The following is a 65,637-nucleotide window of genomic DNA, read 5'->3' as shown; positions in this document are numbered from 1 at the left end:
CTCGTGATTTTTGTTTCATTAGAATTACTTGGGTAGGGGCTATGCCAAGTAATTCTGTTAAAGTAAGTTTGATCTCATCAACGGTTTGATCGTTGGTGAGACCTTTCAAGACAACCTTGAACGGCTTGGCGTTCTTGGTGTCATATGTAAAAAATTTGTACATCTTGTCAGTTAAATACTGAACAAGACGATCACGACCCTTTACTGAGTCGGCTAATAAGCGGCATTCACCTCTACGGCCAATTTGATAGGTAACTTTAACGTCAGAAACAAACGTTGAAAGTTCCTTTTTGAATATATTAAATTCAGAAGAAATAGTTACCACAATAGGTGGAACTTTCTCCTTTTTTAAAGATTTTATATTTTGTATAGTTTCATTATTGGTAACTTCCATTTCATCAGCTTCTTGCTCAGGCAAAATATCAAAAGGATTGTCACTACAGACACTCGATGTGTCATAAAGAGATGCCTCTCTTTTCCTCCCCGCAGCGATGCGAGGTTTCTTTTTCCGTCCAGCCATTTCAGGTGATACGAAAAAAGTTAAAACAAATGTTAAATTCAAAAGTAGGTAGTCTTGAGAAAGACTGATGGGAAATAACTTTCAGGTAGTCTTTAAAAGACACACTGACAAAACACAAACTTTGAAGCTATAGGCAGTCAAAGACCAGTCCACAAGCAACCGAAAAAACGTCTGATCTGTAGGACAGTTCAAGACGCACTGATGATACCAATTGTTTTTCACTTGACCATGTGACATAAAGCTGTTTATGCGAGAATATGCATGTTTTTGGTTTAATGCCACCAGTTATCAGGGCTTTGGGCATTATCGAATATCACCCAACTGCGGAGCGCGAAGGTACATACAGACGTTTGAAATTAAATGGTAAATTGGTAGGTACACGGAGCTTCGAAATTTTCGCTTCATTGACATTAATATTTCATCTGCTTTTTGAGGCAAATCTGCTGCCTAAGCACAGTGCAATTGACACTTCGCAACATTATAGTTTTCAGTTCAACAATTAATTGTAAATCCAGAGATTTGTAGGAATGCAATAGTGCCTATTTAACGAAACATGAACAGAAATCAATGTTTTTTGAGAAGCAAAACTACACGTTTCTTTTACCAGCTAACAGAATCATGCAATGATGCATGAGCAAATGTTTAGATCATTGACAGTCAGTGTGCATTTTAGAGAAAATTGAACAGATTGATTAGATCCGAGCAATGGTAAATTAAATCATCGCACATGTAGTGTTATTCTTGTTCTTTCTTTTCATTTATCAGATAAATAAAACGATTATATGCAACTTTGCTCAAATAAGCCAGAAATTTACTTTACATTATAGTATATGCCCTTGAATAAAATCAGAGCCACGTTGAGAGTATTCACATGCATGTTGAGTTTGCTGCTACCACGCTATAGCGCTTTTGCATAGAAAAGGTGTAGTAGGCAGCGAAAACGAATATCACCTAATACGTGAATCAATAACAGGTGCTTGTTTACTCAACTACGACGCCTCAATAACGACGCTACAACAACTTGTCTATCGGTCATAGCCTACAATCATAGTAATCTAATGACGTTGTTCTTGGAATAAAAGGCGGGAAAAACCGAAAATATATTTCAATTTTTTTCTAACTTTATCAGTTGATTATTGCTATTTTTATGGCCTATTAACTCGTTGAAGATGAAGACAAAACAAACACAAAAAGAATCATTCAAATCCGTTGATTCTACTTCGAGTGAAACGCCGTTATACAGACACCAACTTATTTTTATTTAATAGATATCCTTGAACTTCGGAAATGAATGCCATTGCTCAATTTTACTCTTTCAAGCGAAATTCACGTTTTCGAAAGATACCCCTGCAACTAAGAATCATAAATCTGTCCCATTTTTCTGTATAACACGTAATTTTTTTGTAGAACACATGAAACATTCCCGAATTAATGATGTTTTGCAATAGTAAACCGTATGAAAACAAAATTAATGGGGAATTCAATAAAAATGAAAATGAAAACTCATTGTGGTGGTATTTAGGTCAGTTTTTCGCCGCTGAGAAATTATTTAAATATGCTTTTCAAACTATTTATTTTGAAATGAATAATATTACAGGAAAATTATCATTTCATGTTACTGTACAAAAAAGTTGGCGTTCGAGACATTTTTGCAAAGACGCATTTGACGTTTATCATTTATGCAAAAAGTAGTTCTCATCGGCACTAAAAATTTTTTGTGTTACACCAATTAAAAAAAGTACTAGAATGGCTGTTTTGATTTTTGTCCCGCATTTCCATACAGTCAACGCACTGTGCTGCGTATTGGAAAGAAGCGCCCATCTAGAATTGTATAGACAACTTTTAGGATATTGTAAGGACTATCTACTACGAAAAAATGAGACCGGAAAACGAACCCAGACGCCATGTTGGATTCCAAAAGGTGACTCCCGGTTTCTGGAAAATAACCTAACATGGTCGAATACCACCCAAAATTGGTATTTCCGGAATCGGAATGACGCCCAAGGACCGAAAAACGACTCCAGTCGTAATTTTGTATTAAAAAATGGCGACCTCGGCTTCTAGGAAACAACCTAGTATGGCCGAATACAGAGTCGGGCTGATGCCCAGAGATAGGAAATTACCTCCAGTCGCCATTTTCAAATTCAATATGTCGACTTCTGGTTTCAGGAGAACAGCCTAAGTTGACCAAGTTTCACCTCATATATGTACTTTAAAAATCGAGATCTTACCCAGAGACCTGAAAACGACTCCAGGTGAGGCGAACCAAAAGTTTTCAACTCAAAGAATAAAAATGTCGTCTGGAGTTAATTTCCAAGTTCCAGGACATCATTTCGATTCTGAAAATACCCATATTGCGTACTATTCGGCCATTTTAGGCAGAAACCAGGAAGTCGCCATTTTTGATTAAAAAAAATCACAGGAGGGTTGTGTGCAAAGCCACGACCGCAAGGTTGAAGTAGAATGCTTTCACACAGCTCTACTTACGGCTGTACATCAATCTACGGCTGGGCGAATCGGTTCGCGCCGCTTTTCGCGTTTAGCCTGGCAGAGGCCTAATGCGCACGGCCAACACAATAGAAAGGTGTTTTCACCTTGAAAATTAGACACGGCCTTACTGGAGTAAGTGTTGGCAAATGCATCTACCGCTATCGTACGAAAGTGCGTCGTTTCATGTAGGGATTAATACCAACAACGAAAATTGACGCGCGTCTAAGCACACCCGAACTGTTTCGCCGTGTCGCTTCCATTTACTTCCTTATAACATCGGCCTTAGGGAAGTACCGGCTGCACCTACCGCTGAGGCTGTTACCATACTGCTACTGGTACCCAAAGCTATTACCTCTTCAAATTAAGTGTTTTATTTGTCCTCAAAAGAACAATTGTTCAATTCCATATCGGATATAATGCAATCGCATCAGTGTAATTTTACCGGCAGTAATATTCTTCTAAACAATATGATCCAACTTTTCCATTAGAGGAAGTGCCAGCTGATGTACGGCAAAAAATCTCGCCCGATCGCTTGCGTTGGCGTTCAGCCTGCCTGAGATGTGGTGACCAACCACAGGGCAAGTGATTTGTTTAATATGAAGGCAGCCACAGGCGCAACCCGCTGCTATCTTCTGTTACTGCTGAGTGCTGATATCTGCTGCTACTGCTGTCAACGTTGTGGACGGTCCATCCAGCTCACCGTCCGACTGATGAATGTAGCTAGTTTTCCCAGAAAAACTCTTTTATAACCGAAGGGTGCTACGAAATAGGTCACGCCTTTTGTTCAGTTTTACCATTTTCTAATGTTCTTCAGACGAATTATTCCACAATTCGCATTTGATTTTTGTATCCAGCGAATTAACACCGATGCTCTCACACACGCAACATCAAGCGATTTCGTTTGCTCGCTGTTGCGTGTTGGAAGCTATTTCACTTTCAGTGAATTACACGGGCGCGACAGAATGCTTGCTTGCGTTGTCAAAAATTATTAACTTTCAATGACTTGTTTATTTGCCTTGAAAAAGGCATTTTGATGTTTAAAATTGGATTTCCTGATGGCAATCTTCATGCTGCCCCAACACGGGGGGAATAATGGTAGTCTGGCGACACACGCTGAGAAGAACCGCGCTGCTCCTGAGACGTGGTTACCAACCTAGGGCTAGTGCTGCTGCTAAGGAAGGACGACTGCTGTTGTCGCTGTCTAGAACTATTATGAGCGGCTTCGGCTGAAACAGGTTCTTAAATAAGCCAAATAGCATGTTTTCAATTGCAAGGTATATGATTCTGTCGACCGTGCTTGGGAAGCAATCATATAACGACCAATCAGAGGTCGAATTTTTCGTTTTGACAAGGCTTGACTTTTTTTAATAGTACAATAGTGTGAATAAAAAAATTACAATTATCTTCTTTTGGGAAGAATCTTAGAAGATTTTCCAATCTATTGCTGCAAGAACGAAGGAAATTCATCGAATACTAACCGATTTATTAGCATTTGAAATTGGACATATTTTTCACTTTTTTCGGTTTTAGATTTTCATTTCACATCCCTATGTAGCCGAACTTCCTGAGAGAAGCATTCTACTTCAATAGCGTCTGGGCATCATCCAGATGACGTCATAAAACACTACATATCAAATTATTCCACATAAACCGGAAATCGTTATTTTGGAATCCAAAGTAACGAGAATTTTAAAGTGAGGTTAAAATGAAAGGTTTCGTATTCGAAAATTTCTCTTAACTTGATTCTCATTCAATAACCCTAGCCCCATGGACTGAGCAGTCTTGAGGATTCTTGTTTCAGGATTTATTATCGGAGTCACCCACGGTTCCAATGTGGGAAGCCCAGAAAATCTCGTGCGGGCGTAGGGATGTGCTGGTCCGGGCTTTTCCAATTCAGGGAATCTTTTGAAGTGAAAACATTCGAATCCGACGGATTCCCATTACACGATTCTAATTCAGGAATCCTGCTCCCATAGATAGTCTTGAAGATTTTTCTTTCAGAGTTTCTTATCAAGGACGCCCAAGATTCCAATGCGAAGAATCCTGAAAAATCTATGCAAAACTTATGTGTTTGTCCGGATGTATTTATTCTAACCCGACATCAGTCATGTCGAATAGTATAACACTTTGAGAAAAAGATAACTAAGATCATGGGCGCAACTACGCGGTGGCTAGGGGGAGCTTCAGAAAAAAAGGTTAATGACATACGGCAAGGCTCTCACAATTCAGAGTTATAGGCGTCCTTAGAATTCTTCAGGATTCTCTTTGAGTTAGTTGGGGCTGTCTTTTATATTAATAAATGGATAATTAATGTAGAGTTGGATAAAATGTACAAGTTTTCAAAATATGATAATATCATTGCTCTAATGCAGACATCAAAAAGATAGACGAAACGATATACGGCCTTTATAGCATATCTAATAAACTATTCTGTGTACTGAAGACTTAATTTACGATGCCCTTATGGTGTGAAGGCCGCAATCATATGTTTATATCGTATAAGTTTTGAGTAAAAAAGTATGGCAAAAAGTTATAGAAAAGCTTTGACCTTCACGAAAAGACGTCAATTTTTTTTGAAGTAGAATACTTCTCTCAGGAAGTTCGGCTACATAGGGATGTGAAATGAAAATCTAAAACCGAAAAAAGTGAAAAATATGTCCAATTTCAAATGCTAATAAATCGGTTAGTATTCGATGGATTTCCTTCGTTCTCACAGCAATAGATTGGAAAATCTTCTAAGATTCTTCCCAAAATAAGATAATTGTAATTTTATTATTCACACTATTGTACTATTGAAAATAGTCAAGCCTTGTCAAAACGAAAAATTCGACCTCTGATTGGTCGTTATATGCTTGCTTCCCAAGCACGGTCGACAGAATCAAATACCTTGCAATTGAAAACATGCTATTTGGCCTATATAAGAGCCTGTTTCAGCCGGAGCCGCTCATAATAGTTCTAGACAGCGACAACAGCAGTCGTCCTTCTTTAGCAGCAGCAGCTCTAGCTCTGTGATTGGTCACCACGTCTCAGGAGCAGCGCGGTTTTTCTCAGCGTGTGTCGCCAGACAGCCATTGTTCCCCCCGTGTTGGGGCAGCATGAAGATTGCCATCAGGAAATCCAATTTTGGAAATCAAAATGCCTTTTTGAAGGCAAATAAACAAGTCATTGAAAGTTAATAATTTTTGTCAACGCAAGCAAGGATTCTGTGTTGCATCCTAGCAATTTAAATTTGTCGCACCCGTCCAATTTACTGAATGTGAAATAGCTTTCACAGTGCATGTTTTCCTTGTATCTTAATTCCCCCAATGTTAGGGCAGCTCAAAGGTTGTAATTAGCAACCGATTTTGAACAGCAAAATGCTTTTTTGAAGGCAAATAAAAAAATAATTGAAGGTTAATAATTTTCTGGCATCAACACAAGCAGACATTCTGTGCGGGATGCAATCAAATTCTGTTGTAGTTGTCTAATTTTTACTTTATACAGTAAACTCCCCACTGTAGGGGCAGCGCAAAGGCTGCGATCAGCATAACCGACATTGAATAATAAACTGCCCTGTTAGAACGCATTCACAAAAGCAGTTAGTTCGACTATGCAGAGCTAATATGAAGACGATTCAATCAATCAGCGTAAACAGAATTTCGTCGTCTCCCAGCTGCCAAGTTGTCACATGATGCAACACGCAACAGCGAGCAAACGAAATCGCTTGATGTTACAAACCGCAATAAAATACGGGTTAAAACCGTTGCGTGTGTGAGAGCACCATCGGTGTTTATTCGCTGGATACACTATCTACTGTCTACTGAACGCAATAATCTGTTTACATGCGACACGGGGACGGGAACATTTTCTTCAACGAAGCTGCGCAGCACGACACAAAACATGTTATTTTGTTGCTTCAATAAGAGTGCTATCGGTCCGGTTCGACAAGAAATCATTTTTGTGCATCCGTGCTACGAAACTGAGGAAAAACTTTAGAAACTGAAAAAAGAGGTGGAGCTTATCAAATGATCGCTCTGAACCAGAATGAAGTCACACATATTTTTCAAGTTATATCATTCCACCACGTACGTAAAATAATTCATTCCTAATTTCATCCCTATATAAGAGCCTGTTTTAGTCGAAGCCGCTCATAGTAGTTCTGAACAGCGACGACAGCAGTCCTCCCTTAGATAGCGGATAGCGGCCACAACTATGGCATGGCTGTGGATAAGCGTAGCAGTTTCAGCGGATCTCACCATCGATAGCAGCAGGGCCAGCAGATTCAGGTACAGCGGATACCAATGGCGGCCACAACTGTGGCATGGCTACGGATAGCGTTGCAGTTGCTCAGCAGTTAGGCCAGCGTATAGCGGCCACAACTGTGGCATGGCTATGCATAGCGTAGCTGTTGCAGCGGGTATATCAGCATCGATAGTAGCAGGGTCAGCTGATGCAACGACACTCCCTTCACTAAAATGCTGTTTCAGTGTGGTAGCGGGAAGCATCAGCAGCAGGCTTGCATGAAGTGAATACATCAGCCAGCAACTTTCTCGAAGGCCTCTGCCATAGTAGACGCGAAAAGCGGCGCGAACCGATTCGCTCGGCCGTAGGTTGATGTACAGCTCTACTGATGGCTGTACATTAACCTACAGCTGAGCGAATCGGTTCGCGTCACTTTTCGCATCTATTATGGCAGAGGCCTAATGGGAAAGTTGTATCAGTTTGTTCAGAAGAATATTATTGTCGGTAATATTACAGAGATGCGATTGCGTAAATCTGATTTTGAATTGAACAATTGTTCTTTTGAGAACAAATAACACACTTATTTGAAGAGTTAGTAGCTTTTAGTACCACTAGCAGTATAGTGACAGCCTCAGCGGTAGATGCAGATGCAGCCGGTACTTCCCTGAAGCCGATGTAAAGGTAAATGGGAGCAGCACGGCGAAACAGTTCGGGTTATGCTTAGACGCGCGTCATTTTTCGTTGTTGATATTCACCACATGAAACGACGCGCTTTCGTATGATAGCGGTGGTATTAGCGGTAGATGCATTTGCCAATACTTCCTCCAGTAAAGCCGTGTCTAGTTTTCAATGTGAAAACACCTTTCTCATTGTGTTGACCGTGCGCCTTAGTCCTCACTATCAATGATAAATTGAACAATTGTCCTTATAAGGACAACAAATGAATTAATGAAGATTTAATTTTGAATTAGAATACTTCTCTCAGGAAGTTCGGCTACATAGGGATGTAAAATGAAAATCTAAAACTGAAAAAAGTGAGAAAAATTTCAAATGCCAATAAATAAATAAATAAATATAAATAAATAATTTTCGATGGATTTCCTTCGTTTTTGCAGCAATCGATTAGAAAATCTTCAAAGATTCCTACCAAATGCATGAAATTGCAATTTTATCATTCGAACTATTGTACTATTGAAAACTCTTAAGCCTTGTCAAAACACAAAATTCGACCTCTGATTAGTCGTTATACCGCGCTTTCTCAAGCACGGTCGGCAGAGTTATGGACCTAGTAAATTGGGAATGCATCATTTGGCCTATATAAGAGCTTCATCAGATAATAAACAAACATTTCATCAGATATTAAATTGAACAACTGAAATTTGAAGAACACAAATGATTATTTGAAGAGTTAATATTTTCTCGTTTTGCGCTATAATCCAAAGTTAATTATCTTCATCTACATGCATACTCTGACTATTATTACGTGTTTGCGTCGCTTAGTGTTTGGCTACGGTCATGCAGAACGCAAATAACGGCGCGATGCGATTCGGCAAGACGAAATCTGTTGAAATGTATAGCTCTACTTCGCCTTAAAAAGAGCTGTACATTTCACCACGGTAAGGCGAATCGCATCGCGCCGGCATTCGCGTTCTGCATAACCGTAGCCTTTGTTCCGTTCCCGTTTAATGATGTCGTATTAAATGTGCATATTACAATTCGGCAGCACTTCAACTTCTCATTTGCACAAAATTTAAAAATATCCAATGAACTTCATTCAAAATATCAGACAAAAAGAAATTACAATACTGCCAATGAACGGTCAACGTTTATTTACTAGAAAAAATGACTGACACGCAAGCAGCCAGGTTATCTTTCTTGTAAAAGTATTCTACTTCAACCTTGCGGTCGTGGCTTTGCATACAACCTTCTTGTGATTTTTTCTTTACGATTAATAATATGCAAAGTTGCTGATGCAACTAAACCTTCAGAGTTCCACTAGAGAATTTGTTCCCAACTCCACAGGCAAGTTTGCGTGAAATATCTCTTTAACGATTATTCAGCTTGAAACAGTGTATTCACTCCACAATTTGGCGGAACGTTTGGTGAAGTGCCAACGCACCACACTGTGCTTCAGATTTTACATACAGCTGGGAGCTATCGATGCTCTGGAGTCGTATTCTTTTCGTTCGAGTTTTACCGAACTGGAAAAACTACATTCAACTTGCGCGAAAAGAGAAAGAGAACAACTCTGGAACATCCGCGTATTTCACTTGCTTACTTTGTTTCGGTTGCTGTGCACATTCTGCACATTCTTCGAAATCGATAATCACCTGTCGCTGTTCCCGTTTAAACTCTACTTACCTACCTCGCTCTCGTAACAAATGGGATGAGGTGAGGGTAGGTGGGGGACAAGTCGAAAAAAATGCCACGAAAAGCGGCGATTTAAACACAGGCCTGCTACGCTATGCCGATCGCGATTGCCTGGAGGTAAATGTCAACTGGTTTTGACGTGTCACTTAAATCACCAGTATCGATCGATTCGTGTTTATGACATTCCCAAAATAAAATCCCCATTTCTTTTACTCGTGCCTCAAAATTATTCATCTCGAGTTCGACATCGAAATCGAGTGGCATTTATTCAGATGAACTAAAACAGAAAATTCAATTCGTCACCACAAATTTGCGGTGAGTTGGAGAGGGGCGGCTCGAAAACAGAAAACAAAACAAACAATATGAAAGGTAAAAGTGTCTACGTGTAAACCGCACAAAAGCCACACCATCATCATCAGTATCGTTCATTACATCGTAACAGCGTGTGACAACGTCTGGATATCGTAAAAATTATCCACATAGCAAGCGATGATGACACATGTGCACGACTTAAATGCACCCCGTTAAGCCGTCGTCGTCGTTGTTCTCTGGCAGTAGTAGTAACGGCGACTGCAGTAGTAACGCTCAGAGTACTGACTGCAAACGGGTATCGCAGTTTGTTTGAGGTTTTACTTTTTTTCCGGGTCAGCATACCGCAAAAATAAACACAAGCACAGTTGAGAATAGCTTTTGATTCAAGCATGTAAATACACAGCCCCCGCCGCGCTACGTTCTCAGCCGTTGTCGCCATCAACAGCCGCCCTCGCCGCCGCTGGGATCTGTCGTATCGAAGAAGAGAGAGAGAAAAAAAAGATCTGACTGAAAAGTACCGGCCGGCAAATATTTTCATCAACATACATCATCATCATCGTCGTCGACGTCGTCATTTCGCGGGCTAAGCCAAACCCGAGGTCAATGAATGCAGTTCTAATGCAGTTTGCTTTGCGTGTGCGCGCGCGTTCGTTCGTTCGCTCAGTATGGGATGGATGCAACAGCGAAAATCTTTCTATGAATGATTGGAGCTGTCAAATTGACGGCCACTCGAACGGGGCCACCGCGCGCTGGCTGTGCTTGCCGTCGCTCTGTGACGGTAGTTAGTCATCATCATCGGGGTTGCTGTAATCATTAGTTTTTTTTTATCTGCTTGTTTTGTTTTTGCTGTTGCGCTGTTGTTGCTTCTGTTTTGAAGTAGCATACTTATCAATATGATAGATTGATTTTTTCACAACAATTGGAAAACGATTTGTAAACTAAGTCCGTAAATGTGTGTTATTATTTTCAGTGAAGTGATTTAACGGAAACTCATTCATGGCGTTGGCAGCAACACGTCAGAATTCAATACCTTACAAAACTAAGTAACTTTTAGCTAGACAAAGTAGTTATCTAAAATCCTTCTGAATATTCCAAAATGGGCACTCTTGAGGAAAAAAAGTGTTTCTTACAAAAACCTTTCAATTTTCAGTATTTTTACACATTTATGATTATTGAAGTTCAAAGAAGTAAGAAAAACATTGTCCTTTTTTGAGATTTCCCTAGATGAAAAGGTGTAGAATACCTCTACATCCAGAAGCCCCTTACCTGAGATTCCAAAATGTCAGTTTAAGTTTACAGTCAGCATAAAGTGCTCCAACAGAGAAAAAACTCAATTCCTACCAGCTCTCTGACGTTTCCGTGCATTATGCAGCGAAGGAAAGGGAGGGATTGATTAAGTTTAACAGGTACCGAACTGTGACAATAAAGCGAATAAAGTCATTGCACTTGTCACTCAGCCTGAATGATTGGTCAGTCCAAGTACGATCACTAAAGCCGCTAGAGGACAGAGAACAAAGTTCTCCTGCCTGGGGTAACAAAGCTGATGACAGCGTAAGGATTACATTTACGATCTTGGCAACACCCATTGTTTTGGGTTTCCATTTACATTGCGGTCCTCTGGCCGAAACTTGCCGAAAACTTTGCCTTAACCAATATTGGACCTAAAAGGAGGTAAAGGAAAAAAAATCCTTAGCAAATTGAATATTTACCTTGTCCGCTTGTATGACATGACACCTTAGCCGGGGGAAATAGCTTTATCGCGAAGAAAGTGTCGAAGGAAAGGAGCGAGGGTTTTACGACTTTCTAGGTGATAAACTGGAATATCGTTTTAACGCCATTATTTGAAAGGTTTTGTAATGAAAAAAAAGAACGTATCTAAATTCTCTGTTTCATTTATAAGATCTTATAGGTGTTAACAGTACCCAAGTACGGAGTTTGAACCTCTAGGTATAAAGTTTGTTGAATTGAGCGATCAAAATGACCACTATTACTGGGAAATTTGAGAGTTTTTAGTTGAATGGCTTGAAGTTTATTTGATAGTTGAAATACAGGTCAAGCTCTGATTTCATTCAACAATAGTTCAGTCGAGTTTTGTGCGCCCTTTTGAAGTAACTTCGGAGGAGATAAAATATTATTAATAAGAAACGTAATACTGCACGGCTTAGTTTAGATATTTCGTAATGTTGAAACTTGTTTGAGTTATATTGCATTCCATTTTATCAATTGGTTTTTGAATCATTTTTTTAGGTTGTTCGATTATTTGATATTATCCCGATCAAACGATTATAACAAACGTGTAATACAAATATATCTGAACTTGATGCCTTTAATATTCTCGATATGCCAGAATGATATCAAATTCTGTTATCACACTTGAAAGTTCAAAAGTATGTTTTTTAAAGCTTAACTATAACAAAATTTGTTATTCAATTAACAAAATATTGTACATTATAACCAATTCTGATCTTTTTCTGCCAAAAACCTTACTAAACTTGCTATAATTCGTAATAATCATTGAGTAATTTTGATATTTTAACTATTAACGAAACCAAGTTTAAAACACAACTTGACACAAAAAGTTCGTAACAAAATATCAAGATTTATTATTATCCTGATATTTTTGATTGATCGGGATTCGAGATGTTTTTTTTTCTTACAAAATCGGTTAACGTGGAATAAAATGAAAACAGTGAGAAATGAATAACAAATATTTGTTCTAATCTATAATACAACACTAGTATACCGCTAATGGAGAAGACATTCAGTACCATCTGCTGCTGTGTTAACGTTTGATTATAATATTACGCGATACTCCGGATCGATCGTAAATGATGGAAAAAGAAAGCTTTCGTTCGAGTCCATGGTAAATCTTGGGTTGAGCAAAATTCCCTCGTATTTGAAAAAAGTCATTTATGACACCCGTGTTCAAAAAAAGGAGATCGACTGATTATCGTGGAGTCACAAGTCATTCGGCAGTCTCTAAATTATTTGAAATAATAATGAGCAGTGTGATTCTTAATGCGACGAAATGCTACATATCTATCGACCAACATGGCTTCAGGTCAATAAGTAACAACAAATTTACTGAATTTCACGTCAGAATGCATCATATCTCTAGAAAAGAAAGCGTAAGTTGACGTAATCTATCTTATAGGCGGCGTCTGATAATATTGACAATGATAGACTTCTGCACTAGCTGACTCGCCTAGGTGTTTTTAACTAACTTTTCACTGGAGCGGGAACTTTGCATCAACAATGACGGTTTCGTTCCAACCCCTTTTTAAAACAAATCGGGAGTGTCTCAAGGTAGCAACCTCGGCTCGCTACTGTTCATTTTGTTTTTTTTTTTTAAGGACGCAAGTTTTGTTCTGAAAAAAGTTTTACGCTGCTACATGCTGACGACTCAAACATCTATATCACAATGCGCACGGAAGAGGATTGTCGGCTTCCACAAAACTCGCTGATCACGTTTGCTGATTGATGCCACAGAAATAAACTAATAATTAGCATCAATAAATGTCAGGTCATATCGTTCCACCATACATCACGGAAATTTTGTTTGATTATAACATTGAGGGGAAAATCATCCCCAGAGTCAGAGTTAAACGGACTCTAGAATGAGTTTTGACTCACACCGAACAGCGATCATTTTTAAAGCAACGCGGCAGTTGGGTTTCCTCTCTAAGATTGCCAGGGATTTCTCGGACCCACTTAGGTGAAAGTCATTGTACTGTGCTCTTGTTCTCCCAACTTTAGAGTATGCGTTAATCGTGTAACAACCGCATCGGCTCTCGTGGAGCCTTAGAATCGAGTGTATCCAGAAGTGGTTCATTCGTCTGGCACTGAGTCTGGGAAATCTGCCTTTCTCAGCCACCATATCAAAACAGATTCCGGCTACTGGCTCTCGATACTCTGGAACGACGGAGGAATCTCCAACAAACTTTATTCGTGGCGGAATGTTGATAATTATCACGTGGAACCTCATTGTCAACATTGATCGCATCATACTGGCTGTACCGACTATACCCTGTGTCTATGTTCAGAAACTGACTACTTCGCGGATTCCTTTCCGGAGCATACACGCTCGATTCTGCAAGATGAGCAGGCGGAATAATTTAGTTGGCTAGGAGTCCTTGCCCAGATAAGCTGTATGGAGAGCTAATTTATTGTAGCTTTCTGCTGAATGTAATGGTGTTACCTTTATTTTCGCACAGGGTAAGGAGATCTCGGTTACTCTAATCACCGATGGCATTAAGCAACTTCTGGAATTCCAGGCAATCATCACGACAGGCTATAGTCATGAAAATTTTTCACAACATCCGCGGAGAGGAGCCGTGTACCTCGCTGTAATATAGCAGTATCGTCGTTGATGATGAGTGAGAACAAAAATGGGCCTTAAAATGTGACGACCTAATACCAACACGTACAACTCTGTCAGTCAGGTATGATCCAAATCATCTCAAAATCACGACAGAGAGCCCCAGTTCATCCAGTTTTTGGAGAAGGATGATTAACACGATCGAACGCTGCCTCGAAGTCTGTGTACACAGCATCCATTTGCAATCCCGCATCCACTGAGCGAGTACACAATCCATGATGGTAACAAGAAATATAATTTTTACACGATTCAATCAACAGTGTTTTGGCTACTGGCTCGAAAATTTTAAAACAAGCAATTACACAATTACGAGATCCCTTAATAGTTGGCTATGTCACATTTGTCCCCTTTTTATGAATTGGCGGGAGCTTTGATTTTTTTCCATTATTGGGCAGAAAACAATTCTTGGTGCAGGAAAAGATTAAACAGCCCAGTCCATTTTTGAACATTTGTATTGCGCTTAAAATGGGCTCTTCTGAGACTGGGACTGATCCTTAATGAAAGCTGTCCTGCGCAGTATTACGTAATGCAGCATTGATCTTATCTGGTGCAGCAACTGCAGATGAAAAAGCTGCTTCAAAGTGTTTAGCAAATAGCTCGCACTTGAGCAGACAAATCACCTAAAAACATCGAAACTGGTAGTCTATCTTCGTTACGTTTTGATCGAACGAAAGACCAGAACTTTCGTGGATGTCGACGTAAAGTTCCTTTAGTTCGCTCAATCTAACGAGAACACAGGAATCGATTATACAGTTTGTACCAGTTACTAACAAGTCTAAACTGGTTCTTTGCTAGAAACGTGCGATGTTTTTTTATAGTTTCGCTGAGCAGCTCGTCTATGACGCTTGAATTCAAGAAGATGTTAGCCCAAGCAGATTTAATCGGTGATCGGTGAAGTGAGACGCAAGCTTCGAGTACTGTTCGTGGCAGCGAAGAGGGTCATGTTAAATTTCAGAAACCGACCATGTACATTTTGTTCATTGGCCCAAAAAAAAATAATCTGTGCAAATCAAAGGTCAATCGGACATGCTTTAAGGGTGCCTCTAAGCGCTCGAGTTTGTGATTTTTCGACCCTCGAAAATCTACCAATGAGGGAGTACAGAAATTGGGAAAATTGAAACTTTTTGCGATGCCAAATGACTTGAAAATGCATAAAACGTTGAGATCTGGTGTTACCTCGAAAAAAAAATTTGGCCGAAAATCTACCTTCTGGGACCTAGCCGTTTTCTGGGCAACCGAGTGCTTAATATCCAAACCAGATGAAAAATATTTAATGTTCATTAGGTATCTCAAACTTGATTTTCATTAGGGTCGTTCATTAATTTTTTACTAGGGTGACTAGGTTGAAATAGCATCCGAACGTCGTGTTTTTGAACTCGCAACGAGATCTGACAGATATACGAACCTGACCGTAAATATACAAACATGACTGTATTAAAAAAAAATCATCATCCAATTTCAAAAATCGACCATGTACATTTTGTTCGTTGGTTCAAAAATATGATCTGTGCAAAATTTCAGCTCAATTGGACTTGATTTAGTAGTGCATCAAAGCGCTCAAAGTTGTGATTTTTCGACCCTCGACAATCTACCAATGCACACTTGCCAGTCTTGCGACGATTATTTAGTGAAATAACCGGAACAAACATTTCCACTAAATAATCGCCGCTGGACTAACAATAAATCGATTAGTGATGGTTTCATTTTGTGCAGGGCACGGAAAATGGTCTATTTCGCCCCTTTTCACCCCTTTTCTGGGTATTTTTGAGAATATAGACCTTCTCCCGTGTCCTGCACAGGATGAAACTATCACCAATCGATTTATAGACCATTTTTGCATAAGAAATGCTATATTTCAAGTTGCCAGTCCAGCGGCTTCTAATTAGTGAGAATTTGGGTCCATTTTTTCCCAGTGTGCAATGGAGGAATACATGAAATTGGGAAAATTGTCACGTCCAGAGCAGGATGATTTATCACAGAGCAGTTTTGAAATGCCGGCGCGTTCACTAGGTCAAAAGTTCTAGAACGAGAATTCTCGACTGTATTCGTCTGCGTCAAACCATGGAAACAGAATGCGTTGTTCAGAGCACTACCAGCTACGGTCCAACGTGATTTGCTAGTATCAACGATAAGTCCATTTCCTTACGATGGTACCGCGTGTATTAGCATATTAGGATGGCCTAGCTTGGTCGATTCAGTCGGTGGATGAGCTACGGCAAGCGATAACTGAGAAACGCTGGAAGTAATAGACAGATCAGGTCTTGTCGAGTGCGGAACAAAATCGTACTTGCCTTGACTAGTATGCTGGAAGACCCTTTCTCCATCTCCACACGCTGGTCCGGGCTGCAGGTCGCTGGCAGGAGAGGTATTACTTCGGGATGGGAGTCCCGGTCCCAGGTTTTTCGTTGAGGACAGTTTAGAAAAATCCATCAGAATTTGTAATGTGCTGGAAGCGGGGGGCTTATCAAATTTTGGCAAATGTAAGACGGAATCATACTTGCCTGTGTTAGATTTTTGAAAGACCGTTTCTTCACACCCACATGCAGCTCTAGCACGATTGCTGGCCGCTGTCTAAAATGGCACGGCTGCGGATGAGGGATTTAATCTCGTTGCGTCCCAATTGCTGGAAGATAGGAAGAATAAAGTTTTGTGAATAGTTTAATGTAACATTACTTCTTCGTTTTGGGGTCCATGAGAATCGCTCGATGTCAGATAATAAAATGTCAGTAATAATAAACGTTGATAAAACGAAGAAGTTTAATGTATGTGAAACAGAAGGGACCATTGAGAATGTCGCAATAGAGAGATTTGTTATTATAAAAAGCCGCTATAGATAGAATCAACTGTGAGTAGTAAAAAAAGGTTTCAGCTCATACAAATTGCCTAAAATAAGTACATGATAGACCAAAATAGGTTCAATAAGAATGGGAAGTTTTAAAGTTTGAATGGAAATCAAAAAAGTAATGTTCAACACTAATTTTCACTAATTGCTCGAAACAATGAACCAAACACAAATTTTCACTAATTTCTCGAAATTAGAAATTTTCAAATGCGCAGTTTTGAGCGAAACCGACGATATGTGTCCCTGCAGTCCAAGAAGTAGAATTGTTTCTCACTAAATACGATTATATTTTGATCATCGTGTTAGTTTTTAATTATGTAAATTAGATATCTGTGATTATGCCATTTAGTAACATTTAACACAGATGAAACCACCAGCTTCACTATAAGAAACGGTTTGGCAAGTGGCAGAAAAATAATAACTATTTAAATGATTAATATTGAGGCACTTAAAAGTGCCATTGGTGTGTAACAATAGTGGCATAAACGTAAGAATTCGCCTCTCAACTAACTATTTACAGTGCCTAAAAGGCTGAAATCGAACCCACCAGATCTCGACAGGATCATTAAGATGGATACATTCGGTACTTCCCACACTGACGGTTGGTTCGAAATCTAGCGCTGTGGAAGGTGATCTCAGCTCACCAGTGCAGTCCGCCGATTTCCTCTGCTGGTCCGTCCGCTATGGAAGACTGCAATTAAATGAACGGATGTTGCAGTAAAAACCATACAAAAATGTTATATTTGAAACCGCTGCCTGCTGCGCTACAACTTACCGCAGCTCTGCTTGCTGCTGGTCGATCCACTCTTCAATAAATTATCCTCTTACGACAGTGATCGAAGACAAGACTAATTTTGTGCATGCTCACTTTTATACGTGATTACTGAAAGTGTCAATAACAACAAAAAATCGCTTAGAAAGTCAAGTTGTTTGTATACTTTAGTGTCGTCTGTGCTCGGGAAGAAAAATATTGGTGGTTCAGTTTGATTTAAAATGACACTGAGAGTATCGCCTGATATTTGGCCTCGTTTTCAGCTTTGCTTGGTCGAAATAAGCTTTAAACAAGGCGCTCCATTTTCAAATCGTACAGTAGTTAGCATCAAAATATTCCACATTTTGGTGGAAGCACAGCTAATTTTCCAGCCGATTAATATTCAAACAAAAATTTATAAATAAACACTAGATTTTTATTTAAAAGAGTTTTCATATTGTTTTAAGAAACTTCAAGTTATAAAGGAACTTCCGATAAATGTGTATTAAGGGTTAAGTTTGAAAAAATTAAGTTTTATATAAGATTTTCGAATTTCAAATTCTAGTTTCAATATCTCGGCTGCGCTAGTCAAAGAATGTATATACAAATTTATTGTGAAGGTTTTACAAAAATGACAATCAAACTTTTGAAATTTCTTTTAGCTTTCTCTCAAAAAATATTGAGAAATCGAAAATCAAAATTTAATGGTTTTTAGTTAATTCTTAAATTATTTTTATTTTCAATAACTTGTTAACGATCGCATCTAACATAAATGATTCGATAGGTATGTTTATAGAAAGTACTGGAGGAATATAGGTTTGATATTTTTTGTTGAATGAAAAAAGTTACTCAATTACGTTCTAAGAATCTAGGGTAACCAATGGATTGATTAAAGGTCCACTTTTTTCGTCAGTCCAAGAAAACGAGCCTCAATCTGCTAAATTTCATAGAGAAAACCATCTGCAATCGATTTCAATTGATTATTGTAAAAATATGACAAATCATTTTCATAATCTGAAGATAAGTGTCGACAAAGAAAAAGATAGTGAACAAATTGATTATGAATGCATTTCACCTTACACATTTCGGCTGTTTGAAATTGGTTCTGTAATCTAAGTGTAGAAAGTTTTATCCAAATCGGAGACCCTTGAATTTGGACAATAGTTCATTTGGCAAGGAAACCATCGAAAAGTCTTTTCAATCACTATTTTAAAAGTAAATGCAAACACTAAATATCTTTCTATTACAGAAGTTATCAGAGATGCCACCGATGTAGAGTTTTCTGAGTTACTAACTAAGAAATTTCCTAGCACGTAAAACTTTGACAAAAAAAAAATAAACAACATCTTCAACATCTTGCGTAGGAAAGAAAACCCGTTAACAATCAAGGTGAGTGCATTTTAGAAATTTCTCTCGTCAAACAATCCATAGATATTGCCATCAATGTCAACGAAACTGCACCAACAAAAAGTTAGAACCCTTAGATTCGAACGGTCTCTTTTCAGTTTATTTCTAAAAGCCAACCTCTAATCCAAAAAAAACAGGTGTATATAATGTCATAAATTGATCATGAAAAAACACCTCCTCCTTATTTCGGCAGCGCTGTGCGCGCAGGTTTCGAATGCTTTACTGGATTGGAAATTTCTCCATTATCTTGCATTCACTATCCTATCTCCGGATCTTGTTGCTGGTTTCGGTTCGGAAAATTTTTCGTCTCGCGTTACCACCCCCGTGCCAATAGGCTCCAAATTAGTGCGGGAATGGGTCGCTACCAGACCGTAAATGGCCAATCAATTGTCACGGTAGCCGACGAATTATGGTTCCTATTTTGTACACCCAAAACCCTGGTAGGTTGTTGGTCTTATAGAGGACCCGTAACGGTTTGTGTTAATTATCGTTGGTAGCTGCTGCGGGATCGGATGGGCGTTCAGGTAAATGGATCCTTTTTGGATGACAAGAATCGATGAGACGACACTGGTCGAGTTTGGCTTCTGCAAGTGCAGTGTGGGAAAGTTTTGTTGAAAATTAGAACCATTTTGAGATTCACACAAATCATCGTTAAGGGTTAGCTCTATATACTCCTTAAAAATAGAGTAATTCCGGTAGGAAAAAATGATCAATTTCAATTCGTTTGTACCTACAGAGTGTGCAGTAAATTTCCAAAATCAATGTTGATTTTTCCTGGTAGTCATGTTTAACTTTTCGTTCGGATGTCGATTGTTACAAAATAACCCTCGGGATGTTTGTTGATCAAATTTTGGGAACTCAAGTTAATTACTTGAGATAACTTTCATCTTCAAACGTTTTTATTCATGACGGTGTAGACTAATTTTCCGATTCAATTCGCCGGAACATTCAGGGCACATATCTGGGACATATCTTCGCCGGAACCGAACCCAACCGTGATGCCAGAAGTCGACTCGTACGGAGCAAAGCACCAAATTACTCGATAGGAGGAATTACTAATGGAAAATTGCCCTTCACTTTTCCATCCAACTAGCAGCGATAAGAGAGATGAACCGCCGTGAAGGCTGCGACTTGAGAGATGCAGCAGCATCAGCATCTCTGGTGAGAGTAACTTAAATTTTCTCTGCTTCTAAGATATGCTCCTCTAATGATGCTTCAATCGAGCATAGATCTGTTCTCTATAGAAGAAAACATGCATATAAAACCCCATCCCTACACCGCACAATTAGCTGCTGCTGCTTAGTTGGATTGACCGGCTTTGCCGTGGCTTGCCTTGCCAGCCAGGGCAAAGAGCGGAGAACCAGACAAGCGGTCGGGTTGCACTCAGACCCATGTCATGGCAACTGTTTCCTGAAGCCGCCGCTGACGATGATGGCGCTAGTGTTGAAAATATGGTCTTAAGATCCGTTCATTGTGCCGCATCAGTAACACATGGTTTTTTTGAGTGCTTCTAATTATATTGGATGTAGGGTTATCCGGAACGTGTTAGAACATGTTTGAACGTGACCATTTATGTCCTGCATAAAATCCATAAAACGTTCGAAACAAAACAAACGTTCTTGGCGCTTCGCATTTCAACATACCACTTGCAGAAACAGTTGATCTCGCATGAACGGAACTTATCTGACTGTTTCGCGAGCACTGACAGCCTTTTGACGTATAATCGAGCCAGAGAGCCAGAGAAAAACGGCTTCAAGCAGAATGTAAAAATGTATGGAAATGACGTTCATGACAGGGATGTGGTTGCACTGCACCCGAACCGGCCGGTACGCATAAAACCATGTCTGGCACACTAGCATTGCTCTCTTCATTTCATACTGCGGCTGGCTCATGATGTGAGCCGGCTTCTAAAATATGGTATGAAGTTGATGAGGCACTTTTTTAGGTTTCTCACTCTCCCTCTCTTTCGCTCATTCTTTCTATCCACGTACAATTCCGAAAATTTCTACACATACATGGAATAAAACTTTTCGACGGCGGTGTCGGTAGCCACCACCGGTTGCCGGTACGTGTGTGTTTGTGTCTGTTAGTTGACCGTAGAGCTTTCGGGGCAAATTGTGGGACCGAAAGTAGATCCACTGCTCAATCTCAGATTTAAGCAAGTGTTTTTAGGAAAATTTTCCGCTGAATTAGTTGCTTGTTGTTTTAAAAAGCAGTAGCTTTGACTGTTTTGGAAAAAAATTATTGCACATTAAAAAACACAATTTTTCAATAATTGTTTGAATTTTTATCTACTTGCAAACTCATTCTCGAAATATTTTGCACAGTGGTTTACAACTGGTCAAAATTCAAATCTTCCTTTAGGATAGGTGCTAGTGTCATGAGAGTCTGAGCCAGCTAATTATTCTAATTATCTTAATTAATTGTGCTTGTTTTACACTTCACACTTTACACTTTTACACTTGGAAATCTTGATAAAAGTTCTACGCAAAATTATTCACAATTTTCAATAACACTGCTGCACTGGATTGTTGATGATGTAATCCCTCAAAATATTTGTGTAAATTATGTTTGGCGATTAGTTGTGAATTATTTTGAGATAGTGAAAACGTGCGTCTTCTAGAGTTATACCGTATATTTTCTGAGTTTTGAGGATATTTTATTTAAGTATCATAACTACGACCAACTTTAATAGTGCGGGAAAAATTAAAAGCACATGATTACCATTACTGATTATCACTTCATAACAATCCGACAAACTTGTCGGTCATTTTTCGTGATTTTTTGAACTATTTTTGAAGGCATTTAATCAATAAGGGGCCATCCACATACCACGTGGACAGATTTTTAACGATTTTGACCCCCCCCCCCTCCCCCTCCGTGGACAACTGCCCATATAAATTCTGAAAAAATTATATGGACCGTGGACGTTAGCCAAACCCCCCCAAAGCTGTCCACGTGATATGTGGATGACCCCTTATACATTTTATACATAACTGACCCTAAGAGCAATATCTAGGGGAGCTTCGTAGCCGCAAGGTTACAGAGTTCGCTTTGATATTCGGGTGGTCGTGGGTTCGAATCTTAGTAGAATCAGGCCATTTGGTTGCCAAAGGACTTTAACATGGGTTTATTCTCAAGCTCTTCACTACATACCCTTCCTTCAAGCTGAATTTTGTAGTATCCTGCTGACTTTCATCCTAACAAAAATAAGTCCTTCTTATAATAAAACTGGTCTGAGTAACGAAAAATAGTTCTCTTCAGGGAATTGTGATTTGGCACGATCTTGGCTGGAGGAACGAGGTTCGATAAGACTCCTTCCTCTTGACAAAATAAGTCTTTCTTATAATAAAACTGATCATAGGAATATTTATCCTCTCCAGGGAATTGTAATTGGCGGTATTGGCACGGGGAACGAGGTTTCGATAAGACTTCTTCCTCTTGACATAATAAGTCCCTCTTAGAATAAACCTGGCTCGAGGAACGTTAGGTGAAGTCTCACTCCAGGGAATTATAGTTTGGTGATATTGGTAGAAAAGAAAGAGGCTCGGTATTATAGAGCAGTAAGCTTGAAACGTAAGGGTAGAATCTCACACACAAGCACGGATATAAATAAAAAAAGCGTATCATTAACTTCAATATGGCCAATTATATGAAGTGCGGAATACAGAAAACACCTGGGCAATATCACAATAGATCAAATGTCTCTGGTCGCAGTGATGAGTCCACACAGAGAAAAAAAGAGCAATATCTCAATATAGTTTCTTAAACACTACTGGTCGCAAAATTTTCACAAACATTTATTCCTAAAAATGCGAATATGTGCCTTGAATTTGAACTTCTCTAATTTCCATATAAGCTGCCTCATTTGCAAGAAACAGACATATTAATAAAAACACCAAAAACCTACACCAACGAAGAACGTGGAACTGAACTGACACTGAAAATAATTTTGTTTTGCTAGAAGTCATTTTATAGCAGCTTTTGGAGTCTATTGTGTTATTTTTCTCGCGTTTAGAAGTGTAATCAATCATTCGAAGCTTACCAGGTGTACTCCTAAGTAATTTCCGGTTTTTTTGATGGATGGTGTTCTGTTTTGTTCCGCTTTTGGTAACACATACCATATGTCATTTTGTTCAGTCATATCGAGGGCTTGAACTGCGTTGACATTATCTCTAAAAAATCTTCCAGTAGGTTTTTATTGCGCGTCAAAAATGTCAAATTTTGTACCGTATTTTGAGCATATGCGCCATTAATTGTTTTTCATGTTCAATCAAGGAAAAAAGTGTCCGAAAGCCACTGTGCGCTTGTGAAAGTTTATGGTGATCGTACATTAACACTTCGAACATGTGAAACGTGGTTTCGACAGTTCAAAAATGGAGATTTCGACCTGAACTACGCCACACGCTCCGGTAAGTGAAAATCGTTCGATGACGCCAAATTGCAAGCATTATTAGATGAAGACAACATGCAAACGCAACGACAGCTTGCAGATGCGTTGGAAGTTCAACAGCAAGCAATTTTCAAACGTCTGCGAGCCAGAATATCAAAAACGACAGAAGAAGGTGATTTTGCTCCACGACAATGCGCTGTCGCATAAGTCAAAAGTCGTTCGTCACATGCTGAAACAGCTCAAGTGGGAAGTGCTTGATCATGCGGCTTACTCACTAGACCTGGCGCCATCCGACTACTACCTTTTTGCCTCGTTGGGCCATGACCTTTCTTAGCAGCGCTTGGCCTCGTACGAAAATGTACGAAAATGGCTCACGGAGTGGTTCACCTTCAAAGGCAATGATTTTTACTGGCGTGGTATCCACAATTCATCAGAAAGGTGGGAAAAATGTTTAGAAAGCGATGGAAAATATTTTGAATAAAATAAAGGTTACAGTTTTTTTGGAATTATGTGTTTTATTTGCAAAAAAAAACGGAAATTACTTAGGAGTACACCTGGTAAACTGCGATTATATGTCTTTTAGTTTCCTACAAAATTTAAATCTCAGATTTGGATTTTTCCGCTGGTTTGAAGAGAAGTCATTAAATTTTTTGCATCAACCAATATTAGATCAACATTTCCACTCTTTTTTAACAAAAAGCTCCAGCAACATTGGAAAATATTTTTGTTTTTAGTCTCTTCCATCTTCGGAACCATATGCAGCAAAATTTATAATCCGAATAACATTCGAAGAAGTAGTTTCTAGTAATCGCAAGGGCTTCAAAATGACAAAGCAGATGACATGACGTTTCAACTACAAGGTTACAGAAGCCGTAGTTATCATATAGAACAATTCCGATATTGTTTCGGTGGTGAAGAGCATTTTTGAACCTTAGTGAGTGACGCTCTGCATTCATGCCAAGTTGGATGTACTTTTTGCCCTATCGAACAAGCGCCTGGACAGAGACAGAGACAGAGAGAAAGATTTCCTAGAATTACTGTACACATTGATTTTTTTTATTATAAAGGGGCCACGTAAGTAGTTTTACGAGGATGCAAAAAATGAACAAGAACAGAAGGTTTGACTTAGACTTCGAAAAAAACTTTTTCATCTAAACGTGACACGAAATCGCATTTTCTGATGTCTCAGGCACGGTGTTTCGGCCAATTGAACTATTGGGAAGGAAATTTCCTCTGAGAATCTCTCTCTGCTGTTGTGTCCGTTCTATTGAAGGTTTTTTTAGGTCTAAGTCATAATGAATTTTTCATAATAAACAAATAATTTTTTTTTCAATTTTTTGAAATGTCTTATCGTAAGATGTAAGATTTCGTTAAAAAAGCAATGAAATGAGTTTAGTTAATTAAATTGGTTCTAAACCTTGTGTAGGTCTAACGCTAAGCAAAATTTTATTTATTTGACAGCTAACTTCCCGGGCTTGACAAAAATGGTAACATTAACCAATTATGATCTACAAAAATATGAACAAATAATTTACTTTAAGACTTGTGCCTTCATTTAGCCCACTGTGCTTACTCAGAGAATGATTTTTAGCGCCAAGTTCTGGGTTGCTAAAACCATCAGAATCACTTCTTCCACCTATGCAGGAACGCTGTTGGAAGCTTCTACTTCAGAACGCCGGTGGGGTGCAAGGGGACGGGAATACGGTACACGTGTATTATTATTTATGTTTGTGTATATAAAGTAAACCCAATACAAACCCGTTTCAGGTTACAGCACACGCGTTACCTTGCATTCGTGTCCCCCCTCGGTGGTCACCTGCCGCCCCATTCTCTTCGATTAGTTCATGGTTGGCTATACTGAACAATCCAAAAAGCTGTTTTCGTTGCTATTTTTTCTGGTATGTAGAATAGCATAGGTTCTCGAGTTGTTGGTGAGCTTTCCACGCGCCACGTCTCACTTGCTACGTTATATGCTTTATATTATGTACCGAAAAAAATGCCGGCATACTCAGTCAGTACACACAACATCAACAGTTCGATTTGTATAGAAAGAGAAAGAGTGGGTAAAGGGAATAAGCGAGAGACAGAGAGAGAGAGAGAGAGAGAGTGTGGTAGCGGCGCACACCGCGTGGTGAATCGTTGTGTTGGTAACGCGAGAAAACTAGCAAAGCACCCGGCAACAGTGGTCATACAAGCTGTGTTGTGTGGCGTCTCCTCCACTCGAAACTTTATACGATCGCTATCACGGGATTAGGATGATAACATACATATGTGGCGGTGGGGTTAGCAGAAGGAATGGAACGATAATAGATTGAGTGAATTTTATGGGCGGTAAATGGCGCTCGTATCGGTATGAACAAAAAAAAAAAAGAATGTAATTACTACCAGCGCACTACTACTAGAGATACTACTATTGTGCACACACTGGGTCGACCGATCGACGTGGAAACTGGATTGCTGCGTCGCATAGTGGGAAGCAAATGACGAAAATGAGGCAATTTTTGGAAATGAAAAAATTTCGTTCTCAAATAAAAGCTTTGCTGAATGGTAAATTCCGTCTTTCAAAACTTTTGTGTACCGACGACTGTCATTTTTTTTTTGTTTTGAATGACTCGATTCGATTTTCGATTTCAGATAATATAACCGATAAAATGGTGCCTAAAGTTGTATTTGAATATCCTAGTTACGAACAGGCGTACCACAAATAAACTTTTCTTTACGGTTGGGGTGTAAATTTCAATATAGTGCCTCAAGTTTGTCACTTTTTATTGTAATTCCATCAGCTACTAACTTGTTTACCCTTCTTTTTCCGTATATGCGTCAAAGCATTGCAAGTTTTGATGTAAAGCAGCAGTAGTATCACTAGCTAGTAGCGGCAGCAGCAGCAGTATTGCTAAAAAATCAATGTTGAGTCGTTCGTCAGACATTCAATCAGTTTAGGGTGAATAACTTTTTCTACAAACATCGTAGCGTCCATCGATCTATCTGAAAAGTTACACAGTTGTTATAGGGCCCATAGGGAACATAAAAAGTGCATGGGAGCGAAAAAGTAACACCACCGTTTTTTTCTCATATGAATGTGTCCTAGTCTAGCTAATTGCCTTCCGAAATCCTTTTTCAGAAAAAAAATAGGAACAAATATAAAGTCTGTAATTTAAAAAAGAACTTCATATAAGTTTCTGCAATTTTTCTCGTTGTAATATTTTTGACTATGCTGAAATATAGAAAAATAAGATGAGAACGATACTTCTGGCATTCTGTATGTCAATTTTTTTGTGTGTGGATCGGCATGATTTGTGCAAAAGACAAATAACAAGAACAGCCAATGACAATGCGGAATGCTTGAAGAATAATGGCAGTAGCCCGTCAATCTCAGGGCCTATTGAAGTGTTAACATGCTGAAGTACTTCCTTAACTTCGTTTATCGAAATCCTGATTTCTAGGAAACTGATTTCATTCGTCGTAAGCATTTAGAATGAATCACGGGCGACGTTCTACTACATTATACTTTGGAAGAAATTGGCAAAGAATTACTTACAATTAATTTATCTCGGCAAACTTCCCAACAGCTGATTGAACTCAGCGAAGTTTCTAAAAGTGTCAGTAATATATTTCGACGAACATTCAGCAAGTATAGTAATCTACCGTAAACCAGCAAGTATTGACATTTCGTTTAGCTGTTGAGTTCTCAGCCATTAAATTTAGGTGTGCAGGATGTTTCAGCAGTCATATCCCGTCGATCTTGAAATTCTACAGAAGTCGTGGCCCCGCCTCTAAGGCCGTTTACATACTGGCGCGTTCTGCGTTGCGGAGACGGTTCGCCTTGCTGTGGGTTAATGTACAGCGCTAAGTAGAGCTGTTACACAGCTGTTACAGCGCTAAGTAGAACTGTACATTAACCCACGGCAAGGCGAAACGTCTCCGCAATGCGAAACGCGCCAGTATGTAAACGGCCTAACGACTTCGTATATTTGCAAAATGATTGAGTTTTCGATTCAAAAACTTTCTATTTTTATTCTCTCTGTTTTTGCACAAATGCTTCACGATGTTTCAGATACATACAATGAAAGGTATTAAGGCATGTTACCAGGAGTCGCTAACATTGGATGCTAATTCATACGCACTCTCTTAAATTTTTTTGAAAATTCAGCCAAAACTGCAACTAACCGAAACCTGAAACTTTCTACTGCAAAAGGTTTGTTATCGTTACATCATGATATGAAATACTGGTTATGGTTTAAAAAAATTATTGTCCTAGATCCGGCATGTTCTTCTGCAGCAAGGAAACATTATAAGAACTATGGAACTTTTACGAGAAAAGCATGAAGAAAAGCTCAATAGTTTTTCCGCATAACTATTGTCCCCATTTTCCTCATCCACCCCACTGTGCGTCGTAGCGTTCTTTCGTTCGTTTTGAACTGCATTAGGCTCGCGGAGAGCGGAGAAAGACAATTTTGTTGGGAGATTTCTCTTGATGATGAAAACAAAACCGCGCGCGAGAGAGAATCGCGTACGTAAAATGAGCTGGCGTTTGGTCCTTTCCTTTCATTGCTACGGGAACAGTGAGCCGAAGTGGTAGGCTTTTTTCTCGCTTGCTCGTCGCGGTTTTTTTTCTACCGTTCACTACGGCTACACATACTAGTACACTACCAGTCCAAGTGTGTTTTTTTTGCTTGCTGCCGCTGCACGTTTGTGAGAAGGTAAGAAAAAGCTAGTGAGAAGATAGTGTGCGGTGGGGAAAGAAGCAGAAATAGCGCGTCGTTTGTGTAGAGTAGTAGATGAGTGAGAGTGTGTGCGCGCACGCTCCTCTGTGTGTGAAAAAAGATTCAATCCAAGCAAGCGTTGATCGGTTCAAGAAAGAAGCTAGCAGCGGCGAAGCAGCGAGGAAACAAGAAGCCAGCCACGGTGCGACCAAGTAGCAGCTCAGTGGCTTTTCAGACAGCATCTGAACAGCACGCGTTTTACTGAGTGGTGTGTGAGTTTTTGCTTCTCGCCGGCCGGGCATTTCTCTCTACCCGCCTTTCAAGGATAGAGGAAGAAAAGGAAAAAAAGTTAAGATTTTTTTCTGTTCAAATCAAATAAGGAAGCAAAGTGATTTTATTTTTCTCTTGATGGAATTAAGCTCCTGCGGTGTAAAAGTACCAACAGTGACCAGTACAAGCGGTTATAAACCAAATCGATGTTTCAGCGAGAAGATTTGCAGAAAAAGTCTTCGACTGGCAGTACGGTTATTATAACAGCGTCAAAGTTGAAAAAACAGAAACTATCGATCTTTCTAGATAACGTCTTTTGTGACCTTGGTGTTTTGTAATCAGTGAGACGAGAAAAAAAAAATCAATGTCAGAAGTGCTACTACAACAATAAAACAGTCAAAAACAAAAGTGATCGATCGTACTCTAGGTGTGTGGTTGCAAAAGATACGAGAGGAAAAAAAGGACGCGCGCGGAGATATAATTTGGAGTCTGATCGTGCGAGGGTGTCATGCCGGTAAGAATTCCACCGCAGCCTACCAGTACTAGTAAAAGAAGATCTCCGTCTTCGGCACCCGAGCGCAGAGTGACACCGCGGCACTTCGGACATTACAACAACACGAATATAAACAATAGATTGCTACTACAGATACAATCGCGTCATATAGAGTCGCAGCAGCACTTGCATTGTTGTTTTGTGGTGAGAAGAACTCGAATAAAAGATAGAACAATACCGACTAACTGTTTTTTGATAATAGGACCGTTCAGCGAAAAGTGACAGTCGAAACTGCCGGTAGCAAAAGGGCAGAAATAAGTAAGTTTTTTTTTGTGGCACCCGGGCTTGGGAAACAATTCAATTTTGTAGTACCGCTCCGAGGAAGTGGAAAGTGTTCATCATTTATTTTGGTTGATCGGTGGTGGTTCGTATAGTGAAAAACGAAAGCCTCCGCACAGTACACAGAGTGGGCTGTTAGGAAACCAGCAGCAGTCGGAAAAAGCAAAAGGATAAGCTTTTAGTGTGTGGTGAATTGATCAAGGAGAACACTAGAAAGGTGAGCCCGGGTTTTTTTTTCGGTGCCAGTCGGTCCGTCTGCATGCCCAATATTCCAGTGGGCGGCTGAAAGTTGTTGGCTTCGGGTGGGAAGTGCTTTCGCTTCGTTTTGCATTAGAAGGGAAACTGCAGACTTTGGCAATTGAATTGGGTTGTGAAATTAGTCGAATAGTGGTGAATATTTTTATTTCACGGTGGGGTGTTTTAGAACCAAAGGCTTTCGTTTATGTTGAAATTGAAACTTCCTTCCGAAACGAACATCAATCATAGTAGGTTTTAAATTTTTACTTTTCAACGTATGCTTATTTGCGAACTTCTAGAAGTTTGAAATTCTGAAAACTAAAAATCAGTTCGAAGTCAATTTTGGACATGTATAAAATTTTTATATTTACAATATTTTTTGTGTTTATATCTGTAGTAGTTCTGTACAACTGCCATTTTACTATCTACAAATTAGTCTAAGACACTTTTAATTTTTATATTTTTATTAGTGTCTTTTGGGTTCCTAATATCATAAAATATCCTGGTTACTTGATTTTGTGATGAAAAAACAATAAATACAAATAATTGTGCCCTACTATCCACAAGTTATGTGAAAGCTTTAATATCAATTAAATTTCCTTATTAAGTAATTTGAATCGAACTTTTTGAATCATCATTTAATTGGACTCCAATTGATTGTATGAAATCGCCGAATTCTTCCCCTTCAAAAATTTCAGAACGCAGAGAATGCAAAAAAGAAGTAGTGAACGAAATTTTAATAAAAAATAGGATTTTTTCAAAATTTTTTTTCAGCTATTCATTTAACGAGTTAGTGGATTTTACTTCAGCAAAGTGCTTGCAGTCTTCAACTCGCGAATATTTTTGAAGTGCAACAACAACTACTAAATCCGTACACTGTATTTAAACTAAACATAGTGACTTCTAATTTAACTTCTTTTCAAAATTAGATCGATGTTTTTCCAACATTACGATAAAAAAATTTCATAAATCTATGTTAAAAACTTCAAACTTGTGCTATCAATTTCATGCTTTGCCTAAAATTGATGTCTTGAAGGAAAACTGAAAATTGGTTCGACTAAAATGCAATGACATCACAAGCAAGCAGCTAAATGCTGTAGTTTGATAATAGGGCGTAACGTGCCATTAGTGTTTAAAAACAGCAAGCTAACCAGCCTCGAACTGCGGTTTGACCCGAAAAAAAATGCAAACCTCATTCACAATTGGGAAGGACCGAGGCGTTTGCATTTCTCAAATCCTCTTCTTCCCCCTTGGAACATGAGAGCAGCACCATATGGCATCAGCATCGAAAAAGGATTAATCTCCGGTCCACACCCGAGCTGGGGCGGCCGCGCTCCGTTGCCTTGTATGGTAGCAAAAAGTCTGCTGTCTGCTCTGCTGCTGCAATCAACCCAAATCCGCCGTTCCGGAAGACGGTGGAGGAACTGTGTGGGCGAGAACCGGCGCACCGGCGGAGGCGTCCAATCTCCGGCAAACACAGCACCACCTAAAGAGCAAACGAGAGAGATCTAGACGTGGGAAAGACGACGCCGCCAACGCTAGCGCCGGCGGCGGCTGAATAGGTTATAGAATGAAGTTCTTGTATCGGATGGCCGGTCCGAGAGTAGTAAACCATCAACTATGACTGAAACTACTACCACTACTACTAGTACTGTTCGGATGAAATTGCTGATTTTTTGACCTCATTTCAAACAGCGAATCACAACCGATTAGGCCGCCAAAGCCGCCTACGGCGTCACTTTTCCCTCGCTGCCAATCAAAATCTCTGACAGAAAGTACAAAGTTAATGATAATAACATAATCTATTTATTATTGCAACTCGCGGTCGCAGGCCCACATTAGACGAGGTCGATGCATGCGTATGGGTGCTTGTGTTTGTGATGATTAACGACACGAGCAGCCGCCCCACTGTATTGCTGCTCGGCTTAGTCAAAAGAGAGACTGTAAAAAGCCGGTATAAACATTCAGGCAGGGCTGCGATCGCACTGCCGCTGCTGCAGCTACTGCGTGGCAGGCAGCAGTTGTGTCACTGGCTGCTCGCTCAATTCCGTCCCCCCTGCAGAGTGAAATGTCGTCGGTATGGGGCACAGATTCTTCTTGCCACCGGCAGTCATTGCATTTTTTTCAGCATGACTTTCCTAATTGAAGATTTCGATTAACAGATAAAGAGCGTGTGAGCGTCGTGACCAGGGTTATTTGAAAAATGTGCGAGCGTTTGATAACGTCGCTGTCGGCGGCGGCAACCGAAACGAGGTCGAACTGTCACGGGTTGTTCGATATTTTATCAATGTTCCAATTTATTCGTCGGTTTTTTGGGGAATAGAATCATGTACCGCCGTTGATAAGATTAAATTTCTCCCAATATTAGTACTTAAAGTAGTTCTTTCCCCAATCAAATTATAACAATATTTCTTTTTCTCTTCTATTGCAGAAAGGAGTCGTCTGAGAGTGCATAAGCAGCAGACGAGTTACGTGATACAGATTACAGACCGGATTGTGATATAGTGAACCCAAAAGCAGCACCAGCGAAAGGAGAAGTGGGCCCCCTGCTAAGCAGCCGGGCAGCAACTAGGATTTAAGAAACAAAAAACAAATCAAACGCTTATCAGAACTAAGTTAAGGAAGTATAACTAAGCAAACATGATTTTGGCCACGAAACAGGAGCCCTTCTGGGACGACACTAGCAGCATCGACGAAGGCCTCGACTGGCACGGGGATCTCAGCGCGGACATACAGCTAATAGACTGTCCAACGCTGTCCTTCCTCACCGAAGTGGACGAGTCCGACCAGACTTACAACTACGGATTCGGCTTCGATGAGCAGCTGGAGTCGTCCAAGCAGCAGATTCGGAACCACGACTGCATGTGGTCCGGATCGTGCGCCGATCAGAGTCACCCGGGCAAAATGGGCTGCAGAATGATTTCTCATAGTACAAATCACACGGAAAGCGCTCAGGAGCACTCGTCGTCGGTTGGTGGAACCGTTAACTACAACACAGCCGTCAACAGTAATGCTGCAACGCAGCAGAAGTCTATTCTAACCCCGGCTATCAATTCCACTCTTAACATCAACAATAATGCAGCACATAAAATCGCTCCCTTCAAAGCACATGCAGCGCAAATTCCTGCGGGTCGGTCACTGCTGATCCCTCGCAACAACAAATTACAGCAGCCGCAAATCAATCGAGTACCGACAATTTCTACTACAGACTTCCTGCGGGAACGGGAAGGTCCCCTGGCGCTGCATACACGACCGGACACGCCCCTTAGCTTGGACGAAGATCCACCGGAGTTCAAGCACAACATTGATCTGGCCACTTGTACGATCGGTTCCAATCAGCTCCGCCTGACCGATCATTGCAACTCCCGGCATTTAAGTCACCACGGGATGCACCATGACGACGCATCTTCGCTCCGAATCATCAACATGATCAAAGAAGTACTCGAGGACAACGGTAGCGACAGCCTGCAACTGACCCGTTCTTCCAGCGAAATCGGCTCCCTTACGGATCTGCTGAACGATCTGGAAGAGATGAAGGGTGAGGGTCACGAGGATAGCGACACAGAATCGAACGCCGACGGCAGCAGCAGTTGGAGTAGTGGTGAGGGCGGTGGCGGCCGTGAAGCGGACGTCCTCTCCGGCGGCTACACCCACGTCCACCACCAGGAGATGAGTCCTTCGTCGTCGTCCTCCTCGCCAACGTCCTCTTCCGCCGCGTACGAGTACCACCAGGGTACGCACGTTGGCGATCACAGCTACACCCGACCGAAGAACCGCTACAACATGACCGGGCTGGGCGTACAAACGCCCTCAGATTCCGGTAAGTAAACCTATGGTTCTCTCAAAGTCTCAAATAAGCGTAAACAGCGGCAAATTTTAAAATAACCTCGACAAATTGGATTCTTAAAGCCAAACTCTTCCTTGTCTTTCACACTCATCGCGTGCACGCCATTACCTAGCACAAGAAGTTATATATCTCTCCTGTCGGATATCATCGGGTAGACGATTTTCCCTTCTCCTCTTTGTCCTGGTCCCTGGTTCCCCATCAGAGCAGCACAGACGCACTATCATCACTCCCATTTCCGTTCTTCCGGTGTGCTTCTGGCTGCAACTAGCCGCCACACCACAGTGTGTGCACGTTTCTATCCCCCTCTATCAACCCCCGCCCTTCCGGACTGCTGCTGGGTCCCGTCCACATCCCGTCTCGTTCTCCCCACATCTGTCGACTATCATTCGCCGTACGCGCGACTTTTAGCTCCCCTCGTACGAGTATGTTTGCTGTGTGGAAAAATCGATATTGCTCCCCATTCTCGGCTGGCGCTTCATAGAGAAAATCCACTCCGTGACGTCACAAGGCGCGGTCCTCCTTGGCTCCCGAATTCGATGAGGTGGGGGTCGACAGCCAGGAGCTGTGAAGAAGAGAGTAGAAGTCATGCGCATACGCGCGCATCATCTCTATACTGTGTGCATCATCACGTTGTGAAATCCGGCTGCTGCCGCCGGCGGTCAATAAACGCCTCGTCTCGCGGATGACAGTATGTGTTCGTGTGCGTGTGTGCACGTGAAAGTGCGTTGGCGGGAAAAGTCGAAATGTGGAAAATTTTTATACCCTCTCCGTTATCGAGTAAAAGTCCTTCCATTTTTCTAGGAAAAGTCGTAAAATAGGTTGGCGGTTTTTGTTCAATAGTCATCTTTTATGACACGCGTAAAGTTCGTTTTTGATGGAAAATTTGGGCATAAAGATTTTATCGCTAAAGTGCGTGTGCTGCGACACATTCAAGGTCATACCGGCAGGTCTCCCTTGTGCTAGGATTGGCGACGACGCCGCCGCCGTTGTCCGGGTGGGTAGAGATATGGTTGGGGGGTTTTGTACTGCTGATTTTGGCTAGGATGATGATGGGTGGTGGCAGTCCCAAGGACTCATTCGACCTTCGGTAATTTTCCCCCCCCCCTCTGTATGAGATGGGGGGAAGCCCCAAGTTGTGTTAGATATGGGGCTGCTCTAGTGGTCGTAATGTTCAGTAAAGGTGTGTGCGAACGATGATTTCACAAGTTGGTGTAATAATACATCTGCACTCGTCGCGCTCGCTAGCTCACGAGTGACCGAAAGACGCAAATTGGGAGAACTTTGCGCGGACAGCGGCAGGGAATAATGTCTCGTCTGACTCATCCTCCACTCTAGTAACCGGAAATATCCCGAGGGTTGAGGCAATGCAGTAGAATCAGTTCTGGAAGTTTTTTTTTCCACTGCTCTCCCGTTGGATTAGGGCGTCTCCAGACAACAAAAAGCATCTCACCTCTCTCCCGGGTTGTTTCGTTCCACCACTGGCTAGTTTGTGGATTCTGGAACATTTAAATTAATGCTGGAAGTTCACACAGAACTGTGCGACCCGAAACTGTCTGTCTGCTGTGCGCTTCCTGCCGCCGCCTAGAAAGTATGGGAAAGTTCGATGGCCACAATCTGTGTGTGGAATGCGTACTCTCGTTACTGTCTGTCGGCATACCGATCGGAACGGAATGAAACAACCGCGCGACCACGGGTTTTTGGCTCGGTTTGGTGTGTGAAAGCCGCGCTCACTGCTTTCGGCGGCAGAGTACAACCGGTTCAATGTACAGACCCAGCGCGTGTGCGTGATTCTCATTCCCGGTGATTTGGTGTCTTGCGAATAATGCGATCTCTGCTTCCCAGGCTCTTGCAGTAAAAGCGTTGAACAGGTTTACCACTGGAGCGCTGCGGATCTCTGCACATATGTATGAGGAGAGTTGATTTGGCAGAAAAATCAAGGTCACACTCCCAGTCCAGACGCTCTCCAAATCCAAATGGCTTTTTGTTAGACGAATTAATTCGAGCGATCGTTTTTTTTTGCAACTCTCTGACCAGACTTTGAGTTAAAGCATAAAATTCAACCTCCAGACGGCTTTCACTTCGACCTGGCAGTCGAGTGCTGCTGTAAGCAGTTGCTTGGGTTTTTTCTACTTTTTATCAATAAGAAACGATCGCCCATAACCGCGCCCTTTATGTGATCCAACACGGCTTCTCGCAGTGGCTGCCGAGAGAGTGTGGCGTAGCTGAACTTTGAGTTGTTAGAAGAAACCTGCTGTGATGCAATCGCCATCCAGCGATTTTATTTTTTCGCAAAATCATGCGCTCCGTCGGAGCTGTGCGTGCGACTTTTAAATTCCATTAATGTTTATTTTCGGGCCTTCTATTCCGCCAAGCGTCGTGCGGGGGTCAATTAAAAATTTAAATTTTATGCAATCGTGAAATTGGCAGTCTTCGCGCGGCCTTGACATCGGTCATCACGGGGGGAGCACCGACGACGTCGCTGCGGTTGGCAGCAGCTGTGTACCGAAAAAATTAACATACCTTTTCGCATACGCAGCAGCTGCTGACGAAATTGAAATTCTAAGAAACGCCATTTGTCGCCGCCGTGTTGTGCGGAAAACGGGTTCCTTGCGCTGCTGCCTGTGCCACGTAGTGAACTATTCTTTTTTATTACGGCTCCTTTCACGTGCAACCGCCAGCCGTTTTTTTTACCTACCACTTGGTGGTAATGTTTAGTCATTCGGTTTAACTCTGTAATCACACACCGCGAGAAACGGCGCGGCTAGACTATCACGTGGACAGACACCATGCACCATTACAAACACAGACGACCATCGCAGCAAGAGCGAGAGAGAGAGGAACCGTTTGAGTGGCTAGAAATTCTTGGCATATTTGTCAAGTCCGCGCTCCCGGCCCCCCATTCGCCGCTTCCAGCGGCTCCGTCCGTTGTCTAACAGTTCCCGTTTCTACGTGGCTAGAGAATCCGCCACGATTACCAGCGTTTGGTCCGGTTCGGTCCGGACTCTCCACACAGCAGATAGTGGTGCTTCAGAAAACAAGTTTTTTTTTTGCCGACATCCCGCTTCCACCGCACCCGGACCGGTTCAATTGACGTTAGTAAGTAGCGACACATGCTGGCTGCGTCCTGATTGTATGTGCGGATTCTCTCGCACGAGAGCAGCGACGGCGGTGGTGACGGTCTTCTCTCGAGAAGATTGAGATTTCAGTTTGCCGCCTCGCGCTGCTGCGCAGCATCACACAGCGTACAGATGAGGACAGCGTTGCCAGATCGAAGGGAATTTCTAGTTAGTTGATATTGTCAGAAAATTTTCCCATCTTGAAGGGAAACACTGATGACTAGCGGATAAAATTTCGTCCTTTAATTCAGGCATCACTGGCTATAGCTCGGAAAAATTCATTGAGTTGAGCGACAGTCCCGAGCGCGCACCCACTCCGCAGTTGTGCGAATTTTGCGTAACAATTCGTCGACCTACTCACCACACACAGGCAGGCAAAACGACAGCGGCGGCGGTGGCGGCGCTTACTGCTGCTGCTGCGAGTCTGTCTACTAGAGTGCAGAAAGGCGTATGCCGGCTTTTTTGGAGAGTTTGCCAAAAAACGGGCGTATTCTGTGTGTATGCGTGCACGCGCCAGCCATCCAAGCGTGTGTTGGTTTTCTGGTGTGGCGCTGGCCGTTCGCAAATTTTGTGCGAAAGAACTACGGAACGGAGTGAGCCGGGAGTTCAACGAAAAGAGGCAAAATTTCGCATCGCGCGCGCTGTTGCTAGGCGGAAAATGTATATTTAAAGGCCGGCTCGTGTACTTCTCCGCTGCTGTTTCCTCCGCAGCACCCCCCTCCCCCCCTCGGGGTTGCCGGCCGGAGAAGGCAACCGCACACGCAATCGGACTGTATTATATTTTCGTCTTCTTTAAATTTCTTTCGGTCCGGGTTGAGTGTGCGAATGTTGTACAGTGGTACCGCGTCACACCGCGTACTGGCAAACGGGCGAAGAAATTGGAGCAATTTGATCGGAATGTTGGCCTGTTGGCGCAGATCGCATCGAAGGGAAAGGGTAGAGAAATTGGCAAGCGGGCTTGATTTATTAATATTCCCACTTCTAGTAGCGTCCAACCGCCTCGCATGGGTGGATTAAAGGCGAACTACTTTCTAAACTCACAGCCGCCACCGCCGCGTGTCGTTGTCGCCTTCGTGTTTTATTTTCCTCATTTTCGGGGGGTTTTATGCAGTGTTTGGGAAAGTGATTTGATTTCGTTCCCTTCATCGAGAGACTTCGAAAGTTGTGATGAATCGAGAGAACCAAAATAGAAACTGGTAGTGGAAAGAGGAAGGCAGGAAGGAGCGATAAAAAAAACAACTCAAGAAGTAGCGGGGTGCGGGCGGCAAAGCAGACAAGCGGCGCGGTTTCACCTGCTGCTGTGGCCGCCACTGTGAGTTTTTTTTGTAGAGTATGTTTTGGTTTGTTGGTTCGTCGCTTGCTTGCTATGCGTGTACTCTTGGGGTGTTCTTCTTACTTTTGCATGACGAGAAAGATTCTGATGCTGGGACCCACTAGCAGGGGACAGGACAGGGGAAACGCGCACACCGTTGTCGGATGGAATCCGGCTTGGTGCCTTTCACTTCGCACGACTGACTGCTGCCGGCCGAGAACGATGACGACGGACGGACGGACGGACGGTGTGATTGCACTTGGTGCAAAATCGCCTCCGACCGGGAACGGGACACAATTTGGGTCAATGACTCGCTTTTCTTTCGGTTGAAGTTTGGTGTTTTTGGCTCCATCCAGATGGGGTCTCAGTTTTTCCTTCCAGTCGGCAACTAGTAGGAGCGTGTTCACACACTTGGACCGATTGATAACAAGACGGTTGGAATAATCACTCGACATTCTAAAATGAATGGGATCGTTGCAGATAAGAGTCTTCTGAAGGAGGCACTCTACGTTCGCTCGTACGCTGATACGATGATTGAGGTCCAAGGTCACCACAGCAGTTGCGGTGGGAAAATCTTGGCTCTCTGTGGTTTCCTGTGGTGTGAATTCAAGTGAATTATTACTGACCGGATGTGAGACACTGTTTACGCTTTTGCTTAGCAATTGTCTGTGGGTTAACTGTTGTCTGATCAATTTCCTTTCTCTCTCTTCACTTTTTACAGAAGAAGAAATCGACGTAGTTTCGATCGGCGAAAAAAATCTACCAACGAATCCGACAGCGCGTGATCGCCGCGCCCTGCAGAATCGGGTAGCGCACAAAATCGCCCGCAAGCAGCAGCAACAGCAGCAGGTTTCTGGCTCACAGCACCACCATCGACGGCGGCACAGCGACGATGACCTAGCAGCTGGACATCATTCAGCTGGCAGCTCGCAGACCGGCAGCCCCGCAAAATACACTGGCGCTGGATACAATCTGTCACCAAAGTATCTAACTCCGGCTTCGTCGACGACGATATCGGGCACCAATACTCCACTGCCCGGTCACTCCTCAAGTATAGCGAACCCTCGCAAGCGGCCGAGCAAGGAAGAACAGCAGCAGCACCGCGGTGGAAAAAGTCGACACCATCATCAGCATCGCAACAAAAAGCAGCGCATCCCCGGCAAGAAACCCGTCTCTGATTCCTCCGAAGAGCTAGAAACCCTCGAAAAGCGCAACCTCCACAATGACATGGAACGCCAGCGGCGAATCGGGCTGAAGAATTTGTTCGAGGAGCTCAAGCGACAGATTCCAAACCTCCGGGAAAAGGAGCGGGCTCCGAAGGTTAACATTCTCCGGGAGGCGGCCAACCTCTGTCAGCGGCTCAATCGTGAACAGGAACAGCTCAACGCACTCCGAAAGCAGCAACAGCGGCTGTACGCTCGAGTGCGGCAGCTGCGAACCTCGCTGCACTCGCAGCGGCGGTCGATGGAGTAAAACCGAGTTCCCAAAGGGAGGAGGTGGGGCGGACAGCCGATGGACGTATGGAAACAAATGTGATTTCAGATTTAAGTGCGACATGATGCGACAACATTCAACCCAGGTGCCAATAAACAAACACACACACACACGCTACAGCCAGACTGAGAACGACCGAATGAGTGAGCGATTAAGTATGACACTTGTAGGGATAAGACGAAAACGTACCGGTGTACCAGTGAGTGAAAGAGACAGAGAGAAAAAGAGATGAAGGCGTCGTCGTGTATGCGTAACCAAACTAACCTAACTAGATTAAGCGATTCAGTTCCGGCTTGTTCCGCCAAGGAGGCGGAAAAGTCCAGTTTTTTTTTGGTCATTTGCCGATGAAAACCAAGCTTTTTGTCGAAAATTATTACTTTGAAGAAACAAAAATCGAAAACCGCGCAAGAGTAGAAGACAGCCAAACCCCCAATTTCGGGTTTGGTGAGAATTCGGCAAGCGAGATAATCCTGAAGAGAAAATTCCGTTTCGGAAAATGTGTTCGTGCGCTCAAGCTTCACTTCCCCGAAACGATCCTAGTTGTTCCTCTGCGTGTGCGTAAGTAAGCTAACCTTTTTTTCACCTCAACCTCTCATTCCATATCCCCTCACCAAATTTTCTCCTTATATTACGTGTTAGGACGAAAGCGGTGTTGCTAGCACAAACACACCACCTCCACACATAAAATCCACACATAAATACGCGGAAGATCCTCCGATTGAAAGAGAAACACCAAAACAATTGTTAAAAACAAATGCATTTACTACAAAATGATCGATGCATTTATCTTAAAGCTCTCGCTTGCTGCTTGTTAGTTACTGCACTTAAACTTCTCTCATCTTTGTTTTTTTTTTCTTTGTTGGTTTTTCATTTTGAGTGTACTTTTTCTTGAACGAAGTAAAATTCGCTACTCTCAAATAAAATTTAAAAAACAAAACGCAGTTAAAGTTGATATATACTATTATATACTATGGTAAGTTAGAACGAGCAGAAACAGATTAACGTCTGAATTATTATTACTTTATTAGTTGTATAACTATATAGATTTTAAATACTTCTTTATTAAAAAAAGTGAGTTACTGAAAACAATGAAGCGCTTTTGAAGCAATTTACTATAATAGACATAACAACCTTTGATAGACATAACACAACCTTTATGAACTGCATCTAGGATTAGTTGGAACATATAACGCTGTATATAGAACAAACACAAACACACTTAGACAGTACATACTATCATCTTGTAGAGGAAGTAAACGCAATGTGAATTATATAGGTAACAGCGTAAGCTAAAAAAAACCTTATGAAATATGAAACTTAACTTTAATCAGTGCCGCATACATAAAGCCAATGATTTTGTTTATTTTCTTCATTTCTCGAGCTGTTGCACCAAATCCAAAACGGGGGTGGGTGCGCAAGTTCGAATTCCTATTATTGACCATCCATACACACACACATACACATACACGAATGCCCCCAATCAAGGAATCTAAAAATGTCATAAACTTACGACAGGATCTACATTAATTAACTGGCTCAAAACTGTTTAACTACTATCGTGTATGTTTTTTTATATAGTTTTAATTGATTTTTTCTCTTTTAAAATGACATAGTTGTAGAGAACACTGTACTGTCAGCTTGGTGAATGATGAAATTGAATAATACTGTAAATATAGAGCATAAGAAAACGATTTATTTTGTCATCGTTAATGATTGTTTCTCACATGGTTTTTTTTCTGTTCGTTTTTCAACATTGTACACTAGTGGATAGAGGAGAGGTAACCAGCAATTATCGCAAAAACTAAAGCATTGAAAAAAAACTCAAACTTGAGTACCACTTTTCTTTCTTCTTTTCGCGGGAAATTCTACTCAGTTGGTGGAAAGCTCTTCTACTTTCGCTTCTTCCGGACACTTTCCGGTCAGTTGCTAGCTATTCTGCCTTTTTGAGAGCTTTTTACGCAATCGAAGAAATGGAATGGGACAGACGTGTTTTTTTTTTCAAACGTACAACTTTTGATGTTCAGATCAGATCTCTGGTAATGCCAACTGTATAAAAACTATCCACAACTGATGATAATGAGACGACCAGATAGATTGTAACGCGAGTTAAATTGCTGCAAGGAGACATACGAAGAATTATTGGTCTACATGATTATATTATACTAGGTACTACTATTAATAGAAAACAATTACTAGTTAATATGAATAAGCAGACTAGTGGGGAGAAAGTCAGTTGAATGCTAAGGATAACTATAGGGTCTTGTATTTTTTTTATTAATTCGATTAATTTTTTTTTATATATTGCAGTAAAACGCGAAAATGGAAAAAATATACTATTTAGAAAGCGGGAGGGACACAACAAATTGTAATTCAAATAATGACATTAAAAAAACAAACCAGAAAACAAAATTCAACTGTTATTATTTTTTCGTTTGAAAACGTGAAAACCTTTGTTTTGAAGATGGATTTCCTCGATTCTTTTCTTATCTTTCCTTTTCTCATCTCTTTCGTTGTTTCACCGCGCGTCACAGCCGTCGTCGTTTTGTTGCCGTTTCTTCCACTCTCTCGCTTTCTCTTTCTCTCTTTAGTTCAACTTTATTTTTCGCTGTTCGTTTTGTTAGCATAACACGCGCTCGCGCCCGCGTGTTCTCTGCGGATTAATTCGGTTCGGTTTGCGTAATACACGCACGCTAGCGGGCTTAACTATGCGTAAGTATTTAGTTTAGGCTGAATTTTTGTTTTTCATTTGTTTTTCTCGGACGCATTTTGAGTTTTTTTCACAACACATTCCATAAAAAAATCAGAGTCAAAATTTAATCATTCATTTCGTAGAATGGGAATGAATAGAAAAAGTTCGTTGATGGCGTCATAGTCCTTTATAATTTTCAGCATGTTTCTACGTCTTTGTCTAAAATATTATTTTTTTAACTTTTGTTTTAACTGATTAATGTTTTTTCAAGTGCATTTAGTGCATTATTATTAATTCTTAATTCAAAAACAGATCTTATTTAGGATTTCCAATTCCTTTTGATTTTTACAAGAAAGGTAAAAACTGCAAGCAATTTTTCTTATCACAAAAAACTACGCATTTAAAAATAATATTTGAAAAATGAAAGAATATTTGTACTAATTCTTATAGTAACCTCTCGTAGAATTTTGTTATTGGCGATCTCAGATTTGACTGAAATTGAAAGCTAAATTTTATTCAAAATAAATTTTGAGGATCATTGAAATTTTGATCCAGTTTGTGTGTAATAAAACAGGTATTCTGTGGGCACTCGCCAGTTTTTTTCCAAAACTTGAGAGTTTTGAAATTTCCTGATGAATATTCAGTTATTCCAGAGAAAAATAAAATTTAATCAAACATTTTTATGCAAGAATCATGGACAAATTCTATTATATTCAGTAGAAAATATATTATTTTTTTCATTATTATTGTCGCTTTTTGTTTTTATAAAAGCAGCTCTACAGTATTATTATAATTTTGTTCACATCTTTCATAAGCAAGAGGAAATCCATCCAAAAAATCGAACTGCTGGTAAGAAACAAATATCTCGCTTGAAACCGCAAACCTCTAAAAAGGGTGAAAACTGAACTAAATACTTCCTAGAAAAGATTGTACAATAAAAAAAAAAAACAAAATAGACCGAAACTTGTGAACACATTCTAGGGAAAACAGGAAGAAGAAAAGAATCAACCTGCTATAATGCGTATTTAAATTAGTCGTCGCTTGCAGCGAGAGGAAAAAAGAAAACTAAGCCATCGGCAAGCTCTATTATACAACCTCTATAGGAAACAAATTTAGATTTATTTTATCTTGAAGTTGCGGTGAAGCAGAAAAAAATTTCAACACTAATCAATCAGATGGAAATGTATTTTGTAAGAAAAGTAAAACAAAAAACATAAACAAATAGATAACAGGATTGAATCGGATGATTAGAATAACACAGTAATAGGAAAACCTAAAAAAGTAGCACTGAAAAAAATGCGGCAGCTAGAAATAGGCTTGGAAGCAAATTGAAAAAAAAAATGGTTAGACGATGCTTGAAGTTGCAGCATTAAAACGTGTGAATAACAGAAAAAAATTGAAATTTTAGTCAAACAAATTTTGGGTATAAAAAAGGGTGCTGTACGAATATTGTTTGTATAAAAAGAGAAGAAAAGAAGGTTATTTTGTTACAATTTTGGATCATCGATGCCAAAAGAAAAAAAAAAACAACAATCCTATCAATGCAATAAACCTGGGTGTTATTATACAACTTTATTTTGTGATTGTGTATTAGCAGCAGGAATTCGTTTGCTAAATTACCCACAACAAAATGTCAGCAAAGGGCGCAAGCGAGTTGTGAGCCGTCATCCCCAATTAGGAAAAAACTTTGACAACCACGTAAATATTCATATAATAATAGTAAACAACCAAAGCATGCCTCGAGCTCAGGTTCTCAATCTACACTGGAAACTGTATCGTATATGAAACAAAAAAAAAGGAAATAGACAAACAAACATTGAAAACAGACGAATGTTAGGAATAAACAGGGGAGCCATTCTATATTTTGAAACGTACCTGCCATGTTTTACTGTACCGATCGAAGCTGTTAGTCCACAGTTGAGGATGTACTTTTAGGAAACAAAGAAAAAAAAACTCATACTATATAAAACAGATATCTGTTCCGCAAAAAAAAAAAACATTAAATAGCCCTGATGACTTTAACTATGCACTCTAATCTCCATACTCTAAATATTGACTATATGCTTATCGACAAAGAATATCTACCTAAGACATCAGAGTTTAAAGCTAGTAAACGAGGATGACGGACTTACCTCCCGGCCCTTTGCTTGGCGACGATCGCTAGGAGCGAAAAAAGCTCCAAACAAAACAAAACAAAACAAAACAAACAAACCGGTTTTTGGTTCCTATTTTGTATGGTTCTTATTTGCTATAATTAAATTAAAAGAAAAACTCAAATCGAACTTGTAAGTCGGAGAGAAAAAACCAAAAGCAAAAAACTTGTGAAAAGTGTTTTGGGAGGGGGAGGCGAAAAGGGGGAGTAATTGTAAGAAGGAAAGTAAAACTATTTTGAGAAGAAAATAAAAATGAAAAAATAATTATCAGCCGCTAGGAAAGCGAACACACACACAAATTTTTATTGCCATCATGTTTCCACTCGCTCTAAAACGTATCCGGCCCCAACCCACTGCTGCTGCGACAGTCGCAAGTTGTCCAAAGTGATAGTAGTTTGGCAAGTGAATTATCACCGCCCCGCTGCCGCTAAACGAATCCAGCGAAACATGACGAAGTTTATTTTTTATTGTTGTTGTTCCGTTGTTAATTGTTTTAATACCTACATCCAAACCCCTTTGCCGTGATGAATTTGACAGAATCGAAGGAACCTGTGCTGTGCGGCTAACGACCTCACGAACGCCGTGAAGATGACGTGAGCTCTTCAGCGTAAGCGCTTGACAACCGCAGGAAACGACAGCAAGTGGAACAGTTTTTTTTTGTTTTCAAAAAAGTGTCTTCGAATTGCAGTTTGTTCACCTGTGCGCGTGATAAGAAGCGTTTCTGGTTTCTAGGTCACATCTGATAGCTCCGATTTGGGGTGAGTATTGATAACATTTTTTTTCGAAATGTAGGCTGGAGAACAGATTGTTTGCTGACGCGTTTGCGTCACACTCCATCTTTTTGGGCGTCATTTCTGTCGCTCTGTTCGGTAATTACCCTATTACTCTGTTCGGTAATTACCCTATTTTACGAGCATGTTTTAGGTGAGCTTTTTGTATTCTAAATAATGAATGGTAGGTACGTCAAGTTACGAAAAAATCTGTTCACATCTCCTTTATTCAATTTGTTCAAAAAGCAACGAGCATGTAAAGGAATTTTGCAACCTTTGCTCATCAAAGACAGGTTGGATGCAAAACAGCAAGACAGACGAGACCCTAAACCCTCTACCCGTGTTCCTAGTGCGAAGATTGAAAGAGGATTCAAAGCGAAGAAAAAAAAAAAACCTTGAACAATGTATCGGATGTTCTCGGAAGGATGATGATTTCCTCATTTCGCAAAAGGAATAGGAAAGCGTACAGCAACGCTTTGAAGCTGTGGTGCTGCATAGTGAAAAAAAAAAGGAAACAAAAAACGAAAAGAAAAATGCAATAAAAGAAAGACCGCATGGTTGTTGGGTCTTGGGTATGGGACACCAAGAGAGAGATATTTGAGCATTTTATCGGTTTTTGTTGTGTACACTTTGACGAAATGCATTTGGGAGGGAATTAGGAATTTGTGATTGTTTTTTTTTTGTCAACAACAATAAATTCCGAAAAATTATACCTGCACGATTCTATTTGTAATTCGTGTCACGATTCGAATCACGAATCAATTCTCGACTAAAGGGCATCCAATTGCAAGTTATGAATCACTATTCAAACAGGATTCTGAAATGAGTAATTCAAAAGTAATACTATAGTATACTATTTTCAATATGATTACAATAACAATTTTAATAACGATTCTAATGAAGATTGAAATCACAAATAAAACCAACATCTGTAGCACGATTAAAATCACGAATGAAATAACGACTAACATTGCGATTTCTATCACGGTTAACATCCTAATTTTATCTGATGCGACATTACCATGATTTACCGGTTCAAATTGGATTATATTCACGATTTGAGCTGCGATTAGAATCGCATTCTGAATCATTTTGAATTGTATAGCGGATTCAATTGTGATTTAAATCACGATACAAACTTTGATTCAAATTAGGTATATGAATCGAGATCGAATCTTGATTCAAATTTGATTCGATTCATGATTCGAATTGCGATTTGGATCCGGGATTCACTTTCACTGCGGCTAATAGAACATAACAGAAAAGTAGGAGGTTGTATCCAAGACACAACCGCATAACTGACGTAGAACTACGCACACTATTAACAAATGCATTGTTGTAGGTGTTTCATTAATGAGTCAAAGTCTACTAATGCTTGCTTTGTGCTGCCTCAACAGTGGGGTAATAAAAACACTGAAAACACGAGCTGTAAAAGCTGTTTCACATTCTGTAAATTAGACGGCTGCTACAGATTTAAATTGCTAGTATCCAGCACAGATTGCTCGCTTGAGTTGTCAAAAAATTATTAACCTTCAAATATTTGTTCATATGCCTTGAGAAAAGCATTTTGCTGCTCAAAATTGGATTCGCTGATGGCAACCTTCATGCTGCCTCAGTAGTGGGGCAATTACGGCAGTCGGACGACACACGCTGAGAAGCGAGAAGAACCGCGCTGCTCCTGAGATATGGTGACCAACCACAGGGCAAGTGCTTAATTTGAAGGCAGCCACAGGCGCGACCCGCTGCTATGGTCTGTTACTGCAACTGCTGAGTGCCGATATCTGCTGCTACTGCTGTCAACGTTGTGGACGGTCCATCCAGTTCACCTTCCGACTAATGAATGTAGCTAGTTTTCCCAGAAACACTCTATTATAGCCGAAGGGTGCTACGTAATAGGCCACGCCTTTCTGTTCAATTGTCTAATTCTCTAATATTCTATAGACGAATTATTCAACAATTCGCATTCGATATTTGTTTCCAGCGAATAAACATCGATGGTGCTCTCACACGCAACGATTTTAACCCGTATTGCGGTTTGTAACATCAAGCGATTTCGTTTGCTCGCTGTTGCGTGTTGCATCATGTTGCAACTTGGCAGCTGGGAGACGACGAAATTCTGTTAATGCTGATTGATTGAATCGACTTCATATTAGCTCTGCCTTTGTTGATGCGTTCTAACTGGGCAGTTTGTTATTCAAAATCGGTTATGTTGATCGCAGCCTTTGTGCTGTCCCAACAGTGGGGGTATCAACTAAATAAACTACAACAGAATTTGATTGCTAGGATCCCGCTAAGAATGTTTGCTTGTGTTGATGCTAGGAAATTTTCACCCTTCAATTACTTGTTTATTTGCCTTGAAAAAAAAGGCATTTTGCTGTTCAAAATCGGTTGCTGATCGCAACCTTTGTGCCCCAACAGTGGGGGAGTTAAGATACACGGACAACATGCACTGTGAAAGCTATTTCACCTTCTGTAAATTAGACGGCCGCGACAGATGTAACTGCTAGAATCCACACAGAATGCTTGCTTACGTTGTCAAAAATTATTAACTTTCAATGACTTGTTTATTTGCCTTGAAAAAGGGCATTTTGCTGTTCAAAATTGGATTTGGTGATGACGATCTGAGACGTGGTGACCAACCACAGGGCTAGTGCTGCTGCTAAGGAAGGACGACTACTGTTGACAACTTTTTGCTGTCCAGAACAATTCTCGCCAAACATGTGAAAAGGGCCCATGTGCCATATGTAAACAAGCTAAATTTTCTCGTTTTTTTATCAATACAAGCGAAATCTGCTCTTAGCAATAAGATTTATTGATAAAAGAATTCACTCTTTATCAAAAAAACCTTATTTGTACGAGTAGAATAAGCTTGAATTCATTGAAAAACGTGAAATTGTGGCTTGTTTACATATGGCACATGGGCCCTTTTCACATGTTCAGCGAGAATTATGAGCGGCTTCGGCTGAAACAGGCTCTTATATAGGCCAAATAGCATGTTTTCAATTGCAAGGTATATGATTCTGTCGACCGTGCTTGGGAAGCAATCATATAACGACCAATCAGAGCACGTAATTTTCGTTTAAACAAGTCTTGACAATTATCAATAATACAATAGTTTGCATAATCAATCAACAATTTTCTACATTTGGGTGGATGCGTGTATAATTTTCCAAACAATTGCTGCAAAAATGAAGGAAATCGGTTGAAAACAAACCGATTTATAAGCATTTAAAAAGGGACATATTTCGTCCCCTTTTCGGTAATAGTTTTCCTATTTGCATCCCTATGTGGTAGGCTAAAGAAAAACGTAGTTCTACGTCAAAAATTGACCTTGGAATTTTATTTAGCGGTAGGACCAATCAGGATGTCGAAAACCTGGAAATACCTAGGAAAAATCAGGGAATGTCAGGGAATTCATTTTTCGATCAGGGAAATCAGGAAATATCAAGGAAAAGTGAAAAACAATCAGGAAAGATTTTTTAACCGAGAGGCGATTTATTTTTAAATGGCTCTTTATATAGCGCAAAAACGCAGCGTGAAAGATTAATGCGTACCTTTACTGTTTGGTTTCATATCCGATCGAACACTTTTTTCACTAAAATTTTAGAGTTGCGTTCATTTACGCTGCACTTTTTTTGTGCTGAATGCTGAAAAATATCAGGAAAATTAATGTTATATATCAGAGAAAATCAAGGAATTCAATTGTGAAAATTTTTTCGCCACCCTGCCAATGTTTCGTCTTCTTGAAAGATATCGGTGCTTATTACGGGAGTCACTTCACGGTGAAATATATTTCACTCTCACGCTCACTTCACTTTTTAGACCTATTCCCGATTCCACCTCAAGTGAGGTGACAAAAATCACCTCCCTGGAGTGAGATTGACAGTGAAGTGAAATTGAGAATAGGACAAATGAAATAAGATTGTTTCCCAGCTCAAAAATCTCAGTCCCAGAAAGTGTTTTTTTTTTATTTTTTGTTTTAGATAACACCAGATCTTGACGTGTTCTGCATTTCTAAGACATTCGGTATAAAAAAAAATGTTTTTTTCGGTATCGAAAATTTCCTGAACTAGTTTGCATTTTTTTGATCGGCCAAATAAATGAAAATTTTACCGCTTTAAGGCACGGATCAAATTCTGATTCGTTTCGTTACTGAAGAATAAATCCAGTATTTACCATTAGATCACAAATCTATCAACTTTAAGACCTATGGCATCTTCGTGGAATCATTTCACCGTTCAAAATGGTCGTGAAATAATTCCACGCGAAACGTCGCTTTTTCCGTTGTCACTTCACTGATATGACTCTTATAATAACCCAGATTCCACGGCAGATGTCACTTTGCGACGTTTTTCTCACTAACGTGAGTCCCGTAATAGGATTTTGTTCACTTCACTCTGATTTCACCGTGAAGTGACTCCCGTAATAAGCACCATCCTCACATACAAAATTTCAGCTTAATCGGATTTAGGGAAGTAGTGGCTCAAAGCGGTTTCACTTTTTGGACTGATATCGAAAATTCTATATTGATGCATAAAACGCCGAGTCTGGTGTTATCTCGAAAAATTTTTTTTTCAAAAAAATTGACTTTCTGGGACTTAGAATTTTTTGAGCTGGGAAACGCCCTCATTTCACTTGTCCTATTATCATTTTCATTTCACTGCCAATCTCACTTCGCGGAATAAATTTTTGTCATCTCACTTTAAGTGGAATCGGGAATAGGTCTCAAAAAGTGAAGTGAGCGTGAAAGTGGAATATATTTCAACGTGAAGTGACTTCATGTAAGGACTTTTTTCGACATTATCGACCCCCGCTCCCCCCATAATAAGGCTTAGTAAGATTTTGCATTACCCTCTCCCCCCACGAATCTTACGTAACATTGTCTTTTTAAGAATAAAAAATTTTCGATGGAAAAACATTTTTTTTACACATAGCATATTCGTAGAGGATAAAACAAAACAAGTTAATACAGTTAATGCTATGTTAAAATAAACGAAATTCAAAATTAAGTAGAAATGAAGTAAAGTACGGTATTACCCAGCGACGGCGAATTCACTGCTTTCCCAAGGTTCAACTGTTAGGATCGCAGGGATAAATAATTCAACTAATTTTATTTTTTTTAGTTTTGTAAACTTAAGGAATAAGGAATAAGGAATAAGGAATAAGGAATAAGGAATAAGGAATAAGGAATAAGGAATAAGGAATAAGGAATAAGGAATAAGGAATAAGGAATAAGGAATAAGGAATAAGGAATAAGGAATAAGGAATAAGAAATAAGGAATAAGGAATAAGGAATAAGGAATAAGGAATAAGGAATAAGGAATAAGGAATAAGGAATAAGGAATAAGGAATAAGAAATAAGGAATAAGGAATAAGGAATAAGGAATAAGGAATAAGGAATAAGGAATAAGGAATAAGAAATAAGGAATAAGGAATAAGGAATAAGGAATAAGGAATAAGGAATAAGGAATAAGGAATAAGGAATAAGGAATAAGGAATAAGGAATAAGGAATAAGGAATAAGGAATAAGGAATAAGGAATAAGGAATAAGGAATAAGGAATAAGGAATAAGGAATAAGGAATAAGGAATAAGGAATAAGGAATAAGGAATAAGGAATAAGGAATAAGGAATAAGGAATAAGGAATAAGGAATAAGGGATAAGGAATAAGGAATAAGGAATAAGGAATAAGGAATAAGGAATAAGGAATAAGGAATAAGGAATAAGGAATAAGGAATAAGGAATAAGGAATAAGGAATAAGGAATAAGGAATAAGGAATAAGGAATAAGGAATAAGGAATAAGGAATAAGGAATAAGGAATAAGGAATAAGGAATAAGGAATAAGGAATAAGGAATAAGGAATAAGGAATAAGGAATAAGAAATAAGGAATAAGGAATAAGGAATAAGGAATAAGGAATAAGGAATAAGGAATAAGGAATAAGGAATAAGGAATAAGGAATAAGAAATTAGGAATAAGGAATAAGGAATAAGGAATAAGGAATAAGGAATAAGGAATAAGGAATAAGGAATAAGGAATAAGGAATAAGGAATAAGGAATAAGGAATAAGGAATAAGGAATAAGGAATAAGGAATAAGGAATAAGGAATAAGGAATAAGGAATAAGGAATAAGGCATAAGGAATAAGGAATAAGGAATAAGGAATAAGGAATAAGGAATAAGGAATAAGGAATAAGGAATAAGGAATAAGGAATAAGGAATAAGGAATAAGGAATAAGGAATAAGGAATAAGGAATAAGGAATAAGGAATAAGGAATAAGGAATAAGGAATAAGGAATAAGGAATAAGGAATAAGGAATAAGGAATAAGGAATAAGAAATAAGGAATAAGGAATAAGGAATAAGGAATAAGGAATAAGGAATAAGGAATAAGGAATAAGGAATAAGGAATAAGGAATAAGGAATAAGGAATAAGGAATAAGGAATAAGGAATAAGGAATAAGGAATAAGGAATAAGGAATAAGGAATAAGGAATAAGGAATAAGGAATAAGGAATAAGGAATAAGGAATAAGGAATAAGGAATAAGGGATAAGGAATAAGGAATAAGGAATAAGGAATAAGGAATAAGGAATAAGGAATAAGGAATAAGGAATAAGGAATAAGGAATAAGGAATAAGGAATAAGGAATAAGGAATAAGGAATAAGGAATAAGGAATAAGGAATAAGGAATAAGGAATAAGGAATAAGAAATAAGGAATAAGGAATAAGGAATAAGGAATAAGGAATAAGGAATAAGGAATAAGGAATAAGGAATAAGGAATAAGGAATAAGGAATAAGGAATAAGGAATAAGGAATAAGGAATAAGGAATAAGGAATAAGGAATAAGGAATAAGGAATAAGGAATAAGGAATAAGGAATAAGGAATAAGGAATAAGGAATAAGGAATAAGGAATAAGGAATAAGGAATAAGGAATAAGGAATAAGGAATAAGGAATAAGGAATAAGGAATAAGGAATAAGGAATAAGGAATAAGGAATAAGGAATAAGGAATAAGGAATAAGGAATAAGGAATAAGGAATAAGGAATAAGGACTAAGGAATAAGGATTAAGGAATAAGGAATAAGGAATAAGGAATAAGGAATAAGGAATAAGGAATAAGGAATAAAGAATAAGGAATAAGGAATAAGGAATAAGGAATAAGGAATAAGGAATAAGGAATAAGGAATAAGGAATAAGGAATAAGGAATAAGGAATAAGGAATAAGGAATAAGGAATAAGGAATAAGGAATAAGGAATAAGGAATAAGGAATAAGGAATAAGGAATAAGGAATAAGGAATAAGGAATAAGGAATAAGGAATAAGGAATAAGGAATAAGGAATAAGGAATAAGGAATAAGGAATAAGGAATAAGGAATAAGGAATAAGGAATAAGGAATAAGGAATAAGGAATAAGGAATAAGGAATAAGGAATAAGGAATAAGGAATAAGGAATAAGGAATAAGGAATAAGGAATAAGGAATAAGGAATAAGGAATAAGGAATAAGGAATAAGGAATAAGGAATAAGGAATAAGGAATAAGGAATAAGGAATAAGGAATAAGGAATAAGGAATAAGGAATAAGGAATGAGGAATAAGGAATAAGGAATAAGGAATAAGGAATAAGGAATAAGGAATAAGGAATAAGGAATAAGGAATAAGGAATAAGGAATAAGGAATAAGGAATAAGGAATAAGGAATAAGGAATAAGGAATAAGGAATAAGGAATAAGAAATAAGGAATAAGGAATAAGGAATGAGGAGTAAGGAGTAAGGAATGGGGAATAAGGAATAAGGAATCAGGATTGAGAAATAACGAATGAGGAATGATGAATGAGAATGAGAAAAGAGGAATGAGAAATTGAGAATGAAGTATGGCGAATGAGGAGTGAGATATGAAGAATGAGGAATAAGAAATGAGGAACGATTAATGAGGGATGAGGTATCAGGAATATGGAATAAGAAACAAAGAATGATAAATTATAAACGATAAATGATGAATACACTATGGCCCAACAATCGAATGTAGGACGAAATTGGGATCTAGAGTTCGATAGCAATATTCTATAGAAAAACTTTCTTCTACAAGGTTGTGACATGATGAAGCGTTTATTTTTATGTTATCAAAATTTAGGGTGACCAAAACTTTCGATGGAATCAGAAGTCCAACATTTTTATTTTTGTTGATAAAGAAAAAGTTGTCTTATAATGTTGTACTGCCGGTACCCGCATAACTGTTCCATGCTGATTTTGGTCACTTTTGAGTTATCATCGGGAATCGACTTCATTGTTATCATATTTTCTGGAAAAAAAAATAAAATTGATACTTTTGTATGGAAAAACATGGAAACAAATATCTAGTTGTTTTTATCCCACATTGAAAGTACCCGCATTACAGTCCTACTGCATAATGGTACAAACTGCAAACATATAATTTTGCTCCAGATTAGTGTATATCGGTTTATTTTAGGCATATAGAAGTGTGTCATTTAATTACCTAGAATAATGTTGTTTTTCTCTAGTACAGACTACGTTGCCAATGATACTGCCGGTTGCTGGTTGAATTTATATGCGAGTACTTTTGAAATGTACCCGTATATTTTGTCCCATTTAGCCTTTTTTTTTTCAAGTTATATAACGTAAAACCAATTCCATCCATGGTTTTTTGTTCTCAACGATAGACTCGTGGTGCCATGAAACTGTTATGGTCATGGGTTTTGGAAGTAATTGCTGGAAATCCGAAAAGTCACGGATAATATTAAATCGCCGTTTTCTCAACATGTTGTTTTCTATGGGTCAATTATCCGGGTATCAGCAGTGTAGCCCCATTAGTTTCAATCAACTTTGTAAAAAAGTTTTTTTGCTATCTTTGTCAATAACCGGTTTATATTAAAAAAAAACACACACTAATTTTACTCTAACTTTTTGATTTCACTCACTGCCTTCGGTCGACTTGTAGAGCTTTATATCACTAACATTTTGAATTGCTGAGATCATGGATATCTCAATCCAGTTCAGTTATTGTGGTTTGTCATAAAAAAATGCGTCCTTTTCATTTGTTCGTTGTTTTTCTTGGGCAAACATAAATAAATCTTCATTGAAGCTTCATTGAAGGCCACATTTAACACTACATATGAAAAATGGTTCAAAAATATGCTTTTTTTTTCAATTTGAGTAAATTCAATTTAAAAACATGATAAAAATTGTATTAATTTAGTCATTTTTGCATCCAAAAATACACACATTTGATTTTTCGGATTTTTATAGAAATAATAACCTTTACTCCAAACACATCAAATTGCATCATTTGGTTCAGAAGCTATGAATTTCTGAAAATATACAAGAGAATACTTTTTTTTCTGACTACCCCATTGCGGAACTGGTCACCCAAAGTGCTTCAACTGTGCCTAAAATTGCAGGGATTAATCTTCATCGAAAATAATCGGACCCGCGTTTTTATTGGGTTGTTAGGATAGCCATTTCCAAAATAGAGTGATCAAAAAAAAAAATTTTTTTTTCGGCATGTTTGAATTTTAATAATTCATAACTTGTGAACCAGTTCGAAACTGTCTTCGGACAACGTTTAGAGCTTTTTATGACAAACATTTTGCATTGCTGAGATCGTGAATATTTCAATCTAGTTAAATGTTGTTGATGTTTTTTTTTTATCAAAAAATACGCCCTTTACTTTGTTAATCGTTCGTTTTGAGGAAAACATAAAAAAAATCTTTTGGTTTTATGTTGATGGTCACAATTCATAACTTTTGAACCAGTTGATCGATCTTCCATGTTTTTGGATCAAATTAGAGATAATTGTTTCTGGTTTTAAGTTTTAAAAATTTTCAAGTCTGCCCCAACAAAAAGTACCGATAAGTGAGAAAAGCGTATTTTTTGACGAAATACATTCATAATTTTGAACAGGATTGAAATACAGGGTGATTGGTTCCTAGGTGGGAGTATTTCAGGGTCTAATAGAAGGACACATTCGCTGAAGAAAACGCTGCTACCCATATGCCCTCACGTTAATCTACTCACAGTTATTCAACTTTTAAATTTTACTCAATACTTTTCTTGAAGGTAGCTCTAACTTGGAATCTATACCACTTAGGGCAATTCTATATTGGTTTCATTCGAAGGCTTAGAAAATTTCCTTATTAGATACAGTCTGTAAATGTCTAAATAAATATAAGTTATTTTTATGTTTTCTTACAGAAAAATGTGATTAACATTGTTGTTCTTTTAGCCTAAACTCAACTTTTTCGACCGCTCTACACTTCTTTTTTTTGAAAAGGAAATCTCTATCTGGTTTGATAATATAGACAGTAAAAGACTGAATTTGGTAAGAAATTTTCTCAGCTTTCAAATAAAACCAATAGAATTGGCCTTATTGGTATGTATTTAAAGTTAGAGCCACTAAAGGGGAGAGTGTTAAGGCAACTTCAAAGTTGAATAACTCTGATTACATTTACGTTAGGGCATACACGTCAAAGAGTTTTCATCATCAAATGTGGTCTTATATCAGTCTCTGAAATACTCCGCGCATGCAACCAATTATTTTTTTTAACTACAAAGGTAAAAAAGTTAGACATTTGATTTCATATAAAACTTTGTGCACCCTAGCTTTTGATAACATGGAAATAAGCGCTTCATCATATATCACAACTTTGTTGAAGAAAGTTTTTCTATAGAATATTGCTCTAGATCCAAATTACCCTTCTGCTTTCGGTCAATGATAAATATGAATAATGATAAATGATGAATCGTTTTTCGATCTAAAGAGCTATAAGGTTACAGAACTGAGAATGTTCGTACTTTTGCTTCCTTTTTATTTCACATTATTTCATCTGCCGTTAATTTATTCAATGATCGAAAACAAGGATTTCTCAAATTACAGAAAAAAAACATAATTAAATATTTTTCTAGAAAAAACTTTACCAAAATGAAACACATCAGTTATTAAATTTTATAATTTCAGATGCAATTCTTTTTTAAACTAATCGTAAATTTCGGCGAACTTCGTATAGAACTATATAATTGTGTTTTCACTTTTTCAAACATAACACAAATTTTTACCCATCAAACTCTTCACTGATTTTTGTGGAGGCCCTGAAAAAGACCTTGTATACTTTGTTTACTCTGGCTTTGATTCCTGGTAATGTTTTCTTCTTTTTCTTGATCAGAATTTAGAATCTGGACGAATTCACCATTTTTATAATTATCTAAAACGTACAGATTGCTTTGCGAGAAAAAATAGTTCCAAAAGTCATTCCAAAAGTCATATTGTATTTTATATACAAAAGCGTTCTTGTAATCATAAAGGGACGGGGAGAAATCAATCGGAATCAACTAAATTAAGGTTGGTTTTGATCAGGTTAGTCATTGTCGTGGTTAACTGTTTTTTAATACGGAACACGAGACCATCCAGCTTTATTACAAAAGTTGTTTTTGGATATAAATATTATCGGAACGGGAACTCCAGTGAAATTTAATAATTTCGGACGCGTTCATAACTCCCGACTGTCACCAAATGTCAATGCGAGAGAAAGCCAGTTTTGTCCTCCACTGTGTCGTACAATGCATCCTTTTCATTGCCACTTGCCTGTTGCACAATATCCGATTTACTGAACGCGGAGGAATTTCTCCATTACGTAAGAAAAAAAAACGTGGACAAACATTGTACCCTAGCGCCGCACCGGTTGGCAACAGGCGTTTCACTGTGTAATACCTAGGCGGTAAATAATCGGCCGCGGCACCAGGAACCGAACAATATCTTATCCGATTATTGTGTTCCAACAGTTGGTTCTCGTTTGCGCAAGTGTTTTTTCCCTGTCTTGCGCTTCCCGTATCATACACCGACCGGCTAAAATATCTACCCGATACACATAGTTTCGGTTGGTACGAGAATTAACGTTTTAGTGGAAAGAACCGTTGTTCGATTTATCTTTTATGTTTTCTGCAACGAAATCTAAAAAAAAACGCCGATATTATCCACTGTCATATTTTTTTTGGTTGTGGTTTCAGTTGTTAGAGCGAAGCTGAATATTATTCGACTAGTTTGAAGGTCAAGCCATGGGATGAGAGACATGCGAGCGGGGATTATCTCCGTTAGGATCTGCCACACAAAACAATGGCCTGGCCACACATACCTGAACCAAGAAAGACAGCAAAAAATAAAAACGAAACGATATTAACTATGAACTAATTTCTTTGCAAAATACCTGTGCGATAATATCCTTGCGGGTTTCCGTGTGCCGTTTTCGGGATGAGCCGACAAAGAACGCTCAAATAAATAGGATGCCGCCAGCCAGCCATCAGAACCAGCGGGTTAACGCACAGCACGATCCGTGAGAATCGGTGTTGAATCCGATCATCCGTTTCGCTTGTTTATATCTCCAAGAAAAACAGGTAAAATCACTTTTTATTAGTTGGTTAGTTTTCGTTTTACGAAAAAAAGCTTTTGAAGGAAAGATTCATTTACACTTTCGGGGGGATTTTTTTTCTGTATTTTGCTGATCTTTTATTATGAAATATGCTACCCTTACATACGATTAGCTGCCAGCAGGTAATGATTTTAGGGATGAAAAACGGGCACGCCCTGTCTTTAGCGGCAGTAGAAGAGACCCACATACGCGTTGTTTGTGAGTGCAATAATTATACGTATCATATCTCCTAAGGTTGCAATCCACTAGAGCGACGCCAGTTGGATTGAGATTTCGTTCTGCCGAAGTTTGGGTTTTGTCGTGATTTACAGCTTTTTTGTTATCATGCTTAAGGAGGGCAAAACTACGATTTAGGTGCATATATGTCAACCAAGAGAAGGTTACAAAACATACAACATGCAAAAATTTTTAAGGATGGATTCTTAGACTTATTTTTCTTTTGGCTTTAAAGGTTCTCAGAATCTGCGATTCTCGAAAATTTAGATTCGTGAACTTATATGCGTTCTCGAGCTCCGGGTTTGGGATTTCGGTTTTTAAAATTTATATTCTCGGATATTGTAAGTTATATTTCGTCTTTTCAATTCACAGGTTCTTGAAAAATTTGCTGTACTGGAAGTTCCAGGATTGTGGATTCTCAGATATTGGGATTCTTGGTTCCTAAATATTTCTTATTCAGATTGGTTTTTAAATTTTTACTACTACTACTTTTCAGATTGATAAATTCGACGATTTTGAGTTCGAATTCTTGGATTCAGGGATTCAAATTATGAATTTCGAAAGCTTGGGTTCGTGAATATTGTTAATTACCTATATGTTATCCTAGTCTCAATATTTGCAGTTATGTATAGTCTTAATGCTGTCATCAATCACTGACTTCCTTGAACTTCACCACATTCTCCACCTGCTAAATTTATTGATATTTTGTATTTTTTAATTTCTAAAATCTCAAGTTCATGGATCAATGGATTCTTGATGGATCTTGAATTCATAGCTTTCTGTATTGATGCAGTGCTAGACTTTTGAAATGCTTGATCTCTGAATTTCGTGGTTCATAAATTTTCGGTTCTATAAGGCTCTCGAATACATATTCAGTTTTGGACCCTTTCTTCGACTTTTTGAAATTTGACTTGGCAATTCAGCATTTTGATTTCGATTTCAATTTTTTCCTCTAAATTTCCAATCTTCCAACATCAACATTTTTTAAAACACAGTAGCCCGCTTTATTGGTGAATAAATCAAAAAACTGATAAAGAAAAAAAAGACTGTCTAGTTTTTCGTTTACTTCTGCGCTCTGGTAGAACCGTCTGGTCACCTAATTTTGTTGCCTCTGCTATTTATGGTCTCTATTGCACCATCCTTCACCATATTGTAGAAAACTAAGCTAGTAGGATTTTCGTGTACAGTCCATTCCAGAGTAGTAGCCCAAGCAATAAAAAATGCTATTCTTATAAAGGCGCCAATGTTCTCTTCATAAAAAAGGAAGAAAAAAACAATGTGCTAATTATGGGTATTTATTTTGGACGATTTTGTTCCGAACAAACTAGGACGCGGGTGAAAACAAAAACCCCCTGTTCGGAAGTCCTTGGTTTTAATAGCCAGGCATCATCACACTCTTCTGTCCGGCCTATCGATTTACAGGCGAAAAGGGTTAAAGGGTTCATCGTTCTGCTGCCGAAGAGCACAATAAAAAAATCTAGACAATGTTCTCGAAAAACAACAAACCAGATCTGATACCCATCGAGTGGCACGGTGTGAGTTCGAACCACGACAGGCCGTTACTTGAAAGAGGCCAATAAATGTGAAAAGTAGGGTTAATATTACTATTGTTGGTGCGATCCTTAGGCAGACGAGCGCTAGGCAATTTTGTGCGTCAGTTTCACGATTTCAACAACAGATTGATTCCACCATAAGACTAGAAAAGTGGAGTGAATAGGGTTACAAACTCTATATTGTTGCCGTGCCGTAAATTGGATGAAACTATTTGCATATACCATAAAATAGGGTCATACATTTTTTTTATCATAGAGACCAATTTGCTCCGCCTACAGCCTTACTGCTGTTGCTACTGCCGTGCCCGATTCAGGTCTTTTGAGGGCGGCAGACTGTCTCAGGATAATAAGAGAAGTACTACAACACCCCTTTGACCGTTGAAAAAAAACATACACAAGAAGCCCAACTGGAAGCTCCCCAATGGCAGGGGCTGTGATGGGTGTTGAAAATGGCACACTGTAAGTTAAGCTATTCCAATTTTACCAAGTTTTCGCACTGTCTAGTATCCTGAACATATATTCAGGAAATCTTTTATTCCTCGTTGCAAAGGTTATCGCCTGTAGATAAGATATTGGAAAGATTATCACAAATTTGAACTTTTGAAATTCGACACGTTGAAAAGTAGAAACTCCCACAAGCATCGGGCAAAGCGGCAACGAGAGAAAACAAAAAACTAAAGAAGAGCGACGATGATAGTGCAAACATCATAAGCACGAAATTTGATACCGATCCCTATCGGTAAATATTATGTTTACTGAAACCATCGATGCAAGTAGAGAGGAGTAACAATCTTGAGGAGCTTGCTTTTATGTGAGTGTAAAGCAAAACACGCAAAGTTTGTAGTCTTTAACCATTATAAAGGTTTGACAGGAATTTGTTTGCTAGGAACGTGGATTGAAAAGCGGATCATAAAATTTATATAATTTATTGCATTAGCATAAGTCAGGGAGATTATGGCAGTTTTTTTTCGTTCGACAAGATGAAATTAAACGCAAGGTAAAAAAAGAACCCAAAATAATCCGCCTAGCGATGAGACCCAGCCTTTCTAATTCGAACTTATTATTTGTTTAAATAGATATACATGAACACTTCAATCCAATAAAGGTATATTCACTCTTTGGGATCTAAAATATTGATGTTGTTTTTGGAGTAATAATTGAAGTTTAGAGTGTGAAATTCGACGAAATTTAAGTGCTAAAGTAATAGCGAAATCAAAGAAATGACTCTTAATTTCGAGCACTTTCATCACGAGCAATACCGGGAACGTTCAAATTTAAATTATGTTGAGGCCACATATTTTGGTCAAAGCAGGTATAGTATTAAATAGTCTTTGAATTTCTTTTCTTTCCATAACTTTCGAACCACACATCAAATTATTATGAAGTTTGTTACTTGTGAGTTTGAGAGATAACTCGTTCGTATAACACTAGGTATGCTCAAATAAGTCGTGTAATCTGTGAGATAACAGACTTTCGTTGTTTTTGCAATATAATACATGACGGATTTCATCCCAAATCGTCTCAAGGATTGGCAGCACCCTCTCCGAATTGGTTGAAATTTTTTGGTGTGAAGACATCACCTAATGAAGCATATCTGCATACTTACTAAAATTAGTCTAGACTGTCTTCTGAAAAGGGCGAAACTTTTTTTGCCGATTTTTTGTAAATCAATATAATTCAAAAACGGTAAATTCTACAAAAAAGTAACTTTTAGGAAATTGTCTGAATTTTCATAAAAATATAGAAAAAATTATATTTCAAGTCCTACACTGAAAAAAAAATGCAATTTTAACACAAAACATAGATTTAAAAAAATGGTCATCTTCGAATTGGCTAAACATTTTTTTGGTGAAAGACAACATTGTTGGCTACATTTCGTTCATACATCGCAAGGAAAAAAATTCTCAAAAATGAAAAAATAAAATGCAAACTAAAACTAAGGTATATTGTTTTTTCAGTGTAAAACAACCTGATAGAATGAAATACTTGTTATGTTTTGATTTTTTTAGTTTTTAACAATTTAAAACACGTAAAACTCAATGCCTAATTTCAATATATTATGTGTATGCATGTACCTAAAGTTCATTGTATTACATATGTGAATGCTTCTCACAGCTTATGAACCTACCTGATAAATTTACCTATCAGAATGGCGTTAATGTGGAAGAAAAAATCGATTTTTTTACTTTATAATACAAATGTTTTATTTTCAAACATAATCACTTAGCATCTATTTCTTACCACTGCTAAATACAGTAAATATTTTTGGGTTGTCTTCTGAACTAGAATATTTTTTGACTGCTATTTGATTATTACTTAGAGGTACAAAACTATGAAATTTCTGTGTTCCAGGTATAGGTTTTACTTGACTGAATAGTTCTTCTAGTTCCTCTGACATTTTTGTGTACTGTTCTTTGCATATGTAGCAGAAATTTAATTTAGTTATACATTTGTCTGTTTGTTGAACTGCCCAGTCGTAAAGTTCTCTTGGAGTTTTAATAGTATTTTCGTAATCTCGGGTAAGACTTGCTCTCTTTGCCATTCGTTTGAGAGTACCTCCGATTGCGTCACAGGGACCTTTCCCATGTGATGTTGCGAAAAAGTGCCACTCTACTTCTAATTTATGCCTTAATTTGAAATCACACAGGCTCGCAATTTTGTTTTGTTTTTATAATGAGCAGGTGCTACATCTGACATAAAAATAATTTTTGAGAAAATTATTTTCTGTTTCATGGAATCAATTAATTTTAATATGAATAGCCGGGCAGTATCATGCGTCAAAACTTCTGATATTACAATGAAACTTACATTTTCTAATTTACCATCCCTCTTGTAATAAATTTCGAATGAATGAATTGTTGCTTGAGAATTATTCCAATGATAACCCTGAGCTAAACTTTTGATAACAAATGAGTAATTTTCCAAAAAGTCGCAAATCACAAGAATCTCACCTTCAGCCAACGAATATTTTCTGTCCTTGAGAAATGAAGACTGTTTTTTGTAAACGAAGTCATGAGTTACAAGCTTATCAATTTTCTCAACGAAATACGAAATAAATTCGTCAACAGGCTTTATAATGGTTTCCAAGTTGCAACGATCAGTGGTCACCCACTGCTGAAAAATAATATCTTCGTCAATATATTCCTCCAATTGTGAAAGAAGTTCTTCTTCGACAGTTTGTTTGGAGGAACATTGCTTGCAAAAACGCAAATAACAATCTGATGTCCTAATAGAAATATTACACAACATTTTTGCCTTTCTCCTAGAAAGGTATAGCAATCACTTGCAAAACCGAAAGTATAAAAGTGCTCCAAAGGGCCGAATGGTATATATCACATATATCACTCGACTCAGCTCGACGAGCTGAGCATTTTCTGTATGTATGTATGTGTGTGTGTGTGTGTGTGTGTGTGTGTGTGTGTGTGTGTGTGTGTGTGTGTGTGTGTATGTGCAGATTTTTACTCTCACTCACTTTTCTCAGAGATGGCTGGACCGATTTTCATGAAATTAATTGCAAATGAAGGGTCTTGATGTCCCATAAGACCCTATTGAATTTCATTGTGATCGGAATTTTAGTTTAGAGGTTATGTATCAAAATGTAAAAATCATGAAACATCATTATCTCGAAAACTACAATACCGATTTGAACGAAATTGGTTTCAAATGAACGGAATTTCTGAAAAACCCTTAACTTTTGAATTTCGTTAAGATTGAACTTGTGGTTCAAAAGTTATTTAAAGAAACGTGTTTTAAAGAATGTTTAATTTCACTCATGTTTCTCAGAGATGGCTGAACCGATTTTCATAAAATCAGTGTCAAATAGAAGATCTTGTTGCCCCATAAGACCCTATTGATTTGTTTTGCAATCGGACTGTTCGTTTTCCTGTTATGTTAAAAAATGTGAAATCCAGCTATGAAAAGGAACATATTCCGAAGACTACTTGGACTCTCTCACTTTTCTCAGAGATGGTTGAACCGATTTCCACAAAATTAGTGTCAAATAATAAGTCTAGCTGCCGCATAACACCCTATTGAATTTTACTTTAATCGAAGTGTAACTTCGTCTGTAATGTACCGAGATGTGAAAACCACGAAACTTCATTATCTCATTATCATTCATTACAAATAACAAACTTCATAACAATTTGATATGTGGCTCAAAAGTTATGGGAAGAAAAGAAATTCAAAGACTTTTAAAAGCTATACCTGCTTTGATCAGTATATGTGGCCTCAACTTAATTTAAATGTGGTATCCTACAATTTGAACTTCCCAAATTCATTGATTCCTTGCGATGTGTTTAAAATCTGCAAATGCACGACGAATCGGTCATAGGACATAATCAAACTCGAATAACAAATCGTTTAAAATGATTGGTTTTATCAAAATGACAACATCCTCGACTTTTGGCTTCACATCGCTTTAATTCTGAATATATTCATATTGGGTGGTATTCGGTCATTTTCAGCAGATTTTCTGGCATCAATCTAACAGCGGAAATACCCATATTGGGAGGTATTTAGTTATTTTGGTTGTTTTCCAGAAACTAAAAGTGGTCGTCTTTAAATTTAAAATGGTATCCAGGGTCAATGTTTGGTTTCTATGCATCATCTCGATAACGGAAATATACATATTGAGTATTTTTCGGTCATTTGCGACTGTTTCCTAGAAGTTGCCATTTAGCAATTCAAAATGGTGCCTGAGGTCAATTGTTAGCTCCTTGCATCATTCTGGTTCCAGAGATACTCATATTGGATAGTATTTGTTTATTTTAAGCTGTTTTTCACAAACCGGTAGTCGCCATCTTGGATTTCAAAATGGTATTTATGATAATTTCTGGCCTCTGAGCGTCATTCTGGTTGAAGAAACACCTATATTGGGTGTTATTCGATCATTTCCGGCTGTTTCCCAGGAGCCGGAAGTCGTTAACCTAGAATCCAAAATGGGGTCCTTAGTCGATTTCAGCTGCTGTGTATCATTCTAGATCCGGAGACACTCATGTTAGACGGGAATCGACCATCTTTGGCTGTTTTCCGGAAACCAGAAGTTGCCATCCTACAATTGATAATGGTGTCTGAGGTCAATTTTTAGCTTCTTGCAACATTCTGGCTTCGGTGGTATTTGGTCACTTTGGGCTGTTATTTAGAAACCGAAAGTCGTCATTTTGCCTGTGAAATCAATTTCTGTCATCTGGGCGTAATTCTGGTTCCGAAAACATTCATATTGAATGGTATTTGGTCATTTCCGGCTATTTGCCAGACACCGGAAGTCACCATGTTAAAATTCAAGATTGTGTCTGTGATCAATTTTTAGCTTCTGTCCATCTTTCTGATTCCGAAGATACTCATATTTAATGGGAATCGTCCATTCCAGGCCGTTTTCCAGAAACCGGAAGTTGCCATCTTACAATTCAAAATGTTGTCTGAAATCGATTTGTGGCTTTTCGGAAATACCCATATTGGGTGGTAGTTGGTCGTTTGCCGCTGTTTTTCCGAAACCGGAAGTCGCCATTTTGAATTTCATAATGGCATTTGAAGACAATTTAGATCGATTTTAGCTCCTGGGTATCATTCTAGATCCGGATATTATTATATTGGGTGAAAATCGGCCATTTTTGGCTGTTTTCCAGAAACCGGAAGTTGCCATCTTACAATCCAAAATGTTGCCTGAGGTCGATTATGGAACAAATTTGTTACCCCTAAAAACATTCACATGCCCAATTTGGCATCATTTTCTCGGTTAGTTCTCGAGATGTGTAGAAATTTGTGTTTCATTTGTATGGCACCCCTTCCTTTCAAAAGAAGGAGGGGTGTCCAAATTTTATGGACATATTTTTGCTACTAAAAACATTACCTGCCAAATTTGGTTCCATTTAGTTGATTAGTTCTTGAGATGCGCAGAAATTTGTGTTTCATTTGTATGAAACCCCTCCCTTTCAGAAAAGAAAGGGGCGTCCAACTATTATGGACATTTTTATTACCCCTTAAAACATCCACATGCCAAATTCGGTTTCATTTGCTTGGTTTGTTCTTGAGTTGTGCAGAAATTTATGTTTCATTTGTATGGGACCCCTCCCTTCCAGAAGAGGGAGGGGTCTCAAACTATCATAGGAACCTTTATCGGCATCAAAAATCCATACATACAAATTTTCACGTCGATCGATTCGGTAGTTTTTGAGCCTATATGGATCAGACTTTAGAGCCTTAAGAGTGAATATACATTTATTAGATTGAAGCGTTCATGTAAATCTATTTAAACAAATAAAAGTTTGAATGAGAAAGGCTGGGTCTGACCGCTAGGTGGATTAATTTAGGTTTTTCCATTATTT

The 65,637-nt window shown here is 39.0% G+C and overlaps 1 protein-coding gene across 3 annotated transcripts; it reads left to right on the top strand.

Moving 5' to 3' along the window:
* Positions 1-19,147: 19,147 nt before the first annotated feature.
* Positions 19,148-43,986, top strand: LOC129719124 (myc protein). Of its 3 annotated transcripts, XM_055670553.1 has the most exons (4): positions 28,228-29,354; positions 29,413-29,706; positions 32,158-33,546; positions 38,723-43,986. In XM_055670553.1, exons 3-4 carry the CDS (start codon positions 32,367-32,369, stop codon positions 39,472-39,474), a joined length of 1,932 nt encoding a protein of 643 aa, XP_055526528.1. In that variant the 5' UTR covers positions 28,228-29,354; positions 29,413-29,706; positions 32,158-32,366; the 3' UTR covers positions 39,475-43,986. The 3 variants fall into 3 exon arrangements, with proteins under 3 accessions (XP_055526530.1, XP_055526528.1, XP_055526529.1); XM_055670555.1 differs by lacking the exons at positions 28,228-29,354; positions 29,413-29,706 and adding an exon at positions 19,148-19,273; XM_055670554.1 differs by having other exon boundaries at positions 28,228-29,468.
* The last annotated feature ends 21,651 nt before the right edge of the window (positions 43,987-65,637 follow it).

Source organism: Wyeomyia smithii, chromosome 1 (genome assembly GCF_029784165.1).
Source record: "Wyeomyia smithii strain HCP4-BCI-WySm-NY-G18 chromosome 1, ASM2978416v1, whole genome shotgun sequence".
In the NCBI taxonomy this organism is placed as follows: domain Eukaryota; kingdom Metazoa; phylum Arthropoda; class Insecta; order Diptera; family Culicidae; genus Wyeomyia; species Wyeomyia smithii.
Note: the sequence above shows the minus strand (reverse complement) of the source record. Positions and strands in the feature narration are given on the sequence as shown.

Coding starts and splice junctions, on each gene's coding strand:
- LOC129719124 (XM_055670555.1), top strand. CDS start 32,367: ATGATTTTGGCCACGAAACAGGAGCCCTTCTGGGACGACACTAGCAGC. Junction 33,547..38,722: donor ACAAACGCCCTCAGATTCCG/GTAAGTAAACCT, acceptor CACTTTTTACAG/AAGAAGAAATCGACGTAGTT.